The 60,948-nt window shown below is 42.0% G+C and overlaps 1 protein-coding gene across 2 annotated transcripts; it reads left to right on the forward strand.

Annotated features, from left to right (window-relative positions):
* The first annotated feature begins 6,274 nt into the window (after positions 1-6,274).
* Positions 6,275-58,771, forward strand: SLC27A2 (solute carrier family 27 member 2). 2 transcript variants are annotated; one of them, XM_068964424.1, is made up of 10 exons: positions 6,275-6,941; positions 20,401-20,610; positions 27,230-27,388; positions 34,690-34,814; positions 44,476-44,670; positions 48,473-48,563; positions 49,409-49,607; positions 51,288-51,385; positions 57,232-57,362; positions 58,321-58,771. In XM_068964424.1, the coding sequence occupies exons 1-10, from the start codon at positions 6,464-6,466 to the stop codon at positions 58,495-58,497; spliced, it is 1,863 nt and encodes a 620-aa protein (XP_068820525.1). In that variant the 5' UTR covers positions 6,275-6,463; the 3' UTR covers positions 58,498-58,771. The 2 variants fall into 2 exon arrangements, with proteins under 2 accessions (XP_068820525.1, XP_068820526.1); XM_068964425.1 differs by lacking the exon at positions 27,230-27,388.
* Positions 58,772-60,948: the final 2,177 nt, after the last annotated feature.

Raw genomic sequence — 60,948 nt, forward strand, 5'->3', positions numbered from 1 at the left:
TCACTGTGAAATAGTGTTCACCTAGTACACTTTAAATAAATGCTAAATGAATAAATTAGCAAGTGAATAACTGAATTCATGTGGAGGTATTCAGTGTGCCATATCAAATCAGATTAGGAACTTAGCAGAAGGTAAGGGCTGAATATTTAGACTTGGGAGTCCTCAGCATTAACCGGAATAGATGAGGCTACCTAGAGAGAAGGAGACAAAGAGAAGATAGAGTTCCAGAAAAACATCTATTTCTGCTTTATTGACTATGCCAAAGCCTTTGACTGTGTGGATCACAATTAAACTGTGGAAAATTCTGAAAAAGATGGGAATACCAGACCACCTGACCTGCCTCTTGAGAAACCTGTATGCAGGTCAGGAAGCAACAGTTAGAATTGGACATGGAACAACAGCCTGGTTCCAAACAGGAAAAGGAGTCCATCAAGGCTGTATATTGTCACCCTGCTTATTTAACTTCTATGCAGAGTATATCATGAGAAATGCTGGGCTGGAAGAAGCACAAGCTGGAATCAAGATTGCCGGGAGAAATATCAATAACCTCAGATATGCAGATGACACCACCCTTATGGCAGAAAGTGAAGAAGAACTAAAAAGCCTCTTGATGAAAGTGAAAGAGGAGAGTGAAAAAGTTGGCTTAAAGTTCAACATTCAGAAAACTAAGATCATGGCATCTAGTCCTATCACTTCATGGGAAATAGATGGGGGAACAGTGGAAACAGTGTCAGACTTTATTTTTCTGGGCTCCAAAATCACTGCAGATGGTGACTGCAGCCATGAAATTAAAAGATGCTTACTCCTTGGAAGAAAAGTTATGACCAACCTAGATAGCATATTCAAAAGCAGAGACATTACTTTGCCGACTAAGGTCCATCTAGTCAAGGCTATGGTTTTTCCAGTAGTCATGTATGGATGTGAGAGTTGGACTGTGAAGAAAGCTGAGTACCGAAGAATTGATGCTTTTGAACTGTGGTGTTGGAGAAGACTCTTGAGAGTCCCTTGGACTGCAAGGAGATCCAACCAGTCCATTGTGAAGGAGGTCAGCCCTGGGATTTCTTTGGAGGGAATGATGCTAAAGCTGAAACTCCAGTATTCTGGCCACCTCATGCAAAGGGTTGACTCATTGGAAAAGACTTTGATGCTGGGAGGAATTGGGGGCAGGAGGAGAAGGAGACGACCGAGGATGAGATGGCTGGATGGCATCACGGACTCGATGGACATGAGTCTGAGTGAACTCCGTGAGATGGTGATGAACAGGGAGGCCTGGCGTGCTGCGATTCATGGGGTCGCAAAGAGTCAGGCACGACTGAGCGACTAAACTGAACTGAACTGGTGGCTCAGTTGGTAAAGAATCTGCCTGCCAATGCAGGAGACATGGGTTCAATCCCTGATCCAGGAAGATTCCACATGCCTCAGAGGAACTAAGCCCATACACCACAGTGATTGAGCCTGTGCTCCAGAGCCCAGGAGCTGCAACAAGAGAAGCTACTGCAATGAGAATTCTGAGCACCACAACTGGAGAGTAGCCCCTACTCGCCACAACTGGAGAAAATCCTGCACAGCTACAAAGATCCAGCACAGTCATAAATAAATAAATAAAATTTTTAAATAAAATAATTAGGAAAATTTTTTAAAAATAAACCTTCTCCAATACTTTGGCTACCTGATGCAAAGAGCTGACTCATTGGAAAATACCCTCCCTGATGCTGCAAAAGATTGAGGGCAGAAGGAGCAGGGGGTGACAGAAGATGAGATGGCTGGATGGCAACAATGAACATGAGTTTGAGCAAACTCCAGCAGACAGTGAAGGACAGGGAAACCTGGCATGCTACAGTTCATAAGGTCAAAAAGAATTGTACATGACTTAGCAACCGAACAACAACAACGAAGAACATTTGAGGTTGGGACTGGGGACACTGGGGCTTCCCAGGTGGCACTAGTGGTAAAGAATCCACCTATTAATGCAGGCAACCTAGGTTTTGATCCCTGGGTCAGGAAGATCCTCTGGAGAAGAAAATGGCAACCCAGTCCAGTATTCTTGCCTAGAGAATCCCATGGCAGGCTACAGTCTATGGGGTCACAAAGAGTCGGACATAGCTGAAGCAACTTAGCGCACACACTGGGGACATGATGGGATTTGGGAGCTGCCACTTGGAGTCTTTCTCTTAGACACCAGCAGAGGTGGATGAATGAGGGTGAAGCATCAGGAAAGTCCCGACCAACGCCACCAGGTGTCAACATGTGCTCCAGTTACCAAGTCTATCTCCTGAATTCTTGCAGCGACTCAGAAGAGATCAGAAGAGAGTGGGGATTTGCAGTAACCTAGTGCTCTGTTGGGCTTCCCTGATAGCTCAGCTGGTAAAGAATCTGCCTGCAATGCAGGAAAGCCCAGTTCAACTCCTGGGTCAGGAAAATCCCCTGGAAAAGGGATAGGCTACCCACTCCAGTATTCTTGGGCTTCCCTGGTGGCTCAGGTGGTAAAGAATCCACCTGGAGTGCAGAAAACCTGGGTTCAATCCCTGGGTTGGGAAGATCCCCTGGAGGAAGACATGGGAACCCACTCTAGTATTCTTGCCTGGAGAATCCCAGCGGACAGAGAAGCCCGGTGGGCTACAGTCTATGGGGTCACAAAGAGTCAGACACAACTGAGTGACTAAACACAGCAGAGTGCCCTGTGAAGAGAGTTTAAGAAAAAGAGGAGTCTAAGAGGCTGCATTGAAGTGACTGGTCAGGAAAGAACCAGATTCTCAATGAAAGTAACAGACTCAGTGGACATAGGGGCATGAGAGAGGAGGGAATTAGGTGGCTTCATTAAGGGTGTGGGGTGAGGACGTGCCATGACTGAGACCTCAGTGATGAAACAATCCTGACTCAGTATCCAAGAGATTTGGCTGTAATTCATGTATCACTGTTGAATTTGTATTTTTAAATGTTCAAACTTACATAGAAATAATATCTATAGACAAAAAAACAATAAAAGTTGTATTTATTCTGCATTTTAAAATATTTTAAGTTCTATCTTTTGTATGTGTTGGTATAATGTAGTCTTCATCCTTCCTTGAAAAGGTCTATACTTTTCTTCTGGTGTATATTTTTCCTTTTTGTGTATATTTTTGTGGTAAAATACACATAAAATTAACCATCTTAAACATTTTTGAGTATACAGTTCAGTTATATTTGCCTTTTTAATGCTGAAAAATGTCCTTTTTTCATGAAATAGTAGTAAAAACAGACTATAGTTGGCTGGGGGAGCTGAGTTTTCTGGAAAATTTTTTAAGTTGGTACTTTATTTTGAAATGCTACTGGACTGAAAAAACCAGAAATCTGTGACCCACTACCTTAAAGAGTTGGGATTTAGAGAGACAGAGAGTGCGGGGGTGGAAATAGGCAAGAATAGTCATACAGAGAGGAATATGCAGGGCATTTTTTTTGAAAGGTATAGACCAGATTTGTCAGAATACAGTGCAATTAAGTTTTGATTCATTTTCAAATACTTAGTGTCTAGTGATATCTGGCTCATAATAGAAACTCAACACAGATTTGTCAGCTGAGTGCAGTGAAAGTTCAAGTCAGAATCAGAAGACCAAGAAAATAAAGTGTGAACTTCATCTTATAAACCAGAGCTGCCACCGCAGATGTTTCTAGAATGTGTAACCAATGTGCTAAGCTACCAATCTTCTCCCTCCACATGGGAGCCAGGCAGGACCCAGGGAGTCTAGCCACCTCTAGCCTAGATGTGTTCTGGTATGCTATACAAACATGACAGTTGTCTATAGACACCATGAGTGGAAGTGGGTGGGAGGCAATGAGGCAGCCACTGAAGATAACTGAGCAGTGGAGAGGCAATTGATGATAGCACATTTCCACGAAGACCATCAGGCTGGTGGGAGAGCACTAAGCACAGCCCAAGTTGGAAGCTAGAACCATTGGTAAAGAGAGTTCCAAGATATATATAACAAACATTAAATTTCTCTCCAAATTTATTTCTTCTCCCCACTTCCTTTTTAACAAGACTCTGAATTTTCCATAGTATGGTGTACATGGAATTGACTTTACCCTCAGCTCCATGAATGAGCCCTGACTGGCTTAAATCAATCGGCACTTCTCTTCCCCCATCCCACAAAGACAGACACATATCCCAGGAAGAGCTTTCTTTCTTCTTTCTCTTTCCTTCTTTTCTTTCTGTCTTTCTAATGAGGACTTTTAAGGAAAAGTTTCTTACATTTCTGTTTGAAGTCGGCACGGGAAACAGGTCACTCTAAGGGGTTGGCAGCCATCTTTGCACCATGAGGGAAGAGCTTGTCTGAGAAAGGAGTTGATGGAGCAGAGAAATGGAGAAAGGGAAACTTGGTCCAGATCTCAGTACTTTTAAGCCACAGAGGAAGGCTTACCTGAAGCCCTGCCCTGGACCCTGAGTTTTAAATTCCCATGTCTGCTTAAGCCAGTTTGGGTCTTGTTCTCTTTCATTTGCCACTGAAAAACTATCGATGCACAAGGCTAAAGTGATCCTCAGAGTAAGAGAGGAGAAAGTGGGCATTTGGGGCAATCAAGCACTCTGAAGAAGGAGTGACTGTTTAAGGACAAGACAAGAGAGGTCAGTCAAGGAGGCTATGCTGAAGTGACTGGTCATGAAGGGACCAGGTGGCACTGGGCTGGAAAAGGAGGGCTGGATCTAGCTTTAACATGAAAAGAAGAGGTGCACACCTGAATGGTTTCTGTCCTGGCTTCTACTTTAACACTACAACCTTCCCCTCAGGGATAACCAAGTCCACAGGATCCTTCCCCCTCTTACCTCCAAGGGAAATGATGCAACCAGTCATTAGACAGTAGCTGGTTTAGCCATGGAAAAGAGAGAGGGTTGTTGCAGCAGGTTCAGGGATTTAAAAAGGAGGATTAAAAAGAAATGAGGGAAGGGGAGTTTGTGATAGGAGGTGGGGGGAGAAAACTGCTAAAGAAAGAAGAAACCCAGAGAATAAGAGAACAGCATAACACATTGCTCTTAATAAAGCAATGGGCCCAGGACCAAACAGATATACCAATTCCCAAATCTGAAGCATCACTTACCAGCTGTCTTAATTCACCTCTCTAAGTGTCCCTTTCCTGTCTATAAATGAGCTTGAAAATTCCACCTTTAGTTGACCGTGAGGCTCCAAAAATATCATATAAGGAAGCCCCTAGCAGAGAGGGGTGAGCATTCATTTCTCCTGGTTGTCGCATAGAATATAATGAATGAACAGCAGGAAGACAGGCGAGGAAGAGAGGGAAATGCTGCTTTACTTAAATTCTGACCCTCCTCTATAGCAAGGAGCCAGGGTTCACTCAGCACAGAAGCAGCACTTGAGGAAGTGAAAAGAAAGGATGACACTCAAAGAGATGGCTTCTGAAAAATGCCGACGTTTGCTTCCTTTTCTCTGCGTTGTGCTTGTTTCTCACGGAGCCATTTAGTAAACCGAACTGAACTGGACTGACAATACTTGAGAATTTTCAATATACGGTGGGGGGGGGGGGCACTTAAAGAACAACGTATCATATCAAATCAAAACTTCCCCGAAGCTTGATTTCATGTGGCAAAGTGTGGCGCCACTTCCAGCCTAATCTGGGCTAGCTGGGGCCTGCAGGACGTCTCGGATTAGAGCGCCCTGGCCTCACGCACTGCCCCCCAGGCTGGGATGAGCTGGAGGCCGCAATCTTGAAGGCGCTTTTTTTTTGTTCACCCCTGAATTCTTCATCACTAGAGCCTGTCTGGCAAATAGCTCGGGGTTTGGCGGGGTCCGGCGGGGGTGGGGGTGGGGGTTGCAGGGGGCGGGGGGTGGGGCGTGGCGGAAAGCAAATGTGAGAAACAAAGAGACCAGGCGGAAAGCCCCGGAGACCTGGAAGGAGAGATGGGATTCTGATTTGGCAGTGGCACCTGCTACCCGCTACTAGGAAATCATAGGACTGTTCTCGTATTTATAAGGCACTTTATTGGTAATAACCATCAGTCATCTCTAAAAGGTGCACTAGCGCTCCGCCTGTATTATCCCCTCTAATCTTCTCAGCATCTTCTAAGGCGTCTTACTGTCACCATTTTTGTAAGGTCACACCGTCGGGGAGCCCAGCTTTGCCCCCAGGCCGCCACGCTCGGGCGGGGAGGTGGCCGAGGCCTCAGGGAGCCGCGGAGCCGCCCTCCCAGCCAGCGGAGGACCGCCGGGGCGGGGCATACGCGCAGGTTACTGCACCCTCACGACGGGGCAGGCTCAGCCGGCCTGTCACACCCAACAGCCAGCACCCCAGCTCTTTCTGCCAGAGATCCCGCAGCGGTGCGCGGGCGGCCCAAAAGCTCCACTGTCGCCCCCTCCTCGCTGTGCATCCCCGCACCGCCCGCAGCCCGGAGGAAGTCCGTTCCGCCGCCGCCGCCGCCCTGCACGCCCGAAGTGCGCCCACCGCCCTGGAGGGGGGAGGGGGCTCCGCCGCCGTCATGTTGCCAGTCGCCTACGCGGTTCTGGCGGGGTTGTTGATGCTCCCGCTGCTGGTGAACCTCTGCTGCCCTTACTTCTTCCAGGACTTGCGCTACTTCCTGCGGGTAGCCGGCGTGGCCCAGCGGGCGCGCAGCAACGGAAAGCGCCGGCCAGTGCGCACCATTCTCTACGCCTTTCTGGAGAAAGTGCAGCAGACTCCACACAAGCCTTTCGTGCTCTTCCGCGACGAGACGCTCACCTACGCGCAGGTGGACCGACGCAGCAACCAAGTGGCTCGGGCGCTGCGCGACCACCTCGGCCTGCGGCAGGGAGACTGCGTGGCAATTTTCATGGGCAATGAACCAGCTTACATATGGCTGTGGCTGGGACTGATCAAGCTGGGCTGCGCCATGGCGTGCCTCAACTACAACATCCGTGGGAAGTCCCTGTTGCACTGCTTTCAGTGCTCTGGGGCGAAGGTTCTACTGGTCTCACCAGGTGAGCCTGGGGACCACCTCACCCTGGCACTGGGCTCCTTCTCTTCTTGGCAGCCTGGCATAGGGGTTGCGGGGAACGAGGGTTCAAATCGGAACTAGAGATGTAGAGAGAGGGGATGGCAACTCTTTCTCCAAACGCTAATTAGTGGTCATTAGAACCTTCCGTTGTAGAAGCTGATCAAGCCAGATACTATGTGAATCACCGTACATATAGTGTTGCTGGTAATACTTACAACAGATAGGGTTGACTTTGTAGATGAGACCAGTCAGGCCAGAGAGGTGAAGCTTTATGTCCCAGATCACAGAATTGGGAGGAGGAGATTAACTAGATCTGTCTACCTCCAGAATTCAAGTTCCTAGCTGGTGCTGACAATATCTGCATTAAAATACAGAGGGTCTAGAGTGTGAAGCCCAGAGGATCCAAAGAGACTGTTCCCTCTGCTCCTTGATTGACTGTATAATCCTGGGAAAGTCACTTTCCCTCTCCATATCTTGGTTTCCTCCTCTCTAATGGTCTTCAAGGCTGCTTCCAGCTCTCAAATTCTGTTAGCCTCCCTGGATTCTCACTGCAGAAAGAGAGAATCCACCTGATCCCCAAGAAGACTTTGATCCCCTGCTGCAAGCCCTAGTGAGCCCTCATTACGTTTATAGCGATAGTGACCTTTGGTTCTGTAGTTGCCTTCTGCAACTTTTCAACAAGACTTAAAATGGTAACTTCATGCTCCAGTGGTGACCAGGTCAGGAAGAATCCAAGAATCTGTTACCCAAAGGACTGACTGGGTTTCATATCCCAGGAAGCTTGTCCCTACACTTGAATAAGGACCAGGGATTGCTTTTCACTCTCTCAGTAAGAGGAGGCCTAAACAGGTGTGGGCTAAAAGATGTGGAGAAATAGGGAGCCAGGAAGTCTCACCTTTCTGGAATGTCTTTCTTTCTGTGCCAAGCTCTATACTGGATGCTTTTATTACCCTGAGAATTAATATATCGTTACCCCCTGTCACACAGCTGAAGAAACTGAGGCTTAAAATTCCAGCCTAGGTCTGTCTAGTTTCAGAGCTCATGACTCTCCCTACACCATGCTACCTTTCTCTTCACAAATGAAAAGTGTTAGAGCTGGAACAGACTAAGCATCCATCTTTTCTCCGCCTTCATTTCATAGTTGAGGACTCTGAAGTACGCTAAGGAGTTTGCCTAGTTACAGTAATTCAACATGTCTATTCATTTTGGGAAGCCAGGAAACTGCATACCTGTTCCATCAGACATAAAATAAATAATCCAAAAAAAATGAAGGCTTTGTATAAAAGCTGAAAAGCAAAGAGGTAATTTTAAAGGCATAATCTGAGGTATTTCCACGTGACATAGTGGTAAAGAATCCGCTTGCCAATGCCGGAGAGGCAAGAGATTCAGGTTCAACTCCTGAGTCAGGAAGATACCCTGGAGAAGAGCATGGCTACCCACTCCAGTATTCTTGTCTAGAGAACCCCATGGACAGAGGAGCCTGGTGGGCTACAGTCTATGGGGTCACAAAGAGTTGAACACAACTGAGTGCCTGAGCACACGCGTGTGTACGCGCGCGCACACACACACACATTATTTGAAAGGGATAGCCTTTTGAAGAAAATTCCAAACAATTTCTAGTTGCCTGGGAAGAGAGACAACTTCACAATTTAGTAACTGGAAGACTCTCTTAAACCTATTTACCAGTTGATTCAGAGGAAAGTTATTAACACAGTGATCTGGGTACCACTTCAGGAGTCATTTAAGTACTTTTTACCTGCATATTATCCCAGGTCCCCTAGTGAGGGAGTCCAGGCCTGGGAGTTTTGTTGACAAAGAAGCTTCGATTTAAATGACTATACTGGAGTTTGGTTCTGTAATCAAATCAGAAATACAACCAGATATCTCCCTTTATGCCCAGGCAACAGTCTTCTGTCCCTGAGTATTATGTGGTCAGCATACATAGATAGTGTAATGAAATGCCAACATTCAGATCAAATTTGAATGACTTTCCAGGGGACCTACAGCACTCTGACAGTAAACTGACCTTTGAGAGAGGCCACACATTTGAAAACCATTCTGTTTTTCCAAATCACTGAGAGACCATTACACCACATGCAGAATTGCACTCTGATCCAAAACAGTTACTGTCATGGGGGTAACAGAGTCCAAAGTTGCAAATGTGCCCATGTGCAAATGTGTTGAATGGACTGATTCTTCAAATTCTTTAAAGTTGGAAAGAATCTTAGAGATATCCTAAGATTAACAAGTGTGTTATATAACAAGTGTGTTGTTTATATAACTCTTAACAAGTGTGTTATACTGCAGTAAAAAGTTTAGAAGAGTCACTTCAATGAGTGGAAGAATCACCTGGGGAGCTCATTTTAAAAAACAATTTCCTGAGCCTCATCCCCCAAAAAACATTGATTCAGCAGGACCGTGGGGGAGGCAGGAAAGTATATTTTTATAGCTAGCCCCATCCCACTCCTAGATGATTAGGAAGCAGATCATCTAAGGAATAGGCTTTGAGTCTGGTAATTCCCACTTTGTTTAATAGTTGTTTGTTTAAAGTTGAATGAACGAAGGCCCAGAGGAGTGATATCAATTGCCCAGGGTCAGAGAGAGCTGGAGACAGAACCCAATTATTTTTGTCTCACTTCTAGGATGTTTTTTTATATTCTATTATGCCATCTAAACATGAGACATAAAGATAAGAAGTTTTACAAATGTTGGAGGGGTGAAAATTCAACAGGGTTTGATTCTTCACTTCAAATTTCAGCCTCAGAGCACATGGGTTTCTTGAGTTTCAACTGTGTCAAATTCTGGAGTGTATGCAGAGGACTGGCACAGTGGTGTTTATGATGAAGATTGATCCCCTTGTCATGAATTTGGGGGACTCTTCACAAAGTTTAACAGGGCTCAATCCTGTCAGGCATTTCAGTGCCCAATTTTTTTCATCAGAACTTACTATACTTAGAGAAAGCCAAAGACTCACAACACCTCCCTGCATCAATCAGAAGCACCCATCTCCCAGAGAACAGGATTTTCTCTGTGTGGTGCATTTCAGGATCCTTATCCATAGAAGGCTCTAATGTAAGTAATCACATGGTAAAATTACCTTCAGCTATTGGAACCTCCATCAGTGTTGTAGTTGATAGAAACCAATTTGTTGGGCCAGTATTTTTTTCAAGCAGTTTCCCAAAACAGGTAAGACAGGAAGCCATATTTAATTTCATATAACATAGAATTTAAAAAAAAAAAAAAAAGAGTCCCCCAAATAGTGAATTTGCTTTGTTTCCATTTATGCTAACATTAAGATTGTTACTAACCTAGCTCTTCTCCTGGAAGGATAACTCCTTCATTAGCTCACTGGCCAGGTCTACCTTGCATGGCTCAACCAATGATGCGCAGCACCCCCAGTGTTGATACTCCTCTTGTATAAGGCTTTAGTAACAAAGATGGGCTTCCCAGGTGGCGCTAGTGGTAAGGAGCCCACCTGCCAATGCAGGTAGACATAAGAGACCTAGGTTTGATTCCTGAGTTGGAAAGATCCCTTGGAGAAGGACACAGAAACCTGCTCCAGTATTGTCTGAAGAATCCCTTGGACAGAAGAGCCTGGCAGGCTGCAGTCTATAGGGGCACACAGAGTTGGAGATAACTGAAGCGATTTAGCACCAAGCAACAATTAAAGATACTTTGTGTTTCAAGATTGAGATCCAGAGAGGTTATAAAATGTTCCCAATTATCTTTGACCTGGTCTTTCAGGGTTGTAAAATATAAAATTTGACCTCCAATGTGATAAGATAAAATGTTTCCAATAGCTTTCAAAAGTATTGCATCACTGAAAGTTCTAAAAGAAGAGAACATTCTAAAACTATTGTCAGGACCAAAGAGAACTCTTGTCAAATAAACTTTTGAGGTTAGATGCAGAAAAGCAGATGGTATAACAATTTGATATCATATCAAAAAACATTTCCCACAAGGTACAAGCTAGTTGCCCTGGTGGGAGGCAGAGAGAGAAAGCTAAATTAGTTTAAGGATCTTACAGTCCAGTTGAAGAACAGAACTAAGTCACATGTGATTGGAATGACGAGGAGAATGTGATAAGTATACGGGGAGGGCTTCAGAATGCTCTAGAGGAAAAAGAAGAGATGAATGTTTCTTGGGGGCATTGATAACAGAGCTGCTGCTGCTGCTAAGTTGCTTCAGTCATGACTGACTCTGTGTGACCCCATGAACAGCAGCCCCATCAGTCTCCTCTGCCCTAAGGGACTCTCCAGGCAAGAATACTGGAGTGGGTTGCCACTTCCTTCTCCATGACAACAGAGCTAGGCAAGTGCAATTGGGGAGCAGGAATTCTAGGCAGGAGGAGCCCAGAGGCATTTTTCCTCAGGTCTCCAACTCACTCCAGTATTCTTGCCTGGAGAATCCCATGGACAGAGGAGCCTGGCAGGCTTCAGACCACAGGGTCGCAAGAGTAAGACATGATTTAGTGACTAAACCACCACCAACACAATGAGTTGCTTTATTAAAGAGTTTTACTATGTAAGGACTACAGCAGGCTGGACTTAAATGTCAGTCATTTTTAAACTGTTTACTGAGGAAACTACTGTAGAGAAAATGGGACTCAGAAAACCCAAGGAATGGCCAACAGTGGTGGCCTCACACTCATGCAAGGAGATAATTTTCTAGTGCAAACTTCAGTCAAGAATCAGGGCATAGATATAGCCTGTCTCTATTCCTCTTCTGGGCTGCTCAAGGAGTAGCTTAGGTGTGTTGCAACTTAGGTGTGTTGCTTCAATGTACTTTGTCTCAACAGCTTACAGTTCTCTCATATATCTTTGAATAATGCCTTAGTAATACCTAGCACATAATCATCACTCAGTAAATATTTGCGGCATTAATCAGTTCAGTTCAGTCACTCAGTCGTGTCCAACTCTTTGTGACCAGATGGACTGCAGCGCGCCAGGCCTCCTTGTCCATCACCAACTCCCGGAGTTTACTCAAACTCATGTCCATTGAGTCAGTGATGCCATCCAACCGTCTCATCCTCTGTTGTCCACTTCTCCTCCTGCCTTCTATCTTGCCCAGCATCAGGGGCTTTTCCAATGAGTCAGTTCTTCGCATCAGGTGGCCAAAATATTGGAGTTTCAGCTTCAGCATCAGTCCTTCCAGTGAACACCCAGGACTGATCTTCTTTAGGATGGACTGGTTGGATTTCCTTGTAGTCCAAGGGACTCTCAAGAGTCTTCTCCAATACCACAGTTCAAAAGCATCAATTCTTCAGCATTCAGCTTTCTTTATAGTCTAGCTCTTACTTCCATACATGACTATTGGAAAAACCATAGCTTTGACTAGACAGACCTTTGTTGGTGGCAATAATAAGTTCCATTTTTTAAAAAAAGTTCCATTATTTTGGTTAGTTGTAACAAGCTTTCTTCTTTGAAGTTTAAGAACTATTGGGATGGTCATGAAGGCATGAAAAAAAAATGATATTAAAACAGTCAAATATATGCTGATCTGAGAAAATCCATTTTGACCCAATCTGCCCCAGGCCCATCCTCTCCCTACCACAGACTTTAAAAAAATTTTTTTAATATAAATTTATTTATTTTAATTGGAGGCTAATTACTTTACAATATTATATTGGTTTTGCCATACATTGACATGAATCCGCCACAGGTTTTTTTAAACTTTTTATTTTATATTGGAATATAGCCAGTGGGCTGCCATCTATGGGGTCGCACAGAGTCGGACACAACTGAAGTGACTTAGCAGCAGCACCAAGCAATGTGGTGATAGTTTCAGGTGAACAGCAAAGGGATTCAGCCATACATGTACATGCATCCATTCTCCCCTAAACCCCCCTCCCATCCAGGCTGCCACATAACATTGAGCGGAGTTCCCTGTGCTAGTAAGTCCTTGTTGGTTATACATTTTAAATACAGCAGTGTGTTCGTGCCCATCCCAAACTCAAACTATCCCTTCTCTCCATCCTTCCCCTCCGCCCCGGCAACCATAAGTTCATTTTCTAAGTCTGTGAGTCTGTTTCTGCTCTATAAGTAAGTTCATTTGTATCATCTTTTTAGATTCCACATATGAGGAATCTCATAATATTTCTCCTCTGACTTACTTCACTCAGTATGATGCTCTCTAGGTCCATCTATGTGGCTGCAAATAGCATCATTTTGTTCTTTTTTATATCACAGACTTATTTTGCCTCCCAGTTTTCTTCTGGCAGAGGGCTACAGGAGAGACTCTCTCTCCAGGACTCACTGCCAGAGAGGGAGCTGGTGATGGGCACAGAATGGGCTGCTGGGGAGAGTCTGTGCCCAGGATGGAACAGCACAGAAACCCATACAACAAATGAGGAAGGTATTCAAGAGCTAGGATCCCAGCCAAGTAGCCCAAGGTCTGAAGACAGCTCGCTTAAAGACGGTCTGTAAAATTTTTCTGCTTGACCTGCTCATAATTAAAGCTTGCAAGGGAGGACAATTGTACATCTCCATTCAAAAACAAACCAGCACATTGCTGGCATGTATGAGAATGTTTATCAGTTTATTTTCTTTAGCAATAAGAACAGAGTGAAGGGGTAAAGACAAAATAAATTCTAAATCCTCAGTGAATGTTATTGAATTAGGAAGAAGACTAGAGTTCAAATTATACTGCATACTGAATGTAAGCAGTCAGTGTTTGAAAAAGACCTCCCACAGCCTCTGAGAAACCGGGAAGTACACAGGTGGTAGATAGGTGACTTGTTTGCTTATGGATATCAAATGATTATATAGGGCCTGGTATGATCTGGTAATCTCTGACAAGGAATTACCTTTGATTCTAGGGCTAGTTAGAAAGCAAGATACTTTGACCAAGAACTTTAACTGAGAGAAGTGAAAAATAATGTTAAGAAATTATGTAACTATATAAATATGAGATGAGTGTGTATCTCCCTGCTAAAAATTTCTTTACTCTTGAGGGACTTAGCCTTGATTAAACGTCTTTCTGACCTCAGGGTGATTTGCATTGTGGAGGGAAGGTGAGAGTATGCGAAAACTGAAAGTGTCAGTCATTCAGTTGTGTCTCTTTGAGAACTCACGGGCTGTAGCCCCATAGGCTATGGCCTGTCAGGCTCCTCTGTCTTTGGGACTTTCCAGGCAAGAATACCAGAGTGGGTTGCCATGCCCTTCTCCAGGGGATCTTCCTGACCTAGGGATTAAACCCAGGTCTCCTGTGTTACAAAAAGATTCTTTACTGTCTGAGCCAGCAAGCAAGCCCTGGGGGAGGTTATGTTTGGAGGGTGTTCTATGGCATTGTGTTGATGTACAGACCATATGCTAGATTATTCATTACTATAATTCCAAACTGCCAATAACAGAAATGAGAAATCACAGTTACAAACTGTATTTTTTAAACATTGAGATCTCCATGATCTCTGTTAGAACCAGTTTGTTTCAGTTGCCTTTCTGACTGAAGGAAAGTCTTCAGTCCTGATTTGGTCATCTGCCAATCAGTTCACATCATCCTGAAATTCTGATCAAAACCATTTCTTTTCACTGCCTTCTTTTCAAATCTTACTTTATTGGTAAACATTTCTGGGGTGCTTTATGTAACTAACTTGGTTAGTTACTTGCTCCATGAGGCAATCTAATAGCAAAACAAGCTACTAGATTGAATGCTTTTCCTATTTAAAAGCAGTGGGTTTAGCCAGTAGCATTTTGCCACTTTGGTGATGAAGATTGATTCAGCTCACTACCGACGCTGTCTCACTGCTTTCAAGGAATGGGCCTGTGTCCTCAGAAATTTATCTTCTGACCTTCTTTAAAAAAAAAGTAAATGGGAGAGGAAACTTCATATGCTAACCTGATTTTTTTCTTTTCTATAAAATGGATCTTAAGGAGTACAGATTTTATAATCAGTTGATTTTCCAAATGTGTACTGCTTTCTCTGAGATTCTATAAGTGAAAGTGAAAGTGTTAGGCACTCAATTGTGTCTGACTCTTGTCTCCTACATTACAAGCAGATTCTTTATCATCTGAGCCACCAAGGGGGCTCTCTGGGGTTCTACACCCATCCATGATTTCAGCTCAGGCTAATGAAGAAAGGACAGATCTACTGTACACCCTTCAGGTGCAGGCAACTTTCTGTGAATATTTCTCATACCCATGCTTTTCGTAAAACTTGAGGTTATTCTCTTCATCAGAAAGACAAATAAGAGATGATCCATATTACTATTGAAAGGCAGATCCAAATGCTTTCACGAGCACTGAGCATGTCAGGTAGACAGTGTCTTCCAAAATTTCAAGGTCCTTTACCAAAACTTGAACTTGAATCACTAGTACAAGAAAGTGGTAATCCTTGAAGCCCAATATAATTCTTTTCATTTTGTATGTAATGATCCATATAGAGACTCACTGACCTTCTGTCCTCATTTGTAGAAACAAGGTTACCATCGTCTATAACACAGGATTGTTGGGAAAATTATGTGAGGTGATGTATGTAAAGCTACTATACAAACTGTCCTCCACAAAAGAAATTTGTAAATTTTTAATCAGTAAGAATGAAAGGTGTGGTGGATGCTGTGATGCGCTGCCCAATTCCCCACTCCAGGACTGAGGTACTCCTTCCTCTGCTGCTGGAGGCATTGGCAACTGCCAGCTGTCAGCCGAGGACCATTCCAGGACTTGCCGTTGGTTGAAGAAAGCCGCTTTGCCCAAGGTGCATCCAGTGACTGGTTGGTGGGCAGGCACAGAGGTAGAACCCACTTTGTTTCATTTGGGACAGCCTGAAGGGCCATCCTGGGCCCAGCGTCCCCGTAGGATCAATTGAGGGAGGCCACTGCGCGGCTGCATCGAAGCACAATCTCTTTCTCCATCCAGTCTACCTCCATTGCAGCCCCGCAGGCATCATTCCCAAGAGGACCCCTACACACAGGTCTCAGAATTCCAGAATTTCCCTTCCAATCTCAGTTTATATATGTATGTATATATGTATTTATATAAATATTACATCTTTAGTCTAAAGGGGAAATGTCTGCTACCATAGGACATATGTTGTTCAGTCTTTAAGTTGTGTCTGACTCTTTGGCACCCCATGGACTGCAGTACACCAGGCTTCCCTGTCCTTCACTATCTCCCTGAGTTTGTTCAAACTCATGCCCATTGAATCTGTGATGCCATCCAACCATCTCATCCTCTGATGCCCCCTTCTGCTCCTGCCCCCAGTCTTTTCCAGTATCAGGGACTTATCAGGTAGGTAAAGTAAAGGTCAGTATAGGACATGTGAGGTATGCCTTGATATGATTGGGAGCCACTGGAACCTCAAGTCAATATCCAAATGTAAATTCTACACCAACAGTCCAGAGGTCAGATAAAGAAACTGTGCTGGGCAGGGGCAATGGCCTTCCCTTCAGATAAGATGACCTCTGTGAAAGGTCAGGGATTATAAACCAAAAGCAGGCAGAGGGCCAAGTGGAAACATGAGGGAACGGAAGCCCCAGTTATCCAAATTACTTGAACTGTGATCAAGCATGATACCTGCTTAATTGCATTTCCTTTTACCTTTATTATTCTGTTGTTGTTGTTCAGTCACTAAGTTGTTACATGGACTGAAGCATACCAGGCCGCCCCGACCCTCGCTATCTCCTGGAGTTTGTCCAAGTTCATGTCCATTGAATCAGGTGATGCTATCCAACCATCTCATCCTCTGCTGCCCTCTTCTCCTTTTGCCTTCAATCTTTTCCAGCATCAGGGTCTTTTCCAATGAGTTGGCTGTTTATTTTATTATTATTATTATTTTATATAATAATTATAAATTATATAAGAAACTACTAATTTTGGATATATCACTAATGCCTGCATACATCTACTTTCAAAAAATTACAGAAAAAATTAAAGTCCCTTTTGACTTGTAATTTTTCTCTCATCAAGACTTATCAAATCTTGTCTGTTCTACCTCCCAAACATCTCTTAAATGCGTCTACTTCTCTCTAGGCTCTGTGGCTACCTTAATGCAAAGTTTGATCTACTAAATGGCCTCCCTACCTCTGGTCCTTGCCTTCTCCAACCCATGTACCTGATGTAAGCCAGAGACCTGGTCCCCACCTACATCCAGTTTCTTCTTCCAACATTTTTCCCTCTCATTCTATGCTGCAGTCAGCTTTAGCCTCTTTGAGCTGCTCTGGCAACCTGCTGTTTGCCTCTGGGCTTCCCTGGTGGCTCAGACAGTAAGGAATCTGTCTGCAGCACAGGAGACCCAGTTTCGATTCCTGGGTCAGAAAGATCCTCTGGAGAAGGGAATGACTATCCACTCCAGTATTCTTGCCTGGGGAATCCCATGACAGAGAAGGCTGACAGGCTATAGTCCATTGGGGTCACAAAGAGTCAGACTCGACTGAGTGACTAATGCTCACTTGTTTGCCTGTGGGTCTTTACATAAGCTGTCCCTTGGCTACAAACAGGCTCAGTCCATCTCAGTGGGTCTTCATCTTGCCGACTCCTACTTACCCTTCAGGTCTCAGTTGAGATAACACTTCCTCTCGGTTATTTTCGTGCCCCTCCTCCGTGCTTCCAAAACACCACCTATGACACCTTATTTTAATGGATTATTTCTTGATTCCTCCCCCTTACACCTGGGCTCTGTGAAAACAGTATCTGCTGTACACACTGTTGCTTCCAGTGCTGAGAACCGTGCACACAGGAAACACACTTTAAATAGATGTCAAATAACTGTTGGGAGAGAGAGGGGAGAGGAATAAGAAATAATCCAGGTAATTTATGAACACACTATTTAACTAAATAGGCTCAGTCTCGGGTAGAAGAGAAGGAGGGAGAGAGATTTCGTAATTCTTTAAGTAGCAATAGTAGTTTTGTTTTGTTTTTAATTTACTTTCGTGTCCTTAACTTGGAGGTAAGACATACCTCTATCACAAAAATGATTTAATTTTGCATTTAACTGGAGATTTATCAACTCACAGTATTGCAATATCTAAATCCTTGAACATCAACACATTCGCTTATTCCTCTGTCTCTTCCCCAGTGACTAATACAATACTTTGTGTAGATTCTTTCAGCTGTAAACACTTGTTAAGCACTTATGGCAGGGCCAAGATGCTCAAGTTATAATCCCCTCACCTCAAAGTTTTCACTGCCAAATAGAGGAGAAAAAGAAGTGAAGCGTGTCACACTACATACTAAACACACTGCTAACCATATAATGCAAACTCCTGTGGGAGGACCACAGAGTTCAAAGCAATGAGACTGTTTTGAAAGATGAACAGAAGTTTTTCCAGTGACCAGGGGCTGGGGGCAGGAGGGCGTTCCAAGCAGATGAAACCACCTGGACAAAGGTGGTAAGATGTGAGAATTATGGCTCCATTCACTTCAGATAAATCAGTGTGGTTAGAGGAAAGGGGACAAGGGTAGTTAAGAAGATGACATCAGAAAAATTGGGGCGAGGGATGTAGGCTGAGAAGAACCTTAGAACCATCCGCTGCATTAGAAAGATTCTATCACAAGGGATAAGCAACCACTGAAGGATTTTAAACAAGGCAGGAACAAGAAATCGGGCAATGGTGTCACTGATACTGGAAGCAGGGAGAGGTTAGAGGCAAGATCGGTCAGGAAGCTATTGTGACAATTTCGGTAGGAAATAATGAGAATCTGAACCACGGCACTGGCAAGGGACCTTAGCAAGCCAGTTACTGTTTTTACAACAGTAATATTTCTGATGATCTTCTCGAAATACTGAAGAACTAAAGAGCAACCATTCAAAATGAAAGAGGAGAAGAGAGCATTAAAAGGAATAAGCTGATCTGATGGAGGTTAAAAAAGAACTGAGACAGATAGTACATTAAGGAATGATAGCCAGTAGACACTCCAGGAGAAAACTGTTCAAGAAAGGAAAGATGATTATAGTGTGTTACTTGGCTCTACAGTCATATTTGAAATAATTACATTGTCATGATCTTGTCAATCCTGATTATTTGTTCTAGAATCTAGAGTCAACACATAGACAAAGCTAGAAAGACAGAATTATAGTCTCAGAATAGATAAAAAATACCATTAACTCTGACAACATAAAGTGAAAATAATAACTGTTGGGGGTGAACAAGGGGGGAATGCGGGTGGGTTTCAAAAATGGTAAGTCACGAGGTAGCAGGAAAAGTATGTAATTTGGTGATGAAGAACTGACTGCTAGAAGAAACAGCTAAAAAAAAAAAAAAAAACCCTAAAAGTCCCTGCCTCCAGGCAGCAGGTTTATTTGTGAGATAAGGGTGTACTGACTTGTATTATAAACTCTTTTGTACTATTTCATTTATATTTATCAGGTGCATGACTGCTTTGGTTAAAAAACTTTTTAACTTTTTAAATGCATCTATCCAGATGCAATCTCATGTCTTGATGGAGACATCATACGTAAATATCTGAAAAACAAAGTTTGTAATATGAATCAGATATAGCCTCCCTAAGGCAATTCCCTGGGATATTGAGTCACCTTCCTATTAAGAATAAGCCTATTCACTTCAGTTGTCACAATTCAAGACAAAGAAGCTTAAAGAGCATCTCATCTTATGATTTAAAATTTAAAATAAAAATTTTAAATGGCATAAAAATTCAAGTAACAAGCCAGAAATGTGGTTTACACATTACATCAATGCCTTTAAAATGTTTTCCCTTGACCCCTATGAAAACTACATTTGTGTGTAGCTCAGCACTCACACACTCACATAGCTGAAACTCAAAAAAAAAAAAAAACTTACCTCTTCCTATGTATGATATACTTTCCATTTTATTTTTTAGAATAATCATCACTTTAAATGATTTTAACAATCCACTGCTGTATTGTGACTCAGAGTTTGAAAAACATGCTAATCAGTCCTTTTTTCCTTAGGTCGGATAATGTGCTTATGAAATTTGGAGCTTATGTCTCAGATCAGCTGAACCTTCCTAGTAGAACTACTTGTTGCTAATATTTTTAAAATGTGTTACATAAAGGTAGCTTCTATTATCCTTTTAGTAGCATGGTTCCCTTCTTTTCATTTCTCTTTTTCCTTAAAATTTTCTTTTTTTTAAATCTCTGGTCCTGTGGGGCATACATTGGGAATAACTAAATTCATTTCTGGAGTGTTTTGAGATATATATATATCAGATATGCATATAAGTCATACACATATAATCTTGGTTTTTACCCTTATGTGGTTTTTTTGCACTTGCCATGTAATGTACAGATTTCAATCATCTGTCACTTTTTAAACCATCAAAACCCAGCCTTCCCATAAATATTGGGATCTTGTGATATTTTCAGATGTGGTAAATTCCATGTTAAAAATACATAACTATAAACATTACTGTGTCTACATGTTCTAACAACACTTAGTGGAAACAAAGTCAGTACAAAATGTATTGCACTAATAGAGCTTAAATGAACTAATTTAGTTTGTTTGGATTTTTTTCTCTTATTAAATTAAGAACTACAAGCTGCTGTTGAAGAGGTGCTGCCAAGCTTGAAGAAAGATGATGTGGCTGTCTATTATGTGAGCAGAACTTCTAACACAGATGGGGTCAACTCTTTCTTAGACAAAGTGGATGAAGTGTCAAGTGAACCTGTCCCAGAATCCTGGAGGTCGGAAGTTACCTTTTCCACTCCTGCCTTATATATTTATACTTCTGGAACCACAGGTAAAAAATAGAGGATTCTCAAAGCAATGGACCTATCCTGAAAGAGTTAAATGTTGGGTTAGATTTTTAAATGCTCTCTTTCTTTGGCAAAGCTTATCAGATAACTAATACTTCAGGGGATTTAGCTCATTCCCTGTGGGAAGTATGATCTTGTTCCATAGCATATGAAAACATTTGGGTTTCTCTAAGGTATGCATACTTCCCCCAGTTGGTGTATAGAACAGGTAGAGAGATTAACCAAGAACTACAAAAATAATTAGGGTGATGATAAGATTTGGCACTGAATAGGTTGTTAGGATATTTTTCAAAATGATTGTTGCTTTTTGATTAAGATTTGTCACTGAACAGGTTTTGGATTTTTTTTAATGATCGCTACATTTTGATTATACTCTGTCCAGCATCCGTATATAATGTATAACCAATTATAAGTGGACCACCAAGAAGACTATAGAACAATAATGGGGTTATATTTGTACAAACATTTTGATCACTATCTTTCCATGCAACAATGACTTGAAGCTGTTTGGTTCTGTGGGTGTAGAATGGCTCTTAGCTCAGGGCCTAAAATGGTATATTTCATCAAATCTAGGATGTCTTACACCTTTGGTGTAAGCTGTACTATTGTTTTACATAAGCCGCTAAGAGAAAACACTGCCAACTGTCATATTACTGAAACACTGCTGTGTGGAACAGGCAACATTAAAGGTAGATAGATGTATTAGGTGCTCTTCTAGGAGCTCTGTGGTGTTCATACATTTCTCCCACCACTCTTAAGACAGGTGCTACTCTTATTCCTGTTTTACAGATTCAGAAACTGATGCCTAGAGAGTTTAAGAACTTCCCATGATAGGAAGTAGAAGTGTCAGGCTTCACTTTGCTAGGCTGACTCCACAGCTCATACAACTGACCTCTCTGCCAGAATACCTCCTAGTTCATCCATCTGATAGCTATTTGGTGTCTGCCTACTCAAGGTCAGGGAAAATGTTACCAAAATGTAATCATATGAAGACTGAGAGATACATTTAAGAAAGGATAGGAAGCTACCCCCAGCATCCTAATTATTATTAATAATATTGGAAAGTTGAATATGTGAGTCATTCTGTTAAAATTTTAACTCAAGCAGATAATTATAGCATGCATTCTCCTTGTAAAATAATCAAACATTAGAGATAAGGGCTACTTTGAGCCTTATGAGGAGGGTATCTTGGGATGACCTATTAAAGCTAATCTCGAGAGCATAATAGCTATCGTTCTTTTGTCTGTCAGCAGGTCTATTTCACCATGTCAGCAGAATGGTAGGATGACATGGTTTAACCAGATGCTTCCACTACATCCAGAACTACCTCAATATATGGAACTTATACCCTCATTTCTCAATAGAATGGTAAAACTAAACTGTAAACTTTGATTTGGGAAGTAACTGAGGTAAAACAAGCCCGTAACTAGTGACTGGAAGTTCTAGTCTTAATACTAAATAGATAAGCACAGAACTTGTTCACAACTGCAGGTTTTGCCATGAAGTATAAAACCCATCTTAGGGGAAAAAGAGATTAAGCACTCTTTCATCCAATCCCATAATTCAGAATTTAGATTTAATGAAAGGTTGATTTTTTTTAACCTTTCTTCTTATCTCTGAATAAAATATCTGCCAAGTTACTAGTATTCAGTTCAGTTCAGTCGCTCAGTCGTGTCCGACTCTTTGCGACCCCATGAATCGCAGCACACCAGGCCTCCCCGTCCATCACCAACTCCTGCAGTTCACCCAAACTCATGTCCATCGAGTCGGTGATACAATCCAGCCATCTCATCCTCTGTTGTCCCCTTCTCCTCCTGCCCCCAATCCCTCCCAGCATTAGAGTCTTTTCCAATGAGTCAACTCTTTGCATGAGGTAGCCAGGGTATTGGAGTTGCAGCTTTAGCATCAGTCCTTCCAATGAACACTCAGGACTGATCTCCTTTAGGATGGACTGGTTGGATCTCCTTACAGTCCAAGGGACTCTCAAGAGTCTTCTCCAACGCCACAGTTCAAAAGCATCAATTCTTCGGTGCTCAGCCTCCTTCACAGTCCAACTCTCACATCCATACATGACCACAGGAAAAACCATAGCCTTGACTAGACGGACCTTAGTCGGCAAAGTAATGTCTCTGCTTTTTAATATGCTATCTAGGTTGGTGGTAACTTTCCTTCCAAGGAGTAAGCGTCTTTTAATTTCATGGCTGCAATCACCATCTGCAGTGATTTTGGAGCCCCCCAAAATAAAGTCTGACACTGTTTCCACTGTTAGCCTATCTATTTCCCATGAAGTGATGGGACCAGATGCCATGATCTTAGTTTTCTGAATGTTGAGCTTTAAGCCAACTTTTTCACTCTCCTCTTTCACTTTCATCAAGAGGCTTTTTAGTTCCTCTTCACTTTCTGCCATAAGGGTGGTGTCATCTGCATATCTGAGGTTATTGATATTTCTCCTGGCAATCTTGATTCCAGCTTGTGCTTCTTCCAGCCCAGCGTTTCTCATGATGTACTCTGCATATAAGTTAAATAAGCAGGGTGACAATATACAGCCTTGATATACTCCTTTTCCTATTTGGAACAGTCTGTTGTTCCATGTCCAGTTCTAACTGTTGCTTCCTGACCTGCATACAGGTTTCTCAAGAGGCAGGTCAGGTGTTCTGGTATTCCCATCTCTTTCATAATCTTCCACAGTTTATTGTGATAACTCCAGAAAGAATGAAGGGATGGAGCCAAAGCAAAAACAATACCCAGTTGTGGATATGACTGGTGGTAGAAGCAAGATCCAATGCTGTAAAGAGCAATATTGCATAGGAACTTGGAACATTAGGTCCATGAATCAAGGCAAATTGGAAGTGGTCAAACAGGAGATGGCAAGAGTAAACGTCAACATTCTAGGAATCAGCAAACTAAAATGGACTAGAATGCGTGAATTTAACTCAGATGACCATTATATCTACTACTGTGGGCAGGAATCCCATAGAAGAAATGGAGTAGCCATCATGGTCAACAAAAGAATCTGAAATGCAGTACTTGGATGCAATCTCAAAAACGACAGAATGATCTCTGTTCGTTTCCAAGGCAGACCATTCAGTATCACAATAATCCAAGTCTATACCCCAGCCAGTAACACTGAAGAAGCTAAGTTGAATGGTTCTGTGAAGACCTACAAGAACTTCTAGAACTAACACCCAAAAAAAGATGTCCTTTTCATTATAGGGGACTGGAATGCAAAAGTAGAAAGTCACGAAATACCTGGAGTAACAGGCAAATCTGGCCTTGGAGTACAGAATGAAGCAGGGCAAAGGCTAATAGAGTTTTGCCAAGAGAACGCACTGGTCATAGCAAACACCCTCTTCCAACAACACAAGAGAAGACTCTACTCATGGACATCACCAGATGGTCAATACCAAGATCAGATTGATTATATTCTTTGCAGGCAAAGTTGGAGAAGCTCTATACAGTCAGCAAAAATAAGACTGGGAGCTGACTGTGGCTCATATCATGAACTCCTTATTGCCAAATTCAGACTGAAATTGAAGAAAGTAGGGAAAACCACTAGACCATTCAGGTATGACCTAAATCAAATCCCTTATGATTATATACTGGAAGTTACTAGTATAAACATTAATAAAAAGAATTCCTTTAAGCAATCAGAGAACAACATGTTTTCCCTGTGCCTCAAAGGCAGTCATTAGCATAAAATTATATAATAGTTGCCAAATATTATTTCTTCATTAATACAAAAGTTTATATCAGGAAGTTTTCTGAAAGTGCTTAACACCACAAAAGATGTGTGTTTCTGTTTTAAAAAATATAATTCTGAGTTTTTACTATCTGGATAATTTTTTTTTCAAGATAAATACAATTGATTTGTTGATTCTTTCTTCTGTTTCTCATTATTAGTATAGAATGGAGCATTAATATTCATGACATCAAAGACCATCAACTGTGAACTGTGTTTACAATGATGGTAGTTTGCCAGTCATACTGCTTTGCCTTCTAACAAATTGCTTTTATTTAGGCAATACCATCAAATATTGAGGCATCTTAATCTAAACAGAATTGCCTTTCTCTTCACAAAGCCAATTGACCCACTCTGGTTTTAAACTCTAGACTCATCCACTGTGCAATGACTTCATGCCCTCCCCAACTAAACTGACTCCCATGGGCAACAATATAAGCATACTCTTTCAATTGAGTCTTATAAAAAAATCTACATAAATTATAGTTCAGTTCAGTTCAGTTCAGTCGGTCAGTCGTGTCCAACTCTTTGCGACCCCATGAATCGCAGCACGCCAGGCCTCCCTGTCCATCACCAACTGCCGGAGTTCACTGAGACTCACGTCCATCGAGTCCGTGATGCCATCCAGCCATCTCATCCTGGGTCGTCCCCTTCTCCTCCTGCCCCCAATCTGTCCCAGCATCACAGTCTTTTCCAATGAGTCAACTCTTCGCATGAGGTGGCCAAAGTACTGGAGCTTCAGCTTTAGTATCATTCCTTCCAAAGAAATCCCAGGGTTGATCTCCTTTAGGATGGACTGGTTGGATCTCCTTGCAGTCCAAGGGACCCTCAAGAGTCTTCTCCAACACCACAGTTCAAACGCATCAATTCTTCGGCGCTCAGCCTTCTTCACAGTTCAACTCTCACATCCACATACATGACCACAGGAAAAACCATAGCCTTGACTAGATGGACCTTAATCAGCAAAGTAATGTCTCTGCTTTTGAATATACTATCTAGGTTGGTCATAACTTTTCTTCCAAGGAGTAAGCGTCTTTTAATTTCATGGCTGCAGTCACCATCTGCAGTGATTTTGGAGCCCCCCAAAATAAAGTCTGACACTTTTCTACTGTTTCCCCATCTATTTCCCATGAAGTGATGGTACCAGATGCCATGATCTTAGTTTTCTGAATGTTGAGCTTTAAGCCAACTTTTTCACTCTCCTCTTTCACTTTCATCAAGAGGCATTTTAGCTCCTCTTCACTTTCTGCCATAACGGTGGTGTCATCTGCATATCTGAGGTTATTGATATTTCTCCCGGCAGTCTTGATTCCAGCTTGTGTTTCTTCCAGTCCAGCATTTCTCATGATGTACTCTGCATAGAAGTTAAATGAGCAGGGTGACAATATACAGCCTTGACGTACTCCTTTTCCTGTTTGGAACCAGTCTGTTGTTCCATGTCCAGTTCTAACTGTTGCTTCCTGACCTGCATACAGATTTCTCAAGAGGCAGGTTAGGTGGTCTGGTATTCCCATCTCTTTCAGAATTTTCCAAATACAAATGTACTTAGTGTACTAAAAATATACTGAGATACCATTTTTTCACCTTTCAGAGTGGCAAAAATTTCAACATTTGGAAGGACGTTTTTGAAGGGCTATGAGGAAACAGGTGCACTCCTGTATTACTGATGGGGTAGTCAATGGGGACAGCCCTAATAACTGGCAAAGTGGCAGTGTCTATCAAAATTACAAGGTCTGATACCTTTTGGCCCAGCAGTCTCACATCGACAAATTTATCTTACAGATGGAGCATCATTCACAGTGTGAAGTGCCGTGTGGACCAGGTTTTTCCACATGTGGACCAGCGTCATTTGAAATTGCAAAATGGTGTAAATAAACTATAAAACACACACACAAAGGAGTAAATGCAGAGAAAATAAGTGGATGAAAAAATAAGGGAAATTTCTACATACAAATATGGACAGAACTTAAAAATACTTTGTTAGTGAAGAGGGGAAGTGCAGAATAGTATGCTTTTTTTTTTTAATTGGGGGAAAGGGCAAGAACATAGAAGCAAATGAGCCTATATTTACATAAAAAACTCTAGAAGAGTATGTGAGAAATTCATAGAAGTGGCTATGAAAGAGATAGGATGGATGGGCTATGTAATCTGATTCTCAGTCTTCTCATCTGTGAACTAGAGAATATAATTCTACTTAGATCGTTAATTATGAGAATTGAGTGAAAACTTGGCAATCCAGTTGACCCTTGAACAATACGAGGGTCCACACAGCCGAAGATCTACACATAACTTATAGAAGGCCCTCCATATAGGTTCTTCTGCATGTGCGATTTTTCATCCATGGATTCAACCAACCATGGGTGTGTTTGCCACTGAAAAAATCCTCATATAGTGACCCCAAACAGTTCAAACCCCTGTCCTTCAAGGATGCTTAGCAAGATGGTAGACCCAAATCAGAAATTCAATAGACAGTCACTCGTTTTTCCTCATCTTACCACTCTAATAACCAGCTAACTCAGGGGTCAGCAAACCATAGCCTGAGGGTCACAATCACCACACCACCACAAGTTCTGTAAATAAAGTTCCATGTCCACGGGGCCAAGTTCATTACTTTTTTTGTGTTTAGCTGCTTTCAGCTATAATAGCAGAGTTAAGTAGTTGCAATAGAGACTTATGGCCTTGCAAAACCTAAAATGTTTACCATCTGGTCCTTTACAGAAAAAACTGTGAACTTCTGGTCTCACCAAATGCAATCTTCTAATCCCTAGATGATGAATCTTCCTAAGACACATCTCTCTCCCAGACCATGTGTCTGTGAATAACCATTCTTGATTCACACATGCTTCTCTTGTACCTTTATGCAGGTCTCCCGAAAGCTGCAAAGATCAATCATCACCGCATTTGGTACGGAATTGGCCTTGCTCTTGCCTCCGAGGTTACAGGGGATGATGTAATCTATACCCCCCTACCCTTGTACCACAGTGCTGCGCTTCTGATTGGCTTACATGGATGTATGGTGACTGGTAAGCTTTTCTTCTCAACAGGGTATTGAAGCCCAGTACACATTCAATGTGCTTATTCAGTTCAGTCGCTTAGTCGTGTTCGACTCTTTGCGACCCCATGAGTTGCAGCACGCCAGGCCTCCCTGTCCATCACCATCTCCCAGAGTTCACTCAAAGTCACGTCCATCGAGTCGGTGATGCCATCCAGCCATAAGGAAAAGTAATACAAATTTTTCTATTTTCCTGTGTGCTAGGAATAGTGTTTAATTCCATGTTAATACTGAGTTTGTTTGGCTTACACATAGCAAACATTTAAAAGAATTTATAGTGAATGTCATGATGGTCCATTGGTTAGGACTCCACATTTTCATTGCTGAGGGCCTGGGTTCAATTCCTGATCAGGAAACAAAGATCCGACCAGCCCCAAGGCCAAATAAATAATTAAAAAGAATTTCCATTTTCTCATGCCTGCGTGTCTTTTAATATAATGCTGTAATTGTTCAGCATATCAAAGAGCAAGCTTCTTTTAAATCTTTTAGGTCTTTATACAGGTTAAGATACTCGATCCTTCGATTCCACAAATAATTCTCTTATGTCATTTCTATCTTTAGAAATCTCCATGTTGATCTCCATTAGCACCTGGTTTAAACTTCTCATTCAGCTGGCCCATTCTACTTCATTCTTCCCACTTCCCACAGGCTCTCAGCTCTGGTCAGAATACTTAGATTTCCCCATCTCTTCTCTTTCCTTCTGAAACTTTACATTTAAATTAGATTTGCCATTCTTACTACTGTCAACAGGATTTCTGCACCTTGTGTACATAAAGTCTCAGCCCAATATCCACCTCTTCAGGAGACTACCTCTAACTTGCCAACTAAACTAAAAAACTTAACTTTTTCTCCCATGTGACATTTTAAGTAATTACATATGTATATACAGTAACATATGCATATATTAATTTATATACAAATACACATGACTGCCCAAACCTCTGCTCCTTTTCCTCATCAGCTTACTGATTGGATATAAAACACTTAATCCAGCATCAATACCAGCCTCCAAATCAGCAAGGAATGCCTGGGTCTGATCATACTGTTGGGCCCTTCTAAAAGAGAATGACTCTGAAGCCCTCCTGGGGATAAATCAATCAGTCATACATCTACTTAAGCATAATAGATAAATGCTAAGAAGGAAAATGTAGTATTTTTTTAAAATTTCTCCTAAAACACTTGATTTTGCATGTTTAGGAGTAGAAATAAACTAATAACATGAAAAATACCTGTGATATTTTTATTCCACTTTTCTACATTTCATGCTTATGTTAGGTTGAATATGATAGGTACTTTGTTTTTACCTATCATATTAGTTTTCTATTCCCACTGTAACAAATGACCACGAACTTTGTGGTTTAAAACAACACAGGTTGGTTCTCTCCCTTTTTTGAAAGTCAGAAGTCCAAAAGTCAAGATGTTAGTGAGGCTACATTCCTTCTGGAAGCTTGTAGGCAAGAGTCCATTTCCTTGCCTTTGCTAGCTCCCAGAGGCTGCTCACATTCTTTGGCTTGTGGCCCCTTTTTTCATCTTCAAAGCATTTCACTCGCGTCTTTTGTTTTTGTCATGCTTTGTCCTACAACCCTTGACCTTCTTGACTTCTTATCACACCCTTGTGATTACATTGGTCTCTCCCAATCAGTTCAGTTCAGTTCAGTAGCTCAGTAGTGTCCGAATTTTTGCGACCCCATGGACTGCAGCACACCAGGCCTCCTTGTCCATCACCAACTACCAGAGTTTACTCAAACTCATGTCCATTGAGTCAGTGATGCCATCCAATCGTCTCATCCTCTGTCGTCCCCTTCTCCTCCCACCTTCAATCTTTCCCAGCATCAGGGTCTTTTCACATGAGTCAGCTCTTTGCATGAGGTGGCCAAAGTATTGGAGTTTCAGCTTCAGCATCAGTCCTTCCAATGAGTATTCAGGTCTGATCTCCTTTAGGATGGACTGGTTGGATCTCCTTGCAGTCCAAAGGACTCTCGAGAGTCTTCTCCAACACCACAGTTCAAAAACATCAATTCTTCAGTGCTCAGCTTTCTTTATAGTCCAACTCTCACATCCATACATGACTACTGGAAAAACCATAGCTTTGACTAGATGGACCTTTGTTGGTAAAGTAATGTCTCTGCTTTTTAATATGCTGTCTAGGTTGGTCATAACTTTTCTTCCAAGGAGCAATTGTCTTTTAATTTCATGGTTACAGTCACCATCTGCAGTGATTTTGGAGCCCAAACAGTCTGTCACTGTTTACATTGTTTCCCCATCTATTTGCTGTGAAGTAAAAGACTCAGATGCTGGGAGGGATTGAGGGCAGGAGGAGAAGGGGACGACAGAGGATGAGGTAGCTGGATGGCATCACCACTCAATGGACATGAGTTTGGGTAAACTCCAGGAGTTGGTGGTGGACAGAGAGGCCTGGAGTGCTGCAATTCATGGGGTCACAAAGAGTCGGACATGACTGAGCAACTGAACTGAACTGAATGGGACTGGATGCCATGATCTTGGTTTTCTGAATGTTGAGTTTTAAGCCAACTTTTTCACTCTCCACTTTCATTTTCATCAAAAGCCTCTTTAGTTCCTCTTCGATTTCTGCCATAAGGGTGGTGTCATCTGCATATCTGAGGTACTTGATATTTCTCCCACCAACCTTGATTCCAGCTAGTGCTTCATCCATTCCAGCATTTCTCATGATGTACTCTGTTCAGTTCAGTTCAGTCACTCAGTCGTGTCCGACTCTTTGCAACCCCATGAATCGCAGCACGCCAGGCCTCCCTGTCCATCACCATCTCCCAGAGCTCACTCAGACTCACGTCCATCGAGTCCATGATGCCATCCAGCCATCTCATCCTCGGTTGTCCCTTTCTCCTCCTGCCCCCAATCCCTCCCAGCATCAGAGTCTTTTCCAATGAGTCAACTCTTTGCATGAGGTGGCCAAAGTACTGGAGCTTCAGCTTTAGCATCATTCCTTCCAAAGAATACCCAGGGCTGATCTCCTTTAGAATGGATTGGTTGGATCTCCTTGCAGTCCAAGGGACTCTCAAGAGTCTTCTCCAACACCACGGTTCAAAAGCATCAATTCTTTGGCGCTCAGCCTTCTTCACAGTCCAACTCTCACATCCACATACATGACCACAGGAAAAACCATAGCCTTAACTAGACGGACCTTAGTCGGCAAAGTAATGTCTCTGCCTTTGAATATACTATCTAGGTTGGTCGTAACTTTTCTTTCAAGGAGTAAGCGTCTTTTAATTTCATGGCTGCAGTCACCATCTGCAGTAATTTTGGAGCCCCCAAAAATGAAGTCTGACACTGTTTCCACTGTTTCCCCATCTATTTCCCATGAGGTGATGGGACCAGATGCCATGATCTTCGTTTTCTGAATGTTGAGCTTTAAGCCAACTTTTTCACTCTCCTCTTTCACTTTCATCAAGAGGCATTTTAGCTCCTCTTCACTTTCTGCCATAAGGGTGGTGTCATCTGCATATCTGAGGTTATTGATATTTCTCCCAGCAATCTTGATTGCAGCTTGTGTTTCTTCCAGTCCAGTGTTTCTCATGATGTACTCTGCATATAAGTTAAATAAGCAGGGTGACAATATACAGCCTTGATGTACTCCTTTTCCTATTTGAAACCAGTCTGTTGTTCCATGTCCAGTTCTAACTGTTGCTTCCTGACCTGCATACAGATTTCTCAAGAGGCAGGTTAGGTGGTCTGGTATTCCCATCTCTTTCAGAATTTTCCACAGTTGACTGTGATCCACACAGTCAAAGACTTTGTTTTTCTGGAACTCTCTTGCTTTTTCCATGATCCAGTGGATGTTGTCAATTTGATCTCTGGTTCCTCTGCCTTTTCTAAAACTAGCTTGAACATCAAGGAGTTCATGGTTCACGTATTGCTGAAGCCTGGTTTGGAGAATTTTGAGCATTACTTTACTAGCATGTGAGATGAGTGCAATTGTGCAGTAGTTTGAGTGTTCTTTTGCATTGCCTTTCTTTGGAATTGGAATGAAAACTGACCTTTTCCAGTCCTGTGGCCACTGCTGAGTTTTCCAAATTTGCTGGCATATTGAGTGCAACACTTTCACAGCATTATCTTTCAGGATTTGAAACAGCTCAACTGGAATTCCATCACCTCCACTAGCTTTGTTCGTAGTGATGCTTTCTAAGGCCCACTTGACTTCACATTCCAAGATGTACTCTGCATATAAGTTAAATAAGCAAGGTGACAATATACAGCCTTGATGTACTCCTTTCCCAATTTGGAACCAGTCTGTTGTTCCATGTCCAGTTCTACTACTGTTGCTTCCTAAGCTGCATACAGATTTCTCAGGAGGCAGGTCAGGTGGCCTGGTATTCCCATCTCTTTAAGAATTTTCCACAGTTTGTTGTGATCCACACAGTCAAAGGCTTTGGCATAGTCAATGAAGCAGAAGTAGATGTTTTTCTGGAACTCTCTTGCTTTTTTGATGATCCAATGGATGTTGGCAATTTGAACACTGTTTCCTCTGCCTTTTCTAAATCCAGCTTGAACATCTGGAGGTTCATGGTTCACGTACTGTTGAAGCCTGTGTTGGAGAATTTTGAGCATTACTTTGCTCGCGTGTGAGATGAGTGCAATTGTGCGGTAGTTTGAGCATTCTTTGGCATTGCATTTCTTTGGGATTGGATGAAAACTGACCTTTTCCAGTTCTGTGGCCACTGTTGAGTTTTCCATATTGAATGCAGCACTTTCACAGCATCATCTTTTAGGATTTGAAATAGCTCAACTGGAATTTCATCACCTCCACTAGCTTTGTGCATAGTGATGCTTCCTAAGACCCACTTGACTTTACATTCCAGATGTCTGGCTCTAGGTGAATGATCACACCATCGTGATTATCTGAGTTGTGAAGATATTTTTTGTATAGTTCTTCTGTATATTCTTGCCATCTCTTCTTAATATCTTCTGCATCTTTTAGGTTCCTACCATTTCTATCCTTGATTGTGCCCATCTTTGCATGAAATGTTCCCTTGTTATCCCTAATTTTCTTGAAGCGATCTTTAGTCTTTTCCAGTCTATTGCTTTCCTCTATTCCTGCATTGATCACTGAAGAAGGCTTTATTATCTTTCCTTGCTGTTTTTTGGAACTCAGCATTAAAATGGGCATATCTTTCCTTTTCTCCTTTGCCTTTCACTTTTCTTTTCTCAGCTATTTGTAAGCCCTCCTCAGACAACCATTTTGCCTTTTTGCATATCTTTTCCATGGGGATGGTCTTGATCCCTGTCTCCTGTACATTATCACAAACCTCCGTCCATAGTTCATCAGGCACTCTGTCTATCAGATTTAGTCCCTTAAATCTATTTCTCACTTCCACTGTATAGTCATAAGAGATTTGATTTAGGTCATACCTGAATGGTCTAGTGGTTTTCCCTACTTTCTTCAATTTCAGTCTGAATTTGGCAATAAGGAGTTCATGATCTGAGCCACAGTCAGCTCCTGGTCTTGTTTTTGCTGACTGTATAGAGCTTCTCCATCTTTGCCTACAAAGAATGTAATCAATCTGATTTTGGTGTTGACCATCTGGTGATGTCCATGTATAGTCTTCTCTTATGTTTTTGCAAGAGGGTATTTGTTATGACCAGTGCATTCTCTTGACAAAACTCTGTTAGCCTTTGCCCTGCTTCATTCTGTACTCCGAGGCCAAATTTGCCTGTTACTCCAGGTATTTCTTGACTTCCTACTTTTGCATTCCAGTCCCCTATAATGAAAAGGACATCTTTTTGGGGTGTTAGTTCTAGAAGTTCTTGTAGGTCTTCATAGAACCATTCAACTTCTGCTTCTTCAGCACTACTGGTTGGGGCATAGACTTGGATTACTGTGATACTGAATGGTTTGCCTTGGAAACGAACAGAGATCATTCTGTCGTTTTTGAGATTGCATCCAAATACTACATTTCAGACTCTTTTGTTGACTCTGATGGCTACTCCATTTCTTCTACGGGATTCTTGCCCACAGTAGTAGATATAATGGTCATCTGAGTTAAACTCACCCATTCCAGTCCATTTTAGTTCACTGATTCCTAGAATGTCGACGTTCACTCTTGCCATCTCCTGTTTGACCACTCCCAATTTGCCTTGATTCATGGACCTGACATTCCAGGTTCCTATGCAATATTGCTCTTTACAGCATAGACTTTACTTCCATCCCCAGTCACATTCACAACTGGGTGTTGTTGTTGCTTTGGTTCCATCTCTTCATTCTTTCTGGAATTACTTCACCGCTGATCTCCAGTAGCATATTCTGACCCAAGGGAGTTCATCTTTCAGTGTCCTATCTTTTTGCCTTTTCTTACTGTTCATGGGGTTCTAAAGGCAAGAATACTGAAGTGGTGTGCCATTCCCTTCTCCAGTGGGCCACGTTTTGTCAGAACTTTCCACCATGACCCATCCATCTTGGGTGGCCCTACCCAGCATGGCTCCTAGTTTCATTGAGTTAGGCAATGCTGTGGTCCATGTGATCAGATTGGTTAGTTTTCTGTGATTGTGGTTTTCAATCTGTCTGCCCTCCCATGGAGAAGGATAATCTCCCCTTTTCAAGATCCTTAGTTTAATCACATCTACATAGTCTCTTTTGTCATGTAAGGTAGCATATTCATGGGTTCTAGAGATTAGGATGTGGGTGTGTTGAGAACCATTATTCTGTCTATGTCATCCACCATAGAAGACTATCTCCTGCTTGCTCAAGACACTTACAGACTCTCCAGAATTGCAACCCTAGCTGCTTCTCCAGGTTCATCTCCTTTGACCCACTCACCTTTCACCACTCTGGTCACAGACCAACTGAATCTTGGCCATCCCCCAACCTTCTCGACTGTCCTATCTTTATGTTCAAGTTTTTTCCTCTGCCAGGAACTCTCTCAGTTTTCCTCCATATTCATTTCTCAAGACCTAATTCAAATTCTACCTTTTTTAAAATATGTCTTTCTCAGTCCTTGCCCAGGAAAAATTAATCTACCTCCCCCAACACACACACACACTTAGGGCTTCACTGGACTGTGTTTATTTATTGCAAGCTGACTTTTGCTAGAAAACCTTATGTCTTCTCCCCTACTATACTGTAATCTCCTATTGAATAAAACCATGTCTTATTCTTTTTTTTTTGCATTGAATATAGTTGGTCCCTAACACTTGTTTATGAATGTAATTCACATATGGATTTCAAAAGTGAAAAATATAACTTGGGACTGTTTTGGTAGCAATCCTTTATTGGTACCTTCTATTCCTTCTCGCTAGGTGCTACTCTTGTTTTGCGGACCAAATTTTCAGCCAGCCAGTTTTGGGATGACTGCAGAAAATATAACATCACTGTCATTCAGTATATTGGTGAACTGCTTCGATATTTATGCAACTGTCCTCAGGTAACACTTCCTATGTTTCATTATCTTTTTGAAATGCCTAAGATGGGAATTCAAGTCACTTTGGATCATGCTAGGTTTCAACTGCTTCTCATATATCAGTTTTCAGTTTATACTATAGTTTTTCATTATAAAGTTCTTGGCAGCACACCTACCATAGGGAATTTGTTGGTTAGTGTGTTAGTGGCTCAGTCATGTCCAACTCTTTGCAGCTGCATGGACTGTAGCCTGTCGGGCGCCTCTGTCCATGGAATTCTCCAGGCAAGAATAATGGAGTGGGTAGCCATTCCCTTATTCAGTGGATCTTCCAGATCCAGGAATCAAACCCAGGCCTTCTGCATTGCAGGCAGATTCTTTACTGTCTGAGCCACCAGGAAAGCCATTACTTGATGGCAGTCATTGTAATAGGGCTTCCCAGGCAGCTCAGTGGTTAAACTTATGTGAGTCACCCAAACAGAAGTCATTGCTTCCTTCCTGTACCTCATTTGTTTTCTCCTCCTTTGTGGCCCTTGTCACTTTGCAAGTGTTGGTCTTCATGCCTCCCATGGGACCACATCTCATTGCCTTGCCCTCTCTTATAACACATTCATGCAGAAAACTTTTACTTAATGTTGCTTAGTGAATAAACTTAGGAACCATCTGACCAAATCTGTTACCAAGCTTAGAACAGATATCCCAAGGTAATGACTCCAAGTACTGTGGATCTGCCCTGCCTGTAGATACCCACATATCTTGATGGGGTTGTTTGAAAGAGCTCGTTCTGCCCAGGTTCTCAGCTCTCATCAGAGAGGGCAGCCTGCCTGGGACCACATCAAGGTCCCAATTTTTTACACCCATTATTTTGCACCTACTCATTCTTTACTGTATGAATTTATCCCGTGCACCATAGGATGTTTAATAGCATCCTTGGCTTTTACGCAGGACATGCCAGTGATACCCTCTCCATCCTCCCAGGTCATCATAATCAAAATGTCTTCAGACATTGCCAGATATCCCCTGGCAGGCAAAATCAACCCTTCGTTAGGACCACTAAACTAGACAATGCAATAAACTCACCAGATTCTACTTTCTTTAATCCTTTTACTCATCAAAAGAAAACAAACTCAGAGGATCACTAAGTTGATCAACTGCTACTTATAAGCACCAGTTATGTTCAGTTTCGGAGAAGGCAATGGCACCCCACTCCAGTACTCTTGCCTGGAGAATCCTATGGACAGAGGAGCCTGGTAGGCTGCAGTCCATGGGGTCGCAAAGAGTCGAACACGACTGAGCAACTTGACTTTCACTTTTCACTTTCATGCATTGGAGAAGGAAATGACAATTCACTCCAGTGTTCTTGCCTGGAGAATCCCAGGGACAGGGGAGCTTGGTAGGCTGCTGTCTATGGGGTGGCACAGAGTCAGACATGACTGAAGTGACTTAACAGTAGCAGTATGTTCAGTTTATATATAGGCTACCTTAGAAATATTGCAGATCCAGTTCCAGACCATCACAACAAAGCGAATTCCACAATAAAGCAAGTCACATGAATGTTTTGGTTTCCGAGTGCACATAAAAGTTACGTTTATACCATGCTGTAGTCTTTTAAGTGTGCAATAGCATTATATCTTTAAAAAACAGTGTATATACCTTAATTTTAAAATACTTTATTGCTAAAAATGTTAACCATCATCTGACAATGCTGGCTTGCCACCAACCTTCAATTTGTGAAAAAAATAAAGAAGTATCTGCAAAGCACAATGAAGCAGGGTATGCCTGTAACAGAAGCAGTGTGATGTAAAGAAGTATAAGACGCTCTTGCCTTAGTTCTTTCCCTTCTAACTTCATGTGGTCTCTGCCCACATGGCACTTCATTAGAGAGATCCTTCCTACTGATTCTCAAGCACGCCGTCCTGCCCCTTACCATGCATCTCGTGGGTTACTGCTTTCTGTGGCACTGTCACTCCTGACACAGTGCAGGTTTGTTTGACTGTTGTCTTTCTCCTCCAGTTAAATGAAAGCTCCATGCACCAGGGCTTTGTTGATTGCCAGATCTCTGGCACTGAGATCCATATCTGGCACATTCTAGGCATCAACAAATTTTGCTGAATGAACCTCTAAATTCTTGCTCCTGAAAGATATATAATTGACTTGAGGGAAGTAATGTGTTCCCCCAAAATATCTGGGCTTAGCACACATTATTCTAATTCATGAAGCAGAGTCAACAGATTCCTGAGGGTCATAATTAGCTATGAGTTGGGTGAGGACCTTTCCCATAGCAATTTCTGTTTTTCACATGAATATTCCACCTAATCTGGAAGATTGCATGCCTCTGTATCAAACCCCAGAAATCCATATAGGGCCCGCTGTTTGGCTTTTCTTCTCTGCCTTAAAAACACCTCAATGTCAGTTAGAAGTCTCCTGAGGGAGGGAGCATGTTAGGTTTTTTTTCCTGTTAGTTCTAAGGGGAGCCACCTTCCGAGTTGAGGAAAATAAACATGTTCGTATGTCACTTTTTCAGGTTCATACCCATACACACACTTCCACATTTCCTTTTTATTAATATTGTCTCAGATGCTGGAAAGCATTCAGTTTGATTGGGGTTTTACATCATCAAAATATATTATGATTTGGTGTATAATAGTAGTACATGGACAACCTCTAATCTAGAAAGAGATTTGGAGTTTCTGTTTGCCCTTGATTTACCCCACCCCTGAGTTCTGGTCTGGTTTGTCTGGAAAATACTTGTTAGTATTGTAAGAAATGCTCAAAGTCATCTCAATAAACCTTCAGTTAAAGGTTTTTTAAAATGTTATGATCTTTTGTATAGAAAATGCAAATCAAAAATACAATGAGGTAGCATAGAGGTCAGAATGGCCATCATCAAAAAAATCTACAAACGATAAATGCTGGAGAGGGTGTGAAGAAAAGGGAACCCTCCTATAGTGTTGGTGGGAATGTAAATTGGTACAGCCCCTATGGGGAACAGTATGGAAATTCCTTAAAAAACTAAAAATAGAGCTACCATTTGATCCAGCAATCCCGCTCCTGGGCTTATATCCAGAGAAAAACATGGTCCAAAAGGATGCATGCACCCCAGTGTTCACTGCAGCAGTTTACAATAGCCAAGGCATGAAAGCAACCTAAATGTCCATCAATAGAGGAATGGATAAGATGTGGCAGATGTATGGAATGGAATATTACTCAGCCATTAAAAAGAATGAGATAATGCCATTTGCAGCAATATGGATGGACCTAGAGGGTGTCATACTGAGTGACGTCAGTCAGACAGTGAAAGAGAAACATCCTCTGTTATCACTTAAATATGGAATCGTAAAAGAAATATATAAATGAACTCATTTACAAAATGGAAATAGACTCACAGACTTAAAGAACAAATTTATGGTTGCCAGCGGGGGAAGGAATAACTAGGGAGTTTGGCATCGACATGTACACAGTGCTATATTTAAGATGGATAACCAACAAAGACCCACTCTATAGCACAGGGAACTCTGCTCAAGATTATGTAACAACCTAAATGGGAAAAGAATTTTTAAAAGATTAGAAACACGTATATGTATAACTGAATCATTTTGCTGTACATCTGAAACTTTCACTGCATTGTTAATCAACTATACTCCACTAAAAAATAAAAAGTTAAAAAAGAGGAGATGATATATATGTAATGAAATATTGCCATTTGCAGCAATAATAGCAAAAGTGGATATAAACTAGAACTGATGGTGGAAGGTTCTGCATCAATATCATCAGAAATGCCCTCGGCTTTCAAGCTTCTGAAATTGGCTGATCCTGGAGCAGCAAACTCTACCATCAGCCCCCAGGCACTGGATATCAGCGAGGCAACTCCTACCCTAGCTAAGCATATGAACCAAATGACACCCATCCACAGAATGACCTGGTTCATCAGGAGAATCTGGGGCAATGTTGAGAAGATGCTTCTCCTCCCTCTCCTGGGTCATGTCCAGTAGCTCCCTTGGTAAAGCAGAGGACTAGGGAGAAATGCACGAGCCACCCTAAGGCAGGAGTTCAGTTTTGGCTCAACAGGCTTAATGTAGTGCTTAAGAGCAAGGACTCTGGAGGCAGCAGGTCTGAACTCTGACCATTTGAGCAGCATGGTCAACCTCTCTCAATCTTTTATTGGAGACAGGAGACTTACTGTCTGGGGAAGACCTAGAGAAGCTCTGAACTTCTCAAGGACCCTAGGAGCAGAGGAGGGCAGGGGTTGAGGCACTGAGAGCAGAGACTGAGTAACTGTCTACTTACTGACCAGCTGCCTTCCCCTGCACAGCTTTCAGAACTCTTTTATTAAGTAATGCTTGCAGGCAAGATGTCGGAGGAGAGGTATACTTTGTTGTTGCTGTTCAGTCCCCTAGTTGTGTCTGTCTCTTCGCGACCCAATGGACTGCAACACGCCAGGCTTCCCTGACCCTCACCATCTCCTGGAGTTTGCCCAAGTTCATGTCCATTCCATTGGTGATGCCATCCAGCCATCTTAGCGAGTCATTCTTAGGGAGAACTAAACTTTCGCAGAAAAGAAACTGGACATTGGCTCACTGCCACTTCACTAGACAGAGCAGCTCAAGCATCTTTTTGTTGCCTTGTGCGTGCTCAGTTGCTTCATTGGTGTCCAACTCTTTGTGACCCCATGGGCTGTAACCCATCAGGCTCCTCTGTCCATGGGATTCTCCAGGCAAGGGTACTGGAGTGGGTTACCGTGCCCTCCTTCAGGGGATCTTCCCAACCCAGGGATCGAACCTGCGTCTTTTATGTCTCCTACATTGGCAGGCGGGTTCTTTACCACTTACTGCCACCTGGGTTGTCTTACTCCTAAATATGAACAGATTCCAAAAGAAAACCTCTAACAGGAAAGATCATTTTTAAAAAAGAAGAAGAGCATTAATTCAGACAGTAGGAGACTTCCAGAAATCAATAATTAATATTCTCAGAAATGTTAGAGTAGATATTATATCCATAAACCAAAATAGTATGCTACTAAAAAAGCCAGAATAATACCTCCTGAAAAATAAGATTTAAAAATTACTTAATCCATAGAAAAGTTGCCAGATAAAGTTGAGTAATCTTACAGAAAATTGGAGGAAAGATAAAGTGATAGACATGAGTGGAGACAAAATAAGAAAATTAGAGGATCCAAAAGATTCAGTATCTGATTAATATGACATTAGGGAAAGGATAGCAAAAATGGAGAGGAGGAAATGATTAAGAAATAACACAAGAAAACTTCCCAAAACTGAAGGATGCATTGAAAGGGCTAATTGAGTACCTAAGAAAATGAGTGGAATTTTTTTTTAATGCTTAAACTACACTATGATGTTATTTAAGGCTATCAAAAGAGAGAGAGGATTCTATATGAAAAACATTTGACTTGCCAACAGCAACACTCAAGCTGGAAGACACAGGAAGCTGTGCCTTCAAAATTCTAAGTAAACATTATTAATGATCTAGAATTTTATATACAACCAAATTATTAATCAAGGGCAAAATAAGATTTTCAGACATTCAAAGTCTCAAAAAAAAAAAAAGCCTTACCTCCTGTATACCCTCCTTTAGGAAGTTCCTAGAGAAAATATTCCATCCAAACAGGAGAGTAAAAAAACAAAAAGGAAGACCCAGGATCCAGGGAAAAGAGACAAAGGATATTCCTAGGCCAGGAGAACAACTAGTCCAGATTGGAAGAAAAGGATGAAAGGAAGAGAAATGGAAAAAAAGGAAATTACATCATCTGATAGAAGGAGTATCGTTGTATTTAGATGCTTTTGGAGGATAAGGAAAGAACTACAAATAAAAACTAAGAAAATCAAGCAAATGGGCAGGGAGGAAATTATTCCTAAGAAAAACAAACATTAGTTCAAGAATTTGTTCATAGTATGTTACTGAGTTCATCAGTGGTGAGTTAGGGGCAGAATAATGTGAACATTAAATATTGTTTTAACCAAAAATTGTGATATTGGAAAATTGAGAGAGAGTTTAATCCCCATCCAGCACAATGGGAAATCAGTAAATAATGTCTACAGTGTTTACTCGAAAGATAGCAGATCTTTTCATTTAGAAACATGGAGGTGAGAAGCAGCAGCAACAAGCATTAAAAGCATCTGCCTCTGGGTAGTAGGCTGGAGTCAAAGGATGAAGACAGATAAATGGAATAACATTTCTTCATATAAAAGCCTTTCAGTACTGTTGGGTTCTTAAACTCTGTGTGTGTGTGTGTGTGTGTGTGTGTGTGTGTGTGTGTTGCTGTTTTTTTAACTAAGGAAAAGCATGCTCTCTGAAGTCATATAGATTTGGATTTGAATTTTGGAGCAACTGTGTTTCTACCCGTGTGATCTTGGGCAAATTACTTTAAACTTTTCGAAGTTCTGTTTCCTCAACTGTAATCTGAGGCAAATACTTGATTATCTCTCACATTTCAGTAGGGCTCCTTCGGACCTTAAGATAATACAGGCCAATTGCCTGACACATAGCAAAACCCTTAATAAAAGTCTAATGCTTCCTCTGATTACCTGGCACCCTTCACCCTCTCTGAACACCCTGATCTCTGACCCTTCATGAGTCATTCAATCCGCGGTGGATTAAAATGCCCCAGGTGTGTTTGCATGTTGCACCTCACCTGTAACGTGGAATAGAATGTTTGATCTTTGTTTAAAAAAACAAATGAGCAGGTGACCCTTGACCTAAAATACAGTTCCTTTGGGGAGTGGCTCTGGTAATGAGGAAATTCCAAAAAGAGAAACACTGCTACTCACAGGCCCTGGTGATCAAAAGCTTAGGTGAGAACCAGACATCTCCAAAGGCTCCAGGAACTCTCAAACATTTCCAGCCTACAGCCTTAATCCCTTTTGCAGGTGTAATTGGATCTCTCGGTTTATGATGAACACTAAGCTGGTGGTATTGTGACTGTGAGCCCAGCTACCTGGCACCTGCAGGTGACAGATGCACCCGTGAGGCCAGCCCACTTCCCACATTTCAGAGCGCTGCAGCCTCCTGCATCCTAAGCCCTCCCTGGTGTGGATGTCCCAGCTGTGAACTGTTGAACAGGATGGCTGGTGTTTTCATGGTGGAGGTTATGTCTTCTTTTAGTACAGGAATTATACTCTATGCAAAGCACAGGGCCAGGCACTATGGACGATATATAGAGAAATTTGGACTCAAAGGAGCTTACAGTCTAATTAGACAAAGAAATGAACTAAGAGGGCAATGGTGGTCTGCATGTAGAAGAAATAAGGTCTCGGGTTTACATTCTGAATTGCTACTCTTGAACTTCTCACACAGGCCTTGGGACCAAGTCAGGTGGTTATTTTTAAGCAAATATTTTTAATGTTTTATTCTCAGAGTGGCAGTGAGGCACACCAGTGTTGGGGCAAGGATAGTCTCTGCAAAGCTGACAGTCCTTGCTGAGGAATAGTGCCTTATAGACAAGGTGACCCTATCTGTAAGTCACTATCCAAACAGGGCCATTTGAGAGCAGAAGGCGTGTCGCTAAGAAGCACATCGGAACAACAGGTGTAAACCAGGACTGCCCCTGGCAAACCAGCTGTATGGTGTCCTGACTGCTGTTGTTATTGTTTTAATCACCAAGTCATGTCCAACTCTTTTGCAACCCTCTAGACTATAGCCCACCAGGATCCTCTGTCCCTGGGACTTCCCAGGCAAGAATACTGGAGTGGGTTGCCATTTCCTTCTCCAGGGAATCTTCTCCACCCATGGATGAAACTTGTGTCTCCTGCATTGGCAGAAGGATTCTTTACCACTGAGCCACCTGCAAAGCCCATCCTGACTTATCGGTACTTGATAATTATAAAAGGGATCCAAGTAACCTAGGGACCAAGAGAGCTGAAGAGAATAGGTTCCCACTCAGAACAAGTAGATTCGTGCAAGTTCAGAAGGCTTCTCAGGTAAGACTTCTCAATACACTGGTTAAGAACCACTGGCTCAGACTTCCCTGGTGGTCCAGGGGTTAAGAATCTGCACTTCCACTGCAGAGGGTGCAGGTTCGATGCCTAATTGGGGAACTAATATCCTGCAAGCCATGTGGTGGGGCCAAAAAAAAGAACCACTGGCATGAAGCCCCTAGTCTGTCTCTGCCTACACATTTCCTCCTCATAAGACTGCACAAGGGGCCCGCTTTTAACTAGGGACAGGTATTGTCCACCTCTCTGGTTAGATCTCCTGAAAGAACTTTGTCACTTGAATTTTGACCAAGGAGCTACTTAAAAATTAAATGCTCACACACTGCTCCACTGGCTCCTTGACACCTCTCGCATGGAAACCATTCAAGTTTTGTTTGGTTCAGTTTTTAACCACAGGATCAAAGGTTCTCCCCTTGTCAGAGAACTGCCAGCCTCTCACTGCAGTTTTTGTTTTTTTTTCCCCGAAAGGGTCTCTTATTCCAAAGTCATTTCACAGTGATTTCACAGAGTAAGAAATAATGTAGAAATGCTCTTCAGAATGTCTGCTCTTTTAAGCAAATCGCTGTTCAGTTAAAGACATTCATATTTGACAGTAGAGGAGAGCCATAGTTACCTAGCACTTTTAACCTCTCTCCATCCTGTTTTCTCTCAAAGGTCATCGAGCTACACATTTTGCAAGTTAAAATTGTACTTATTTACCTGCCCCTCCCTCCAAGCTGTGATCGCCTGACCTCAATCAAATGTCTCATTAATATAAAATATCATTAAAATTACCTAAGGTTCGGGCATATTTATAGGGCCTCATAAATGTGATTGAATGGAAAACAGCCCAGTTCTTATCCACCTCTCTTGCTGATTGATAAAGCTCAGCTTTCAGTTGTGTATTCAAAATAGCTTTTCCATTGTGATTTCTATTTATAGCAAAGCATATTCCTCCAGGCCACCTGAGGCAGCTGGAAGCCAGTTCCCGCCCCCTTTTCCCCTCCACCTGCTCTTGTGATCACCTGGTCTCTCTAGACAATGAATGCGTGAGCAAGAGTCTTCTGTCCAGTCCCATCAGGCCCTCACAGGAGCGCTCTTGACTGATTCTATAGAAAATGATCCTCTCTCTCTCTCCCTGGACTGTGTTCCCATTTTCTTCTTCGTTGTCAAGTGAAGACTATAGCTTCAGATTGTGTCCCTCTCTGACAGACCGCTTCCCATGGCACCTACAATTCACTGAGATTCGCCAGCCTCATCTAGAGAACAGTCAACATGCGCAGGGAGCTCAGCTCAGTGCTCTGTGATGACCTAGAAGGGTGGGATGGTGGTGCAAGAGGGAGGGGATATATGCATACATGTAGCTGATTCACATCATTGTACAGCAGAAACTAACATAACATTGTAAAATAATTATACTTCAATATAAAACTTAGAAGGAAAACAACATGTGACTCAAGCTTCAGAATGGATGGGGATTAAATACTGGCATCACTTAGTTTTCGGTCCAGTTGTCTCATATCACCTGTTAAAAATCAAAATGGGAAAATACAAGTCTTTCGGCTATTAAGTTCCCAGTGTCGGCCCATGCTGTGATGGGAGTGAGGGGTTGGGTATAATATGTGTGGGGGACAATAAAGGCGTCCACTAAGGTCAATTCATAACCAACATAAATATGTAGAAATACAAAGGCCATTATTAATATGCAAGTACAGCCTCCCAAGATGTTTCAGTTTGGTCTCTTCTTTCTCCTGCTACAGAAACCAAATGATCGTGACCACAAAGTCAGACTGGCAATGGGAAATGGCTTACGAGCAGATGTGTGGAGAGAATTCATCAGGAGATTTGGGGATATTCACATTAATGAGTTCTATGCTTCCACTGAAGGCAATATCGGATTTATGAATTACACGAGAAAAATTGGTGCAGTTGGAAGAGTAAACTACCTACAGAGAGTAAGTATGTTGGAAAATGAGGGCATCTGTAGCCAGCTTTCAGTACACGGAGATTTCTTGAAAGCTGTATCATGATGATGCTCTTATTAGAATTCCATGACCCATCTATATCACCAAGAGAGGTTTTGCTCATTCTCTATGACAATGACCTAAAAATGACAGGGTCCTTTAATTTTCACATATGAATTTCTATTAATGACAATCCACTATGTTTTCCATCTATTACTTGTGTGAAGTCTTTAATGCCATTTATACTTGTATATGTTAAAAACACTTGAAGGTTACCAGTTCTGTATGTTAACTACACATTGTGACATGTGTCACCATCAAGAGGCTGGTGGGGGGTCTTTTTATACATATAGGTGCAGGGCCCTGTCCCCAGAGCTTTGGAAGGAGGGACACCTTGTGTTCACCTTTGTGTTCACCTTTCCCTGGTGGCTCAGAGGTTAAAGTGTCTGCCTGCAGTGCGGGAGACCTGGGTTCAACCCCTGGGTCGGGAAGATCCCCTGGAGAAGGAAATACCCACTCCAGTATTCTTGCCTGGAGAATCCCATCGATGGAGGAGCCTGGTGGGCTATAGTCCACGGGGTTGCAAAGAGTTGGACACAACTGAGCAACTTCACTTTCACTTTCTTTTGTTCAAAGGAGGGTGGGCCCAAACATCAGTATTTTTTTTAGTATTTTTAGAAATAAAGTTTTTAATTGGAGGATAATGGCTTTATAATGTTGTGCTGGTTTCTGCCATACAACAACATGGATCAGCTATAAGTGTGTGTGTGTGTGTGTGTGTGTGTGTGTGTGTGTGTGTTTATCTTCTGTCTTGAACCTCCCTCCCACCCACCTCATATCCCACCCTTCTAGGTAATATTTTTTTTAAGCTATTCAACCAAGATTAAGAACTGCTCCTTTGAGAGAACCAGGATGCATCCGAGTTCTAGGATGCAATTGTGTTCACCTGGTAACCACACTGGGCTTCCCAGGTGGTGCTAGTGGTAAAGAACCTGCCTGCCAATCCAGGAGACTAAGAGACGCAGGTTGGGAAGATCCCCTGGAGGAGGGCATGGCAGCCCACTCCAGTATTCTTGGCTGGAGAATCCCATGGACCGAGGAGCCTGGCGGGCTACAGTCCATAGTGTCACACACAGCTGGACACGGCTGAAGTGACTTAGTACCACGCCATAGTAACTATACAAGAAAGATATTTCCTATGTGTAAGCCAGCTCATGCAGCATTTTCTTTTCCCTCTCAGTCATTTTATTGCCTCATCTCCAGACAATCTCTTTGCTTTTTATTGTGTCTGAGCAGTCTTCCAGATGACCACCTATTCTGCAAAATTCCAGAAACTTCAGCAAATGCTGAATCTTCACTGACTTGAGCAGTCATTACTGTTGTTATGCCTCGAGCACCTCATCCTGCCTGGGCATGAAACAGCCACACCAGAGCTCCCAGGCAACCGATGCCCCCAGGGACTGACCAACCAAGTACAGAGGACAATAGTCCTCGTGCATAAGAGACCTGGCCCAAAAGACCAAATTCCAGTACCATCCCAGACTAGCCCAAGCTCACGCCCTTTCCCATGGTCATACCTCAACTTCAGAAATAAAACAGAAAGGGAAAATATAGAGCCTAGTACCTGGCCCAAACTTATGTAATAAGGGGAAAGAGTTGTTGAAAGAATTACATTAGACAGAATATAGCCCAATGCCTGCCATATAATAGCCTTGAATAGCTGTAAAGATTATTATCGTTCCATTCTTTGTGTCCTGGCCTGATCTCCTGGGATTTCCAAGTCCGAGGCACCTCTCTAACAATAAGAGCAAAGCCTATACTACACATGTCCCTCCACTGTCGTCTACACCTGTGCCACCCAGTACAGTAGCCACTAGCTACACATGGTTATTTAAATTATGTCAATTTTTAATCAGTTCTTCATTTGACCTAGCCACATTTCAAATGCTTAGTAGCCACATGTGTTTAGTGACTACCACATTGACTAGTACAGTTATAGAACATTTCCATCACCACAGAAGATTCTACTGGGCAGCTCTACTACAGACTTGAGAATCACTGTTGAGAGGGTCAGTCTTCTCTAGTCAGGCTCAGGCCAACCTGGGTGAGTCCAAACCTTGGAGACCCAGGATAAATGCGGTTCAAAAACAAGAGAGGGCAGACAGCTGAGCTGAGGCCTGGTGCAAGATATCTATGTGGTCACTTAAGTGTTAGTCACTCAGATGTGTCTGACTCTTTGCGACCCCATGGACCATACCCTGCCAGGCTCCTCTGTCCATGGGATTCTCCAGGCAAGAATACTGGAGAGGGTTGCCATTCCCTTCTCCAGGGATCTTCCCAACCTGAGTCTCCTGCATTGCAGGCGGATTCATTACCATCTGAGCCACCAGGGCACTACTGACACTCAAAGACATGAGTTGCAAGGACTTCTGTGCTGGTCCAGAGGTTAAGATCTCACCTTCCAATGCAAGGGGTGCAGGCTCAGCTCCTGGTTGAGGAGCTAAGATCCCACATGCCTTGCAGCCAAAAAACCAAAACATAAAACAGATGTAATATTATAACAAATTCAGTAAAGACTTTTAAAATAGTCCACATCAAAAAAGATATCTTTTTAAAAAGTGAGTTTCAGGGAAACATTCAAACCAAACCTGAGAAGTTGATGTTGTGTATTACTAGTTCCTTCCTTCTCATCCACTGATTGCCATGTTTTGTCATTTTCTACTTTAAACAAACCATATTTTATAACTAAAAAAAAAAGATTACCATACATTTGGTAGGGAAAGAAGCAATAGTTACCACCCTTAATTTTTTTCACATTCTTGCAAATAAACAAGATCTACATTTGTTGACTATATATGCTATTTGGTTTTTAATGGTTATCTGCTACTACAAAAGCATATGATTGGTTAATTTATGTATAGATTTGAATATAAATTTGAAATGGACATAGTAATCATAGTTAATAATTAAGTCTAAATACTATGATGTTTGTGTTTTGCTGCAAGTGTAGATAATAACATACTTATTGCTCTTACTGAGTTATATAAATTTAAATTCTTATGCCCTTGGATTATAGTAATAAGAAATACAGTAACATTTTAATAATTTTATAGCCATGGCATGAAACAAATTATACCATTGTACCACTGAATCTTAAATGTATTTGAGGACATGTCCCTGGAACAGAAAACATTTAACCGTGGTGTATTAACATTAAACAAGATTTTTTTTGTGGGGGGGGGGGGTGGGTGTTAAATAAGACTTTAAAAGCCCATTAGTGATATATCCATCAAAGAACATGTGTGAGAATATTCATAACAGCTTTATATTTAATAGTCTAAAACTACAAATAATCCAAATGTCCATTAACAGGAAAAGAGATAAATAAAGTATGGTATATTCATACAAGGAAAGTTGCATGTCAATAAAAAGTATATCACTGACACAAACACCAGCAGGGAGGGAGGAATATCACAGACATGTTGAGTGAAAGCAGCAGATACGAAGGCATATATTTATTTCATGTATTTGATGCTTAAGACTACTTGATAGTAATAAAAATCAGAATAGTGACTTGAGAGAGAGGGGCAGGAGGAAACTTCTTAAAGTAATAGAAATATTTAGTATCTTGATCTGGACAGTAGTTACGTAAGTGTATGCATATGTAAAAATTCATCAAGCTGTACACTTATGGTATCCGTACTTTATATACTTTCTGTATGCTATAACACAATAAACAATGAAAATTTGTGAAAGAATATGTGCTCAAAATGATCCATATTAATTTTACTAGAAAGTCATAAATTATGAGCTGATTAAATATGACGTAGAGAAAGATGAACCCGTTCGAGATGGAAATGGATACTGCATCAAGGCTCCCAAAGGTACAGTAAAATTTTGTTATATTAACCTGTCATGTCTTATCTTAACCGAGTGAACCTTAAGAACTAACATATCACTGCTAAAATGAACATGTAAAATTTTCCAGAGTGGGTGAGGTTTACTTTGTACCTCTGGAAATAGAGAAATTCCAAAAGGCAATGATTTATGACCACATGTAATGTAACTATAATTTGAAACCTTGCTTAGTAACTTCTTCATTATGAACGGGATATGTAATTATGGTTACAAAACTATAGCTAGTTTTAGGAGGCTTTTACTTTAAAGCTTAAACTACCATGCATTTGTCAAATTATGTATATAAATCATTATTCAGTAAAATATTAGTATTAAAATTACAAATGTGTAACCATAGAGAATATGTACTCTGTGTGTGGGTACATGGTGTACATATGTCTGTATATGATGTACATGGAAATACACATACATGTGCATGTAAAATGATACTTTCTGCAGCCAACTTGTTACCAGTGGGTTGTATGCCATCTGTTTGAAAGGCAGGTTAATAATAAAATTTTCCTACTGCTAGCACATAAAGCAATGGCACCCCACTCCAGTACTCTTGCCTGGAAAATCCCATGGACAGAGGAGCCTGGTGGGCTGCAGTCCATGAGGTCGCTGAGAGTTGGACAAGACTCAGTGACTTCACTTTCACTTTTATGCATTGGAGAAGGAAATGGCAACCCACTCCAATGTTCTTGCCTGGAGAATCCCAGGGATGGGGGATCCTGGTGGGCTGCCATCTATGGGGTCGCACAGAGTCGGACACGACTGAAGCGACTTAGCAGCAGCAGCACATAAAATAGCTATATTCTTCCTTCTGTCTTAGGTGAACCTGGACTCCTGATTTGCAAAATCACATCGTTAACACCATTTAATGGCTATGCCGGAGGAAAGAGTCAGACGGAGAAGAAAAAACTGAGAGATGTCTTTAAGAAAGGAGACCTCTATTTTAACAGTGGAGATCTCTTAATGATTGACCACGAAAATTTTATCTACTTCCACGACAGAGTTGGAGACACATTCCGGTTGGTTTCTCTGAATTATTGAACCAAAAACAAACACATGCACAATTTGGCTTACTTCTAAATTAGAATCATGTTCCATTTTGGTTGTGGTGTTCCATTTCTTTCTCTCTGTCATGTCAGTTCAACCTCCTGTATTCCCAGAAAGGTCTTCCCTGATGGCTCAGCGGTAAAGACTCCACCTGGAATGCAGGAGACACAGGTTCGACCACTGGGTGGGGAAGATCCCCTGGAGGAGAGCATGGCAACCCACTCCAGTATTCTTGGCTGGAGAATCTCATGGACAGAGGAGCCTGGCGGACTATAGTCCATAGAGTCTCAAACAGTCGGACGCAACTGAAGCAACTTAGCACACACACATATTCACAGAAAATATGGAACAAGATACACAGGGTGTCACTCTGCAATGTGCAGTGAACTTGGCTGAGCAACCAGATGAGACTAGGAGAGAATACCTGTGTCTGCTTTGGGGCACCTCCATAACTTGGTCTGTTCAATTCCTCTCATTATCATCAGTTATTACCAGCCACTCAGGTCAGCCAGGGATGTTCACACTGTTTTCTATCATAAGGCTTTTCTTCAGATAAAATCAAATGCAAATTAATATGAAGATGATCTAGTTGAAGAGGAGGCAAGGGTTCTGAGCCCCACCTGGGCCTCTCCCTCCCGCTTTCCATCCCCAACCAAATGGTTTCCCACAGAACCCCTACGTCAGCACAATGAACATTGAAAGTCATTGTAACAGACCATGAAATTCTCAGCAACAGCACTGTCCTCCAGCCTCATGACAATTTGTTAAACCCAGCTTCCTTATTGTATAAACTCCCTGAGGCCAGACTCTGTCTGCTTGTTCACCCCCAACCCTAGCACCTAGCACAGTGATTACTTTTTGCATGAATGAATAACGAAGAGATGGGAGTTGTCTAGTAGAAAGAGCATGGATATGAATGAGAACTCAGCTCCCAGGCTTCCTTTGCCTGTGAGCAGATGTATTATCAAGGCAGGTAACCTTTCTCCACCTCAGTTACTTCACCCATGAAATGAAGGTCCCAGTGATCCTTAGGGTTCCTTCCATCTCTAACACCCCGTGACTCTGGATCTAAATTGTTAGTTTATGCTGCCTTCATGTTACTAAAAAGATACCTTGGGGAGATCTAAAGAATTTTAAATGTAAGTCAAAATTTAACTAAAATTCAACATTTTATTCTCCCTACAAATAAACTATGATATTTTCTTTCTTACTAAAAGCATTTTCATAGACCTAAGACCCTGAAATACAAGTATGAAATTCTATTTAATAGAAATTTGCTAACTGGATTAAATAGCAAAGTTAGTAAATGAGGAAAGGGAGAGACCTAAACGCAACAAAAAGTCACTGAGATTTATTTTTTATTCCTAGTGCCTTTCTTAGGCCAAACCTGTATTTTAACATTAGAACATCATTCTGTGTACCACATTTCATGTCGGGAGGTTAAAATTTCACATTTTATTATTTAGGTCCATGCCTTTGTCTTTCATGCCTCAAGCAGGACGCCTCTCCCATGAGTTAAGTTGGAGAGTTTGAGGACCAAGGTGAGGAAGACAAATGCAGCCATGCCACAGAGGCCTGGAGAAAACACCTGCCACACACCACCTGGACCACAGACCACCAATGACCTCTGCTAACCTTGCCTTTTTTTCCAGGTGGAAAGGGGAAAATGTGGCCACCACTGAAGTCGCTGACACAGTAGGACTGGTTGATTTTGTCGAAGAAGTGAATGTTTATGGTGTGTCTGTGCCAGGTATGCACAATGTATGCTAAATCAAAGCCAAAACTCCTACACTAACTGAACATAATTTTAACCCCAGGGCAAAGTTTGTCATCACTTTTTCCTGCCAGCTGGAAAAGCAAACAACTCTTTGCCAGCTCCTGGGAGTAAAGGGCTCATGTCTGGTTTATGTGCATTCTAAACCAGCCACGTGAGTCCCTCTGAACCTAGCCTTCCTCTGTGGTTCAGCTCCCAAGCTGTTCTGAGACTCTCCAGCAAGACAATCTCCCAGAGATGCAGGGCCCATGCAGCGTTCGGCATGCCTCGAGAAAAGACGTGTCACTCTTGAGAGCTTAGAAATGGCATCTTGGCCTCTGAACTGGAAGGCACAAATAACAGGCAAGTGCAGTTGCTATAGGAAAAAAGCCAAGAAGGGGCTGAGTTTTCCCAGACTTTAACAGCAAGTTCCTGATCCCCGCTTGCCCCACTGAGTTTGAGAAGCTTCACACAAAGTGCTGTCACCAAGCCTGTGTCTGCTGATCAGCCTCTGCTAAGAGAGAGGGGTGTGTGGGGTCTGATTTGGGGTCCTGACTCCAACACCTGCTGGCTGTTTGACTTTAGGCAAGCCACTAAATTAGGGAGAATACCAACCCTGCAGTTAAGATTGCCAAGAGAACTAATTCATTTTAATTACATAAATACTAAATATGTTTATCAGATATGTACATGAGGGTTGTCATGAAATCATTGTAATTATAGATGTCAGGAGGATTAAAACCTCCAAATCACTATCCAGATATAAGGTACTAGGGGTAATGGTGTTTCCTAGAACTCAGTACTTGGGATTCTCATCTGTATTCAGAATGGAAATCCCAAAGTCCCTTTTTCTTGAGTTATGATAGTTTCACATGACATCATGCTGTCCTTTTGTTTATTAAAGACTATTTGAGGCTTTCTCTTGCCTGTTCCTCTCCAGCTCTGTGACAGTGACATGATAGGAAGTGTAGCCACATCTTGGGTCAGAGTCTGACCCAAGTCCAACTTCTCATGTTGGACTTCAGGCTGAATTATCACAAGGGCCCATATCCTGGTTGTCAGCCATCGCACCATGTTCTCACAGGTCCCACCCAAAATGTTGCATGCACTTCTAAATGCTGGATTTTTTTTTAAGTAACAATACAAAAGAATGAGTATGACAAGGTAAGAGAATATGGGAAATGGAATGAAAGGCCTAATCCATGTTCTTCAAAGTGGTGTCACCTATAAATTGGAACTTGCCATTGGCACTTGCCATCTGCCTCTACAAGGATCAAATTATGAGCTGCTACAGCTGGAGTTCAGGGTAGAGATCAGAAATTAGGCAATCTGTGCTTTGGGAAAAGCTAGTAGAGCAGGTCTTCAGATAGACATTTTCAGAAGATTTTCTTAACCTAATTCTTGCATCTCCTTTATCTTTTGTAGAAAAGCACTAAATTCTTCATGGTGACATCTGCTCCTCATGACTAGCAGTAACCTGCAAAAAAAAAAAAAAATATATATATATATGTGCTTGATTGCATGTACTCCCCATTCACTAAAGTCTCGTATATACTCACCTTTCCCACTGCCTCCTTGGAGCAGTTTCTCAGAGCCATCTGAAATGCTATCTTCCAGGCTATAGCCCTCATTTTGCCCTCAAAACTTCACTCACAACTAATCCACCTGCAATGCAGGAGATCTGGGTTCAATCCCTGGGTTTAATTCTTGGAGAAGGAAATGGCAACCCACTCCAGTATTCTTGCTTGAAGAATTCCATGGACAGAGGAGCCTGAAAGGCTACAGTCCATGGGGTTTCAAAAGTCAGACATGACTGAGCAACTAAACCACCACTAACACTGTACATTTTTTTTTTTTGGCTGACAGTGGGGTCCCTGGACCAGCAACACCATCATCGCCTAGAAGCTTGTTAAAAATGTGCTATTTCTCATATTAAAAATGCCCACCCCAGACCTACTGAATCAGAATCTCTGGGCTAGGGCCCCAGAAAGCTGTGTTTTAACAAGCCCTCCAGTGATTCTTAAAAACAATCAAGTCTGGTTTGAGGTGATGAATATTTTCTAGAACTAGATACTGATAAGAATTGCACGACATTGTAGATGCCACTAAAGCGTACACTTTAAAATGGGTTAAAATAATGATTCATTATTTTACCACAATGTTTAAAAAACACTAAAGTCTGAGAAGCATGGAGGCCTAGTGGTTCTGAAAATCTAGCCAGTCTTCAGAATCATCTGAGAAACTTTTTAAAGCTAGGATCTAATGAGTCAGAACCTCTGGGGTTTGGAACTCAGTCTTTTGCGTCTTTTTAAAAATTTTATTCCCAAGTGGGTCTAACAACCAGTAATGTTTCGGAGCCACTGATATAGAACAAAGAAGACGAGGCTAATGGGTTTCAAATGATTGGGAGACATCAGAAAGAACAAGGAGCAGCTGTGTTCATATTGCTCAGGAGAACAGAATGAAAATGGATGGATTGAAATGACCAGGGAGCAACTTTTAGCCTGAGACCTCTCCTGTAACCTGAGGGACCAGCAACAAAATGCACTGTCTCCTGAGACAGACAATGTCCCACCAATGTGTAAAGAGGCTGGCTGTCCACTAGGAATCCTACGAGAATTCTCACAGCAGTGAGAGATCAGGTACAAATCCCAACATCTCTCCTGTTTTCAGATTCTGTGAGTCTCAGTTCAGTTCAGTTCAGTCTCTCAGTCGTGTCCAACTCTTTGCGACCCCATGAAACACAGCACGCCAGGCTTTCGTGTCCATCACCAACTCCCAGAGTTCACCCAAACTCATGTCCATTGAGTCGGTGATGCCGTCCAACCATCTCATCCTCTGTTGTCCCCTTCTCCTCCTGCCCTCAATCTTTCCCAATATCAGGGTCTTTTAAAAAAAAGTCAGCTCTTCATATCAGGTGGCCAAAATACTAGAGTTTCAGCCTTAACATCAGTCCTTGCCATGAATATCCAGGACCAATTTCCCTTAGGATGGACTGGTTGGATCTCCTTGCAGTCCAAGGGACTCTCAAGGGTCTTCTCCAACACCACAGCTCAAAAGCATCAATTTTTCTGTGCTCAGCCCTCTTTATAGTCCAATTCTCACATCCACACATGACCACTGGAAAAACCATAGCCTTGACTAGGTGGACCTTTGTTGGCAAAGTAATGTCTCTGCTTTTTAATATGCTGTCTAAGTTGGTCATAACTTTCCTTCCCAGGAGTAAGTGTCTTTTAATTTCATGGCTCCAATCACCATCTGCAGTGATTTTGGAGCCCAGAAAAATAAAGTCAGCCATTGTTTCTCCATCTATTTGCCATGAAGTGATGGGCCCGATGATCTTCGTTTTCTGAATGTTGAGCTTTAAGCCAACTTTTTCACTCTCCTCTTTCACTGTCATCAAGAGGCTCTTTAGTTCTTCTTCACTTTCTGCCCTAAGGGTGGTGTCATCTGCATATCTGAGGTTATTGATATTTCTCCCAGCAATTTTGATTCCAGCTTGTGCTTCATCCCAGCAGCCTTGAAATGTGGCAGTTCATCTAGAGAAAGACATAAGTCCGCTGGGGTGATTCTCAGTTCCAAAGGACTTAACAAGGCTTTCACAGATCTCAGCTTTGAACCAGGAAAGAACTTCCAAGTTTGGGTCTAAAATAGAGATGACATCAGAACTGCCAAGCTCCTCTGTAAAACTTTATATTATCAACAGAACTTTCTGCAATGTTCTGAAAATGTTCTATATCTGCACTCTCAGTATGGTAGCCAATTGCTACCATATGGCTGTTGAGCAGTTAAAACATGGCTGGTGAAACTGAGGAACTGAATTTTTCATTCTATTTAATTAATCTTAATAGCTACATGTGAGCAGTGGTGACTGTGTTGTTAGTACAGCTCTAGAGAACCCCTGGCTTAAACTGTTGCAGACAGGAGCCTTCCCCCTGGAACTCAACTAGCCCCAGCCGACCTCTGGGAATCAGGACAGAGACCTGAGATCCATCAGCCCCATTCGCCTCTCAGAAGCAAGGTGCCGGCTGACACTGAAGATTTCTGTTGCATCAGCCTCTGCCTTCATTCTAAAAGGAGCTCACTGGAGACATTCAAGATTCCTGAGACTAGTGCCTTTGACACAGCTACCAGGGGACCCTAAAAAAAGAGGGTCCAGTGCCCTGCCTCCCTCCTTCAGACAAGAGGCAAAGCAAATGTGGATGCATTTCCTTTCTTGTACGCTTTCCTCTTGTTTTCTTTAGAGTCATAGGTAAACATGCAATCACCATGGGAGAGATTTCGAAAGCTGGGGCCCAAGTGACAAAGGGTGGCTCAATCTCCTTCTCTGGTTACAGTTAAGTAGTTCAGAAAAATGGACCCAGACTCCCACTGGGTCTCCTGGATCAGGTAGAAGATGTATTTATAAGTAATTACCACTGTCCTCACAAGAAAACAATGGTAATTGTTCTGAATGCCTCTCCACTTACAGCCCTACCTTATAGGATCTGTTTTCTCTGTGGAGAGTCCAACCTCTCCGGACTAGTATGGCATCAAGGTGGAGGCTAGGGGTGACACAGCCCACCCTCGATCTGCCTTCACCTTCCCGTCTGTCAGCCTCTCTGGAATGCAGAGGCAAAGCTGTTAGGAACCATAATTACATAACTAAGCCTCAGAGGTGACATCTGTACCTGAAGCACAGTAGATCTGACCTGCTACCTAAAGAACAACCTGAGCCCAGTTATCCCTGAACAAGAGTTTTTCATCAGAGTTCAAAAAATTTCCTTTAGGCTCTAGTTCAACCGGTTGTCCATACAGTAGTACATCTAGGCTGTCAAACCGCAACATGAATCAGCCTCCCTTTTGAACCTCCCTCCCATCTCCCTCCCCATCCCACCCCTCTAGATTGATACAGAGCCCCTGTTTGAGTCTCCTGAGCCATACAGCAAATTCCCCTTAGCTATCTATTTTACACATGGTAACGTAAGTTTCCATGTTACTCTCTCCATACATCTCACCCTCTCCTCCCCTCTCCTCATGTCCATAAGTCTATTCTCTATGTCTGGTTCTCCACTTCTGCCCTGTAAATAAATTCTTCAGTACTTTTTTCCTAGATTCCATATATATGCGTTAGAATATGTTATTTATCTTTCTCTTTCTGTCTTACTTCACTCTGTATAATAGGCTCTAGGTTCATCCATTGAACAAGTCTTTTAATGTCACTAAGCCTCAGTTTCTTCGCCTGTAAAATGGAGATAACGTTTGCACCCCTTCATACAGTTGTCATGAGGTTAAATGAGATAGTACATAAAACACATTTCATGGACTTCCCTGGTGGTGCAGTGGGTAAGAATCTGCCTGCCAAAGCAGGGAACATGGATTCAGTCCCTGGTCCAGGAAGATTCCACAGGCTGAGGAGTAGCTAAGCCCATGAGCCACAACAACTGAGCCCTCGCACCACAGCTACTGAAGCCCGCATGCCTAAAGCCTGTGCTCCACAGCAAGAGAAGCCATTGCGATGGGAAGCCCCTGCACCGCAACTAGAGAAAGCCCACGTGCAGCAGCGAAAACCCCACAAGCCAAAAATAATAAATAAATATAGCAGTGTGTACATGTCAAAAAATAAATAGATACGAAAACACACTTCGTAAAGGGCCTGGCATGTAATAAAGATTCAATCAATGTATAGCTTGTTGTTTTACCATTAATTCACTTCAGAATTTAACTTCAAAATATATTTTGAAATACAAATTCCAGCTATCCGAAAGAAACCCATGCCATAATGTTGTCTCAGTTCACTATCCTCTGACCTAGCAAAGCACCATAAAATAAAAACACCTAATTTTTATTCCCTTTAACTCTAGGTCATGAGGGTCGAATTGGCATGGCCTCGATCAAGATGAAGGCAGACCATGAATTTGATGGACGGAAACTCTTTAAGCACGTGGTCGATTACCTGCCTAGTTATGCAAGGCCCCGGTTTCTAAGAATTCAGGTGAGACCCTGTTGTTATCAAGTTCAGTTATCCTTTCTCTTGGAGACCCCTGCCTCTTAGGAAACAACTCTTCTCTACCATGGCAACCTTGCCAGCCAAATTTTCACTACCCTTTTCAGGGAGCTCAATGAGGAAGCAGAAATACCAGAAGATAAAACTAGCTGAAACTGAATCCTAAACCCTTTCTCCTTAAAATGACAGACAGTTCATTCAGCAAGAATGTTAGCAAATAACTCACAATGTCTGTTTGATGCAGTATAACAGACATATAAAATAGAAATGCTCTGACCTTCTTATTGTTTCCAGTTTTAAAGAATGGTTAAGAAAAAAAAAAAAAAACTCACTGAAGTCCTGCACCTGTCTACGGCCTGAAATTTAATTGGGCATCATTAGCCAGTCAGAACTCCAAAGCTAAGCTATCACTGATAGAGGGACTGTTTTCTTTCTCAAACATTAACCCCTTAGTTTAACTCACTTTTGGATCTTGGGCACTGTGACTCTGTAGCTGAGGATTGAAGAAAAGCAGTGTTAGATTACCAGATATTGCTAAGGTTATACAATTATCTCTGTTGATATTCATAAAGCCCTGACATTTGCTTTACAATGAGACGTTGAGAGACATCAAAGTTGAAATATCCTCAAATCCCCCTATTTATTGAAGTAGAAACAAGAAACAGAAACAGTGTGAAAAAGCAGATTTGTCTGTGTGTAGATGATTGCTTTCCCCACCTCACCATTAATCAGAATTTTCCAGCAATACCTGAAGCTTGCCAAGCAAAAGATGCTTCTGCTTCATATTCCACTGTCACAGCCCCTTCCGCCCCTCAAGTGATCTTTAAGCTTTAAAGGAAGGAAAAATACCTCCACAGAGGGCCCCCTAGTGGAGGTTCTGAAGACAGGCTATACTGGTATCCCACAGAACCCGCCTCACAGCTCTCAAATGATTGATGTTTTTTAGGACACCATTGAGATCACTGGAACTTTTAAACACCGAAAAGTGACCCTCGTGGAAGAGGGCTTTAACCCTGCAGTTATCAAAGATGCCTTGTATTTCTTGGATGACAAAGCAGAAATGTATGTGCCTATGACTGAGGACATTTATAATGCCATTAGTAATAAAATTCTGAAACTCTGAATATTACCAGCAGGATAACTCAATGTATTTCCAAAAAGAGGCTAAATGGACCTAGTGCAGCCAACTGCTGATATAATCCAAGTTTAATTTGAAGATTGTACGGTGCATTGTTTAATGTACAGCAGTAAGGGAGACTTTTAAATCACACCTGAACCTTTGTAAGTGAAAAGATCTAGATATAATTATTTTTCAATTTGCACCTACTGTTTGTACTGCAAACTAAGCTTGTTAGAGGGAGGATGTTATTTTTTTTAATATGCAATAAAATAGATGAACACCAAGATAAGAAATGGCACTTTTTCCTGACTTGATTCTAAATGCAGACCCTTCAGCAAGTGATGCTGGGAAGACTGGTCAATTACATGTAAAAGAATGAAATTAGGGACTTCCCTGGTGGTCCAGTGCTAAGACTCTGTGCTCCCAACGCAGGGGCCCTGGGTTTTATCCCTGCCCAGGGAACTAGATCCCACATCTAATGACTTTTCATGTTGAAACTAAGACCTAGCTCAGTCAAATAAATAAATAAATAAATAATACATTAAAAAAAAAAAAGAATGAAATTAGAACACCTTCTAACACCATACACAAAAATAAACTCAAAGTGGATTAAAAACCTAATTGTAAGATCAGAAACCATAAAACTCTTAGAGGAAAACACAGGCAGAACACTCTCTGACATAAATCACAGCAAAATCCTCTATGACCCACCTCCTAGAGTAATGGAAATAAAACAAAAATTAAATGGGATCTAATTAACCTTAAAAGCATGTGCACTGCATCAGTTCAGTTCAGTTGCTCAGTCATGTCTGACTCTTTGCGACCCCATGAATCGCAGCACACCAGGCCTCCCTGTCCATCACCAACTCCCGGAGTTCACTCAAACTCATGTCCATCGAGTCGCTGATGCCATTCAGCCATCTCATCCTCTATCGTCCCCTTCTCCTCCTGCCCCCAATCCCTCCCAGCATCAGAGTCTTTTCCAATGAGTCAACTCTTCTCATGAGGTGGCCAAAGTACTGGAGTTTCAGCTTTAGCATCATTCCTTACAAAGAACACCCAGGACTGATCTCCTTTAGGATGGACTGGTTGGATCTCCTTGCAGTCCAAGGGATTCTCAAGAGTCTTCTCCAACACCACAGTTCAAAAGCATCAATTCTTCGGCGCTCAGCCTCCTTCACAGTCCAACTCTCACATCCATATATGACTACTAGAAAAACTATAGCCTTGACTAGACGGACCTTAGTCGGCAAAGTAATGTCTCTGCTTTTGAATATACTATCTAGGTTGATCATAACTTTTCTTTCAAGGAGTAAGCATCTTTTAATTTCATGGCTGCAATCACCATCTGCAGTGATTTTGGAGCCCCAAAAAATAAAGTCTGACACTGTTTCCACTGTTTCCCCATCTATTTCCCATGAGGTGATGGGACCAGATGCCATGATCTTCGTTTTCTGAATGCTGAGCTTTAAGCCAACTTTTTCACTCTCCTCTTTCACTTTCATCAAGAGGCTTTTTAGCTCCTCTTCACTTTCTGCCATAAGGGTGGTGTCATCTGCATATCTGAGGTTATTGATATTTCTGCTGGCAATCTTGATTGCAGCTTGTGTTTCTTCCAGTCCAGCGTTTCTCATGATGTACTCTGCATAGAAGTTAAATAAGCAGGGTGACAATATACAGCCTTGACGTACTCCTTTTCCTATTTGGAACCAGTCTGTTGTTCCATGTCCAGTTCTAACTGTTGCTTCCTGGCCTGCATACAGATTTCTCAAGAATAAGGTCAGGTGGTCTAGTATTCCCATCTCTTTCAGAATTTTCCACAGTTTATTGTGATCCACACAGTCAAAGGCTTTGGCATAGTCAATAAAGCAGAAATAGATGTTTTTCTGGAACTCTCTTGCTTTTTTGATGATCTAGCGGATGTTGGCAATTTGATCTCTGATTCCTCTGCCTTTTCTAAAACCAGCTTGAACATCAGGAACTTCATGGTTCACATATTGCTGAAGCCTGGCTTGGAGAATTTTGAGCATTATTTTACTAGCATGTGAGATGAGTACAATTGTGTGGTAGTTTGAGCATTCTTTGGCATTGCCTTTCTTTGGGATTGGAATGAAAACTGACCTTTTCCAGTCCTGTGGCCACTGCTGAGTTTTCCAAATTTGCTGGCATATTGAGTGCAGCACTTTCACAGCATCATCTTTCAGGATTTGAAATAGCTCAACTGGAATTCCATCACCTCCACTAGCTTTGTTCGTAGTGATGCTTTCTAAGGCCCACTTGACTTCACATTCCACGATGTCTGGCTCTAGATGAGTGATCACACCATCGTGATTATCTGGGTCATGAAGATCTTTTTTGTACAGTTCTTCTGTGTATTGTTGCCACCTCTTCTTAATATCTTCTGCTTCTGTTAGGTCCATACCATTTCTGTCCTTTATCGAGCCCATCTTGGCA

The sequence above is a fragment of the Capricornis sumatraensis genome, chromosome 2, assembly GCF_032405125.1.
Source record: "Capricornis sumatraensis isolate serow.1 chromosome 2, serow.2, whole genome shotgun sequence".
Taxonomy (NCBI): Eukaryota; Metazoa; Chordata; class Mammalia; order Artiodactyla; family Bovidae; genus Capricornis; species Capricornis sumatraensis.

Bases quoted from the DNA above. Each gene is read 5' to 3' on its own strand.
- SLC27A2 (XM_068964424.1), top strand. From the start codon at position 6,464: ATGTTGCCAGTCGCCTACGCGGTTCTGGCGGGGTTGTTGATGCTCCCG. The intron at 6,942-20,400 runs GTGAGCCTGGGG...TATTAAATTAAG, and splicing joins GGTTCTACTGGTCTCACCAG to AACTACAAGCTGCTGTTGAA. The intron at 34,815-44,475 runs GTAACACTTCCT...CTCCTGCTACAG, and splicing joins ATTTATGCAACTGTCCTCAG to AAACCAAATGATCGTGACCA.